General features: G+C 45.5%; 4 protein-coding genes and 2 long non-coding RNA genes across 7 annotated transcripts; all 6 read left to right on the forward strand.

The window, feature by feature from the left end:
* Positions 1-15,886: 15,886 nt before the first annotated feature.
* Positions 15,887-17,386, forward strand: LOC140578107 (uncharacterized). The gene is made up of 6 exons (XR_011982115.1): positions 15,887-15,972; positions 16,066-16,218; positions 16,315-16,417; positions 16,503-16,656; positions 16,748-16,884; positions 16,980-17,386. It is a non-coding gene; the product is annotated as an uncharacterized lncRNA (long non-coding RNA).
* Positions 17,387-20,088: 2,702 nt separating this feature from the next.
* LOC140578102 (uncharacterized) lies at positions 20,089-23,845 on the forward strand. Of its 2 annotated transcripts, none has more exons than XM_072698053.1 (6): positions 20,089-20,209; positions 20,976-21,126; positions 22,105-22,717; positions 22,975-23,114; positions 23,218-23,422; positions 23,529-23,845. In XM_072698053.1, exons 2-6 carry the CDS (start codon positions 21,109-21,111, stop codon positions 23,678-23,680), a joined length of 1,128 nt encoding a protein of 375 aa, XP_072554154.1. In that variant the 5' UTR covers positions 20,089-20,209; positions 20,976-21,108; the 3' UTR covers positions 23,681-23,845. The 2 variants fall into 2 exon arrangements, with proteins under 2 accessions (XP_072554154.1, XP_072554155.1); XM_072698054.1 differs by having other exon boundaries at positions 20,090-20,209; positions 20,994-21,126.
* LOC140578105 (uncharacterized) lies at positions 23,741-29,053 on the forward strand (the record flags this gene model as incomplete). Its single annotated transcript, XM_072698057.1, has 10 exons — positions 23,741-23,941; positions 24,031-24,172; positions 24,271-24,912; positions 25,183-25,263; positions 25,517-25,602; positions 26,614-26,672; positions 27,565-28,110; positions 28,326-28,480; positions 28,593-28,703; positions 28,885-29,053. Coding segments are annotated over 6 exons (1,203 nt in total), but the record flags the coding sequence as incomplete, so codon positions are not given.
* Positions 29,054-31,928: 2,875 nt separating this feature from the next.
* LOC140578106 (uncharacterized) lies at positions 31,929-35,688 on the forward strand. Its single transcript, XR_011982114.1, has 3 exons — positions 31,929-32,585; positions 34,391-34,541; positions 35,520-35,688. It is a non-coding gene; the product is annotated as an uncharacterized lncRNA (long non-coding RNA).
* Positions 35,689-35,698: 10 nt separating this feature from the next.
* LOC140578104 (uncharacterized) lies at positions 35,699-45,459 on the forward strand. Its single transcript, XM_072698056.1, has 14 exons — positions 35,699-35,705; positions 35,990-36,133; positions 36,389-36,528; positions 36,632-36,836; positions 37,205-37,245; positions 37,424-37,615; positions 37,705-37,969; positions 38,239-38,319; positions 38,578-38,663; positions 39,670-39,733; positions 44,450-44,516; positions 44,732-44,886; positions 44,999-45,109; positions 45,291-45,459. The coding sequence occupies exons 3-10, from the start codon at positions 36,427-36,429 to the stop codon at positions 39,679-39,681; spliced, it is 984 nt and encodes a 327-aa protein (XP_072554157.1). The 5' UTR covers positions 35,699-35,705; positions 35,990-36,133; positions 36,389-36,426; the 3' UTR covers positions 39,682-39,733; positions 44,450-44,516; positions 44,732-44,886; positions 44,999-45,109; positions 45,291-45,459.
* A 5,571-nt stretch (positions 45,460-51,030) lies between these two features.
* On the forward strand, positions 51,031-59,324 carry LOC140578103 (uncharacterized). The gene is made up of 23 exons (XM_072698055.1): positions 51,031-51,037; positions 51,322-51,465; positions 51,721-51,860; positions 51,964-52,168; positions 52,537-52,577; positions 52,756-52,947; positions 53,037-53,301; positions 53,571-53,651; positions 53,910-53,995; positions 54,314-54,434; positions 54,529-54,576; positions 54,694-54,756; positions 55,132-55,197; positions 55,295-55,346; positions 55,429-55,479; positions 55,653-55,697; positions 55,784-55,849; positions 55,932-55,994; positions 57,026-57,089; positions 58,394-58,460; positions 58,677-58,831; positions 58,944-59,054; positions 59,239-59,324. Exons 3-11 carry the CDS (start codon positions 51,759-51,761, stop codon positions 54,546-54,548), a joined length of 1,113 nt encoding a protein of 370 aa, XP_072554156.1. The 5' UTR covers positions 51,031-51,037; positions 51,322-51,465; positions 51,721-51,758; the 3' UTR covers positions 54,549-54,576; positions 54,694-54,756; positions 55,132-55,197; positions 55,295-55,346; positions 55,429-55,479; positions 55,653-55,697; positions 55,784-55,849; positions 55,932-55,994; positions 57,026-57,089; positions 58,394-58,460; positions 58,677-58,831; positions 58,944-59,054; positions 59,239-59,324.
* The last annotated feature ends 11,733 nt before the right edge of the window (positions 59,325-71,057 follow it).

The following is a 71,057-nucleotide window of genomic DNA, read 5'->3' on the forward strand; positions in this document are numbered from 1 at the left end:
GGGATGGACACGGTCAGCGGCAGCACTCAGGTAGGCTGCGGTCATAAAGGGATGGACACGGTCAGCAGCAGCACACAGGTAGACTGCGGTCATAAAGGGATGGACACGGTCAGCAGCAGCACTCAGGTAGACTGGTCATAAAGGGATGGACACGGTCAGCGGCAGCACGCAGGCAGGCTGTGGTCATAAAGCGATGAACACGGTCAGCGGCAGCACTCAGGTAGACTGCGGTCATAAAGGGATGGACACGGTCAGCAGCAGCACTCAGGTAGACTGGTCATAAAGGGATAGACACGGTCAGCGGCAGCACTAAGGTAGACTGGTCATAAAGGGATGGACACGGTCAGCGGCAGCACTCAGGTAGACTGCGGTCATAAAGGGATGGACACGGTCAGCGGCAGCACGCAGGCAGGCTGTGGTCATAAAGCGATGAACACGGTCAGCGGCAGCACTCAGGTAGACTGCGGTCATAAAGGGATGGACACGGTCAGCAGCAGCACTCAGGTAGACTGGTCATAAAGGGATAGACACGGTCAGCGGCAGCACTAAGGTAGACTGGTCATAAAGGGATGAACACGGTCAGCGGCAGCACTCAGGTAGACTGTGGTCATAAAGAGATGGACACGGTCAGCAGCAGCACTCAGGTAGGCTGCGGTCATAATGTGATGGACACGGTCAGCGGCAGCACTCAGGTAGACTGCGGTCATAAAGGGATGGACACGGTCAGCAGCAGCACTCAGGTAGACTGCGGTCATAAAGGGATGGACACGGTCAGCGGCAGCACTAAGGTAGACTGGTCATAAAGGGATGGACACGGTCAGCAGCAGCACTCAGGTAGGCTGCGATCATAAAGGGATGGACACGGTCAGCGGCAGCACTCAGGTAGGCTGCGGTCATAAAGGGATGGACACGGTCAGCAGCAGCACTCAGGTAGACTGCTTTCATAAAGGGATGGACACGGTCAGCGGCAGCACTAAGGTAGACTGGTCATAAAGGGAAGGACACGGTCAGCAGCAGCACTCAGGTAGGCTGCGGTCATAAAGGGATGGACACGGTCAGCGGCAGCACTCAGGTAGGCTGCGGTCATAAAGGGATGGACACGGTCAGCGGCAGCACTCAGGTACGCTGGGGTCATAAAGGGATGGACACGGTCAGCGGCAGCACTCAGGTAGGCTGTGGTCATAAAGGGATGGACACGGTCAGCGGCAGCACTCAGGTAGACTGGTCTTAAAGGGATGGACACGGTCAGCGGCAGCACTCAGGTAGACTGTGGTCATAAAGGGATGGACACGGTCAGCAGCAGCACTCAGGTAGGCTGTGGTCATAAAGGGATGGACACGGTCAGCGGCAGCACTCAGGTAGACTGTGGTCATAAAGGGATGGACACGGTCAGCGGCAGCACTCAGGTAGACTGTGGTCATAAAGAGATGGACACGGTCAGCTGCAGCACTCAGGTAGGCTGTGGTCATAAAGGGATGGACACGGTCATCGGCAGCACTCAGGTAGACTGGTCATAAAGGGATGGACACGGTCAGCAGCAGCACTCAGGTAGACTGCGGTCATAAAGGGATGGACACGGTCAGCAGCAGCACTCAGGTAGACTGTCCATAAAGGGATGGACACGGTCAGCGGCAGCACTCAGGTAGGCTGCGGTCATAAAGGGATGGACACGGTCAGCGGCAGCACTAAGGTAGACTGCGGTCATAAAGGGATGGACACGGTCAGCGGCAGCACTCAGGTAGACTGGTCATAAAGGGATGGACACGGTCAGCGGCAGCACTCAGGTAGGCTGCGGTCATAAAGGGATGGACACGGTCAGCGGCAGCACTCAGGTAGACTGTGGTCATAAAGAGATGGACACGGTCAGCAGCAGCACTCAGGTAGGCTGTGGTCATAAAGGGATGGACACGGTCATCGGCAGCACTCAGGTAGACTGGTCATAAAGGGATGGACACGGTCAGCGGCAGCACTCAGGTAGACTGCGGTCATAAAGGGATGGACACGGTCAGCGGCAGCACTCAGGTAGGCTGCGGTCATAAAGGGATGGACACGGTCAGCGGCAGCACTAAGGTAGACTGGTCATAAAGGGATGGACACGGTCAGCGGCAGCACTCAGGTAGGCTGCGGTCATAAAGGGATGGACACGGTCAGCGGCAGCACTCAGGTAGGCTGCGGTCATAAAGGGATGGACACGGTCAGCAGCAGCACTCAGGTAGACTGGTCATAAAGTAATGGACACGGTCAGCAGCAGCACTCAGGTAGACTGTTCATAAAGGGATGGACACGGTCAGCAGCAGCACTCAGGTAGACTGGTCATAAAGTAATGGACACGGTCAGCAGCAGCACTCAGGTAGACTGTTCATAAAGGGATGGACACGGTCAGCAGCAGCACTCAGGTAGACTGTTCATAAAGGGATGGACACGGTCAGCAGCAGCACTCAGGTAGGCTGCGGTCATAAAGGGATGGACACGGTCAGCGGCAGCACTCAGGTAGACTGGTCATAAAGGGATGGACACGGTCAGCGGCAGCACTCAGGTAGGCTGCGGTCATAAAGGGATGGACACGGTCAGCGGCAGCACTAAGGTAGACTGGTCATAAAGGGATGGACACGGTCAGCGGCAGCACTCAGGTAGGCTGCGATCATAAAGGGATGGACACGGTCAGCGGCAGCACTCAGGTAGGCTGCGGTCATAAAGGGATGGACACGGTCAGCGGCAGCACTCAGGTAGACTGGGGTCATAAAGGGATGGACACGGTCAGCGGCAGCACTCAGGTAGACTGCGGTCATAAAGGGATGGACACGGTCAGCGGCAGCACGCAGGCAGGCTGTCGTCATAAAGCGATGAACACGGTCAGCGGCAGCACTCAGGTAGACTGCGGTCATAAAGGGATGGACACGGTCAGCAGCAGCACTCAGGTAGACTGGTCATAAAGGGATGGACACGGTCAGCGGCAGCACGCAGGCAGGCTGTGGTCATAAAGCGATGAACACGGTCAGCGGCAGCACTCAGGTAGACTGCGGTCATAAAGGGATGGACACGGTCAGCAGCAGCACTCAGGTAGACTGGTCATAAAGGGATGGACACGGTCAGCGGCAGCACTAAGGTAGACTGGTCATAAAGGGATGAACACGGTCAGCGGCAGAACTCAGGTACACTGGGGTCATAAAGGGATGGATACGGTCAGCGGCAGCACTCAGGTAGACTGGTCATAAAGGGATGGACACGGTCAGCGGCAGCACTCAGGTAGACTGGTCATAAAGGGATGGATACGGTCAGCGGCAGAACTCAGGTAGGCTGCGGTCATAATGTGATGGACATGGTCAGCAGCAGCACTCAGGTAGGCTGCGGTCATAATGTGATGGACACGGTCAGCGGCAGCACTCAGGTAGACTGGTCGTAAAGGGATGGACACGGTCAGCGGCAGCACTCAGGTAGACTGTGGTCATAAAGGGATGGACACGGTCAGCGGCAGCACTCAGGTAGACTGTGGTCATAAAGGGATGGACACGGTCAGCAGCAGAACTCAGGTAGACTGCGGTCATAAAGGGATGGACACGGTCAGCGGCAGCACTCAGGTAGACTGTGGTCATAAAGGGATGGACACGGTCAGCTGCAGAACTCAGGTAGACTGTGGTCATAAAGGGATGGACACGGTCAGCGGCAGCACTCAGGTAGACTGTGGTCATAAAGGGATGGACACGGTCAGCAGCAGAACTCAGGTAGACTGTGGTCATAAAGGGATGGACACGGTCAGCTGCAGAACTCAGGTAGACTGTGGTCATAAAGGGATGGACACGGTCAGCGGCAGCACTCAGGTAGACTGTGGTCATAAAGGGATGGACACGGTCAGCAGCAGAACTCAGGTAGACTGCGGTCATAAAGGGATGGACACGGTCAGCGGCAGAACTCAGGTAGACTGTGGTCATAAAGGGATGGACATGGTCAGCAGCAGCACTCAGGTAGGCTGCGGTCATAAAGGGATGGACACGGTCAGCAGCAGAACACAGGTAGACTGGTCATAAAGGGATGGTCACGGTCAGCGGCAGCACTCAGGTAGACTGGTCATAAAGGGATGGACACGGTCAGCGGCAGCACTCAGGTAGACTGTGGTCATAAAGAGATGGACATGGTCAGCAGCAGAACTCAGGCAGACTGTGGTCATAATGGGATGGACACGGTCAGCAGCAGCACTCAGGTAGGCTGTGGTCATAAAGGGATGGACACGGTCAGCGGCAGCACTCAGGTAGACTGGTCATAAAGGGATGGACACGGTCAGCAGCAGCACGCAGGCAGGCTGTGGTCATAAAGCGATGGACACGGTCAGCGGCAGCACTCAGGTAGACTGGTCATAAAGGGATGGACACGGTCAGCGGCAGCACTCAGGTAGGCTGCGGTCATAAAGGGATGGACACGGTCAGCGGCAGCACTAAGGTAGACTGGTCATAAAGGGATGGACACGGTCAGCGGCAGCACTCAGGTAGGCTGCGGTCATAAAGGGATGGACACGGTCAGCGGCAGCACTCAGGTAGGCTGCGGTCATAAAGGGATGGACACGGTCAGCTGCAGCACTCAGGTAGACTGCGGTCATAAAGGGATGGACACGGTCAGCGGCAGCACTAAGGTAGACTGTTCATAAAGGGATGGACACGGTCAGCAGCAGCACTCAGGTAGGCTGCGGTCATAAAGGGATGGACACGGTCAGCGGCAGCACTCAGGTAGACTGGTCATAAAGGGATGGACACGGTCAGCGGCAGAACTCAGGTACACTGGGGTCATAAAGGGATGGATACGGTCAGCGGCAGCACTCAGGTAGACTGGTCATAAAGGGATGGACACGGTCAGCGGCAGCACTCAGGTAGACTGCGGTCATAAAGGGATGGACACGGTCAGCGGCAGCACGCAGGCAGGCTGTGGTCATAAAGCGATGAACACGGTCAGCGGCAGCACTCAGGTAGACTGCGGTCATAAAGGGATGGACACGGTCAGCAGCAGCACTCAGGTAGACTGGTCATAAAGGGATAGACACGGTCAGCGGCAGCACTAAGGTAGACTGGTCATAAAGGGATGAACACGGTCAGCGGCAGCACTCAGGTAGACTGTGGTCATAAAGAGATGGACACGGTCAGCAGCAGCACTCAGGTAGGCTGCGGTCATAATGTGATGGACACGGTCAGCGGCAGCACTCAGGTAGACTGCGGTCATAAAGGGATGGACACGGTCAGCAGCAGCACTCAGGTAGACTGCGGTCATAAAGGGATGGACACGGTCAGCGGCAGCACTACACGGTCAGCGGCAGCACTCAGGTAGGCTGCGGTCATAAAGGGATGGACACGGTCAGCGGCAGCACTCAGGTAGGCTGCGGTCATAAAGGGATGGACACGGTCAGCAGCAGCACACAGGTAGACTGCGGTCATAAAGGGATGGACACGGTCAGCAGCAGCACTCAGGTAGACTGGTCATAAAGGGATGGACACGGTCAGCGGCAGCACGCAGGCAGGCTGTGGTCATAAAGCGATGAACACGGTCAGCGGCAGCACTCAGGTAGACTGCGGTCATAAAGGGATGGACACGGTCAGCAGCAGCACTCAGGTAGACTGGTCATAAAGGGATAGACACGGTCAGCGGCAGCACTAAGGTAGACTGGTCATAAAGGGATGGACACGGTCAGCGGCAGCACTCAGGTAGACTGCGGTCATAAAGGGATGGACACGGTCAGCGGCAGCACGCAGGCAGGCTGTGGTCATAAAGCGATGAACACGGTCAGCGGCAGCACTCAGGTAGACTGCGGTCATAAAGGGATGGACACGGTCAGCAGCAGCACTCAGGTAGACTGGTCATAAAGGGATAGACACGGTCAGCGGCAGCACTAAGGTAGACTGGTCATAAAGGGATGAACACGGTCAGCGGCAGCACTCAGGTAGACTGTGGTCATAAAGAGATGGACACGGTCAGCAGCAGCACTCAGGTAGGCTGCGGTCATAATGTGATGGACACGGTCAGCGGCAGCACTCAGGTAGACTGCGGTCATAAAGGGATGGACACGGTCAGCAGCAGCACTCAGGTAGACTGCGGTCATAAAGGGATGGACACGGTCAGCGGCAGCACTAAGGTAGACTGGTCATAAAGGGATGGACACGGTCAGCAGCAGCACTCAGGTAGGCTGCGATCATAAAGGGATGGACACGGTCAGCGGCAGCACTCAGGTAGGCTGCGGTCATAATGGGATGGACACGGTCAGCAGCAGCACTCAGGTAGACTGCTTTCATAAAGGGATGGACACGGTCAGCGGCAGCACTAAGGTAGACTGGTCATAAAGGGAAGGACACGGTCAGCAGCAGCACTCAGGTAGGCTGCGGTCATAAAGGGATGGACACGGTCAGCGGCAGCACTCAGGTAGGCTGCGGTCATAAAGGGATGGACACGGTCAGCGGCAGCACTCAGGTACGCTGGGGTCATAAAGGGATGGACACGGTCAGCGGCAGCACTCAGGTAGGCTGTGGTCATAAAGGGATGGACACGGTCAGCGGCAGCACTCAGGTAGACTGGTCTTAAAGGGATGGACACGGTCAGCGGCAGCACTCAGGTAGACTGTGGTCATAAAGGGATGGACACGGTCAGCAGCAGCACTCAGGTAGGCTGTGGTCATAAAGGGATGGACACGGTCAGCGGCAGCACTCAGGTAGACTGTGGTCATAAAGGGATGGACACGGTCAGCGGCAGCACTCAGGTAGACTGTGGTCATAAAGAGATGGACACGGTCAGCTGCAGCACTCAGGTAGGCTGTGGTCATAAAGGGATGGACACGGTCATCGGCAGCACTCAGGTAGACTGGTCATAAAGGGATGGACACGGTCAGCAGCAGCACTCAGGTAGACTGCGGTCATAAAGGGATGGACACGGTCAGCAGCAGCACTCAGGTAGACTGTCCATAAAGGGATGGACACGGTCAGCGGCAGCACTCAGGTAGGCTGCGGTCATAAAGGGATGGACACGGTCAGCGGCAGCACTAAGGTAGACTGCGGTCATAAAGGGATGGACACGGTCAGCGGCAGCACTCAGGTAGACTGGTCATAAAGGGATGGACACGGTCAGCGGCAGCACTCAGGTAGGCTGCGGTCATAAAGGGATGGACACGGTCAGCGGCAGCACTCAGGTAGACTGTGGTCATAAAGAGATGGACACGGTCAGCAGCAGCACTCAGGTAGGCTGTGGTCATAAAGGGATGGACACGGTCATCGGCAGCACTCAGGTAGACTGGTCATAAAGGGATGGACACGGTCAGCGGCAGCACTCAGGTAGACTGCGGTCATAAAGGGATGGACACGGTCAGCGGCAGCACTCAGGTAGGCTGCGGTCATAAAGGGATGGACACGGTCAGCGGCAGCACTAAGGTAGACTGCGGTCATAAAGGGATGGACACGGTCAGCGGCAGCACTCAGGTAGACTGGTCATAAAGGGATGGACACGGTCAGCGGCAGCACTCAGGTAGGCTGCGGTCATAAAGGGATGGACACGGTCAGCGGCAGCACTCAGGTAGGCTGCGGTCATAAAGGGATGGACACGGTCAGCAGCAGCACTCAGGTAGACTGGTCATAAAGGGATAGACACGGTCAGCGGCAGCACTAAGGTAGACTGGTCATAAAGGGATGAACACGGTCAGCGGCAGCACTCAGGTAGACTGTGGTCATAAAGAGATGGACACGGTCAGCAGCAGCACTCAGGTAGGCTGCGGTCATAATGTGATGGACACGGTCAGCGGCAGCACTCAGGTAGACTGCGGTCATAAAGGGATGGACACGGTCAGCAGCAGCACTCAGGTAGACTGCGGTCATAAAGGGATGGACACGGTCAGCGGCAGCACTACACGGTCAGCGGCAGCACTCAGGTAGGCTGCGGTCATAAAGGGATGGACACGGTCAGCGGCAGCACTCAGGTAGGCTGCGGTCATAAAGGGATGGACACGGTCAGCAGCAGCACACAGGTAGACTGCGGTCATAAAGGGATGGACACGGTCAGCAGCAGCACTCAGGTAGACTGGTCATAAAGGGATGGACACGGTCAGCGGCAGCACGCAGGCAGGCTGTGGTCATAAAGCGATGAACACGGTCAGCGGCAGCACTCAGGTAGACTGCGGTCATAAAGGGATGGACACGGTCAGCAGCAGCACTCAGGTAGACTGGTCATAAAGGGATAGACACGGTCAGCGGCAGCACTAAGGTAGACTGGTCATAAAGGGATGGACACGGTCAGCGGCAGCACTCAGGTAGACTGCGGTCATAAAGGGATGGACACGGTCAGCGGCAGCACGCAGGCAGGCTGTGGTCATAAAGCGATGAACACGGTCAGCGGCAGCACTCAGGTAGACTGCGGTCATAAAGGGATGGACACGGTCAGCAGCAGCACTCAGGTAGACTGGTCATAAAGGGATAGACACGGTCAGCGGCAGCACTAAGGTAGACTGGTCATAAAGGGATGAACACGGTCAGCGGCAGCACTCAGGTAGACTGTGGTCATAAAGAGATGGACACGGTCAGCAGCAGCACTCAGGTAGGCTGCGGTCATAATGTGATGGACACGGTCAGCGGCAGCACTCAGGTAGACTGCGGTCATAAAGGGATGGACACGGTCAGCAGCAGCACTCAGGTAGACTGCGGTCATAAAGGGATGGACACGGTCAGCGGCAGCACTAAGGTAGACTGGTCATAAAGGGATGGACACGGTCAGCAGCAGCACTCAGGTAGGCTGCGATCATAAAGGGATGGACACGGTCAGCGGCAGCACTCAGGTAGGCTGCGGTCATAATGGGATGGACACGGTCAGCAGCAGCACTCAGGTAGACTGCTTTCATAAAGGGATGGACACGGTCAGCGGCAGCACTAAGGTAGACTGGTCATAAAGGGAAGGACACGGTCAGCAGCAGCACTCAGGTAGGCTGCGGTCATAAAGGGATGGACACGGTCAGCGGCAGCACTCAGGTAGGCTGCGGTCATAAAGGGATGGACACGGTCAGCGGCAGCACTCAGGTACGCTGGGGTCATAAAGGGATGGACACGGTCAGCGGCAGCACTCAGGTAGGCTGTGGTCATAAAGGGATGGACACGGTCAGCGGCAGCACTCAGGTAGACTGGTCTTAAAGGGATGGACACGGTCAGCGGCAGCACTCAGGTAGACTGTGGTCATAAAGGGATGGACACGGTCAGCAGCAGCACTCAGGTAGGCTGTGGTCATAAAGGGATGGACACGGTCAGCGGCAGCACTCAGGTAGACTGTGGTCATAAAGGGATGGACACGGTCAGCGGCAGCACTCAGGTAGACTGTGGTCATAAAGAGATGGACACGGTCAGCTGCAGCACTCAGGTAGGCTGTGGTCATAAAGGGATGGACACGGTCATCGGCAGCACTCAGGTAGACTGGTCATAAAGGGATGGACACGGTCAGCAGCAGCACTCAGGTAGACTGCGGTCATAAAGGGATGGACACGGTCAGCAGCAGCACTCAGGTAGACTGTCCATAAAGGGATGGACACGGTCAGCGGCAGCACTCAGGTAGGCTGCGGTCATAAAGGGATGGACACGGTCAGCGGCAGCACTAAGGTAGACTGCGGTCATAAAGGGATGGACACGGTCAGCGGCAGCACTCAGGTAGACTGGTCATAAAGGGATGGACACGGTCAGCGGCAGCACTCAGGTAGGCTGCGGTCATAAAGGGATGGACACGGTCAGCGGCAGCACTCAGGTAGACTGTGGTCATAAAGAGATGGACACGGTCAGCAGCAGCACTCAGGTAGGCTGTGGTCATAAAGGGATGGACACGGTCATCGGCAGCACTCAGGTAGACTGGTCATAAAGGGATGGACACGGTCAGCGGCAGCACTCAGGTAGACTGCGGTCATAAAGGGATGGACACGGTCAGCGGCAGCACTCAGGTAGGCTGCGGTCATAAAGGGATGGACACGGTCAGCGGCAGCACTAAGGTAGACTGCGGTCATAAAGGGATGGACACGGTCAGCGGCAGCACTCAGGTAGACTGGTCATAAAGGGATGGACACGGTCAGCGGCAGCACTCAGGTAGGCTGCGGTCATAAAGGGATGGACACGGTCAGCGGCAGCACTCAGGTAGGCTGCGGTCATAAAGGGATGGACACGGTCAGCAGCAGCACTCAGGTAGACTGGTCATAAAGTAATGGACACGGTCAGCAGCAGCACTCAGGTAGACTGTTCATAAAGGGATGGACACGGTCAGCAGCAGCACTCAGGTAGACTGGTCATAAAGTAATGGACACGGTCAGCAGCAGCACTCAGGTAGACTGTTCATAAAGGGATGGACACGGTCAGCAGCAGCACTCAGGTAGACTGTTCATAAAGGGATGGACACGGTCAGCAGCAGCACTCAGGTAGGCTGCGGTCATAAAGGGATGGACACGGTCAGCGGCAGCACTCAGGTAGACTGGTCATAAAGGGATGGACACGGTCAGCGGCAGAACTCAGGTACACTGGGGTCATAAAGGGATGGATACGGTCAGCGGCAGCACTCAGGTAGACTGGTCATAAAGGGATGGACACGGTCAGCGGCAGCACTCAGGAAGACTGCGGTCATAATGTGATGGACACGGTCAGCGGCAGCACTCAGGTAGGCTGTGGTCATAAAGGGATGGACACGGTCAGCGGCAGCACTCAGGTAGACTGTGGTCATAAAGAGATGGACACGGTCAGCAGCAGCACTCAGGTAGGCTGGTCATAAAGGGATGGACACGGTCAGCGGCAGCACTCAGGTAGACTGCGGTCATAATGGGATAGACACGGTCAGCAGCAGCACTCAGGTAGACTGGTCATAAAGGGATGGACACGGTCAGCAGCAGCACGCAGGCAGGCTGTGGTCATAAAGCGATGGACACGGTCAGCGGCAGCACTCAGGTAGACTGGTCATAAAGGGATGGACACGGTCAGCGGCAGCACTCAGGTAGGCTGCGGTCATAAAGGGATGGACACGGTCAGCGGCAGCACTAAGGTAGACTGGTCATAAAGGGATGGACACGGTCAGCGGCAGCACTCAGGTAGGCTGCGATCATAAAGGGATGGACACGGTCAGCGGCAGCACTCAGGTAGGCTGCGGTCATAAAGGGATGGACACGGTCAGCGGCAGCACTCAGGTAGACTGGGGTCATAAAGGGATGGACACGGTCAGCGGCAGCACTCAGGTAGACTGCGGTCATAAAGGGATGGACACGGTCAGCGGCAGCACGCAGGCAGGCTGTGGTCATAAAGCGATGAACACGGTCAGCGGCAGCACTCAGGTAGACTGCGGTCATAAAGGGATGGACACGGTCAGCAGCAGCACTCAGGTAGACTGGTCATAAAGGGATGGACACGGTCAGCGGCAGCACGCAGGCAGGCTGTGGTCATAAAGCGATGAACACGGTCAGCGGCAGCACTCAGGTAGACTGCGGTCATAAAGGGATGGACACGGTCAGCAGCAGCACTCAGGTAGACTGGTCATAAAGGGATGGACACGGTCAGCGGCAGCACTAAGGTAGACTGGTCATAAAGGGATGAACACGGTCAGCAGCAGCACTCAGGTAGACTGGTCATAAAGGGATGGACACGGTCAGCGGCAGAACTCAGGTACACTGGGGTCATAAAGGGATGGACACGGTCAGCGGCAGCACTAAGGTAGACTGGTCATAAAGGGATGGACACGGTCAGCAGCAGCACTCAGGTAGACTGGTCATAAAGGGATGGACACGGTCAGCGGCAGAACTCAGGTAGGCTGCGGTCATAATGTGATGGACATGGTCAGCAGCAGCACTCAGGTAGGCTGCGGTCATAATGTGATGGACACGGTCAGCGGCAGCACTCAGGTAGACTGGTCGTAAAGGGATGGACACGGTCAGCGGCAGCACTCAGGTAGACTGTGGTCATAAAGGGATGGACACGGTCAGCGGCAGCACTCAGGTAGACTGTGGTCATAAAGGGATGGACACGGTCAGCAGCAGAACTCAGGTAGACTGCGGTCATAAAGGGATGGACACGGTCAGCGGCAGCACTCAGGTAGACTGTGGTCATAAAGGGATGGACACGGTCAGCAGCAGAACTCAGGTAGACTGTGGTCATAAAGGGATGGACACGGTCAGCGGCAGCACTCAGGTAGACTGTGGTCATAAAGGGATGGACACGGTCAGCAGCAGAACTCAGGTAGACTGCGGTCATAAAGGGATGGACACGGTCAGCGGCAGAACTCAGGTAGACTGTGGTCATAAAGGGATGGACATGGTCAGCAGCAGCACTCAGGTAGACTGTGGTCATAAAGGGATGGACACGGTCAGCAGCAGAACTCAGGTAGACTGTGGTCATAAAGGGATGGACACGGTCAGCGGCAGCACTCAGGTAGACTGTGGTCATAAAGGGATGGACACGGTCAGCAGCAGAACTCAGGTAGACTGTGGTCATAAAGGGATGGACATGGTCAGCAGCAGCACTCAGGTAGACTGTGGTCATAAAGGGATGGACACGGTCAGCAGCAGAACTCAGGTAGACTGTGGTCATAAAGGGATGGACACGGTCAGCGGCAGCACTCAGGTAGACTGTGGTCATAAAGGGATGGACACGGTCAGCAGCAGAACTCAGGTAGACTGCGGTCATAAAGGGATGGACACGGTCAGCGGCAGAACTCAGGTAGACTGTGGTCATAAAGGGATGGACACGGTCAGCAGCAGAACTCAGGTAGACTGTGGTCATAATGTGATGGACACGGTCAGCGGCAGAACTCAGGTAGACTGTGGTCATAATGTGATGGACACGGTCAGCAGCAGAACTCAGGTAGACTGCGGTCATAAAGGGATGGACACGGTCAGCAGCAGAACTCAGGTAGACTGTGGTCATAAAGGGATGGACACGGTCAGCGGCAGAACTCAGGTAGGCTGCGGTCATAAAGTGATGGACACGGTCAGCAGCAGCACTCAGGTAGACTCGTGGGGTGACGTAGGGTAGGCCCTCCTGCTGGCTGCAGCCAGGTATACTTGGCAACACGTGGCATAAGCATCTTTGATACCAATTGGCCAAAAATCCCTCGACCAATCAGAACAACGGATACGCCCACAGTCTAATGCCAAGGTATTTTAGACAGATTTCACAATAAAAGTGAACTTTACATTTTGATGAACTTGCAAATTCTTCGTGGAAAAGGTAATGTGAAGATGGGATAAGATCAGACAACATTATGTTAAACATTTCTAATAAGTGAATCAGGGATTCACTGGTTAAAATATGTCGTAACAGACTGGACATCAATATACTGTATTTTCTCCTTTTGAAAGAGGTACACCAGGATACAGCGGCTTGTAAGCTATACTTTCACTGTCCTGGAGAGAGTGAGAGTGAGAGAGAGAGAGAGAGAGAGAGAGATGTTAACATCTAAGCAGCAGCAGAATAAAATAGAAATATAATTTCAGAATGTTTTTATGCAAATGTCATTTTCGAGAAATGTTTGGCTCACATTATCACCAAATTGATGGCAATATCACCATTTACTACAAAACTTTGAACTCAATAATTAACAAAATAATATATAAGAAATAAATTGAGAAACTAAATTTCCTATTATAGACAATTTATCTTAAAATAGTTTGATGTTCAGAATGCTCCTCACTCCACTTCACGCAACTTTAAAACACGTAAGGACCATGTTAGGCCAAAAGCTGAACAATGTTTGTGGGCAACAGTCTTGATTTCCCCAGGAGATCTCGACATAACATATACACTCACCTAAAGGATTATTAGGAACACCTGTTCAATTTCTCATTAATGCAATTATCTAATCACAGGGCTCTAGAGTGCGACCTAATTTCTCAATGGTGTGACTAAAAAAAATCAAAGGTTGCACCGGTGCGACCAGCCATTCGAGGGGGAAAAAAAACGAAACTCCGTGACTCTTAAAGTCTCCCTGTTGTTCAACAACAGACACACATTAGGCCCATATCGTGGTCTAAACCAATCAGAGATAGTGAAGGGCGGATCCCGCCCCCCCTCTGATTGGCCGTGGTCCAGATATTCCTGTACGTGTGTGTACGTTTGAAAATGCATGTGATGTAGTCAGACAGAGAGAGGTGAGTATCCCATCAGGTAAACAGTGGATGTAGCCGCGGATTATGAGAGAAGATGAAAAGAACGATTGACAGCTTTTTCGTTAAGAATGTTAAGTTAGGGCCTGATCCGTCCGAAAATCATAACCAATGCTCTGACACGGAGCCATCAACCTCCCAAGTTATAGCAAGCCCTGGTCCGGAGACGGCATTAGATAATGAGCCACATACGATCGAGTCCGAGCCCACTGAAATTAAAAGGGGTAAAGTGTATACATTTCGAAAAGAGTGGCTTGACCAGTTTCCCTGGCTAAGATACAGTAAAGCCGATAATATAATGCACTGTATTTACTGTAAAGAGTGTGGGAAGACCATGGCCGGCAGTAGTGCATTTGTGACTGGTTCTAATACATTTAGAATTGAAACGCTGAAAAAGCACAATTGCATCTATAAAACACATTACATGCCGCGATAAATGCACTGCTCAAGTGTCCCCTCTCCCCGCTGCCTTTCAGCGGCAGGCAGCAGCGAACAGATCATCAGACGAGGCCAAGATGATAATTAAGTTTAACGTTGCCTACAATATTGCAAAAGAAGAACTTCCCTTCACTAAATTCAAGTCCAAAATAATTCTTATGAAGAAAAATGGCTTGAACGTAAACCTGACGTACAGCAATGGTGTCGCGTGCGCCCAATTTATAGGAGTCATCGCAGATACATTGAAAAAAAAGACGTCTGTGCAAATTGCGAACAGTGCGTACATGGCATTCCTGATCGACGGAGACACAGATATCGCCACAAAGGAATGCGTCATTGTGTACGGTCGTATCTTGAGGAGAGGAAGACCGGTGAATATACTTACTTATTGGACACATTGAGGTCGAGCATGCTCATGCCCAAGGTAAGCCATGTCATGTCATGGAGCCTATGTCAATAATATGCCTACCGTCTCGTTACTGCATTAACCATAATATTCTTATACTTAAAAATGAAAAAATAAATAAATAGACTGCATTATAAACTCTTGATCTGGGTAGTAAATGGTATTATCGTTTTTATTTGTTTAATTAGGAATTTATGCTGCCTCAAAGAAAGCATTTGCTGCTCTTGGGGACCAGTGCAGTAACTGGCTGGAGAAAATCATTGCTCTGGGTGCTGATGGTGCTGCTGTTAATTTGGGCAGCAAAGGGGGTGTCATAGCACTTCTGCAGCAAGAGGCAGGTGACCATATTGTGCCTTTCCACTGTATGCCTCACAGGTAAGACTAGAAGATAAGGTATGACTGACACCCTAAAGTCACTGTGAGTTTTTTTCATTTAAATGTAGATGTATCTAAATTTAAAATTTGACTATCTTTTCAGATTGGAATTGGCAATGTTGTCAGTGCAGAGGGACAATCCAATGATGGGGCAATTGTACGACCTTCTACATTTAATTTGGAAGACCTACCATTTCAGCCCAAAATCAATGAGTGAGCTCAGGGTCGTTGGGGCTGACTTGGGGGTAAATGTGCTGATGCCCAGTGGGGTGAAGGGGACAAGGTGGCTCCCACATGTTTCAAGGGCCCTGGAGACCTTTCTTAAACCAGGACAGTTCACTGCTGTGTACTACCATGTGGACCATTTGGCAGGCTCCTCTGCCAATGCAGACATTGCAGGCTGAGCTACAAAGGCCAGTGCATTCTTTCAGAATATTCCTTTCATTTTATTTTTTTTTAGGAATTTAGTTCATCAGTGTTCTATGTGGCTATTTTTTACTGTTGTATGATACAGGTTAAGAAATCAATGGAAGATGCCACTTTTGTGGCCTTTTGCCATTTTATTGCAGACGTGTTCAGTGGCATTAGTAAGTTTAGCCTCCTACTTCAGAGGAATGAGATCATCCTACCTCAGGTAAGGGAGATGAATGTGGGATGTGTAAATTTGAATTGTGTTTGTGGTCATCTTCAGCTGTTTTAATAATACTGCACTGTTATATCTAAACAGGCAGTTTGCGGCCTTGAAAAACTGCTGGTGACCACAGAGGCAATGGTTGTGAGACCCAAGCCTAATGGACAACTGTCAGAGTTCCTGGCTGACATGAGGCTGCAGAGAAGGCAACAGCAGGATGAGGGTGAAATGGCAATCTACAAATTCCAGGTATATGTATGGTTTTGTCTCCTAGAACAGTCCATTTTTACAAATATTTCTAATATCTAACTCACAATCTCTATTTATGGTTTATGCAACACACAGACAATAACACTCAAAGGAGAGGCATCAAAGCTGGCAGGAGTAATGGATGCAACAATCAAATCCACTGTAAAACATCTGAAAGCAAGATTCAGTAGCCTCCTAGGCAAGTGTAGTCACCTGTCTTATAAACACATGTAGATAAGAAATATTGTTACTCATTTACTAAAATGTATTTGTTCTTACAACAGGGGAGAGTGCTTCTGAGTCTGACACAACTAAGGCTGTCAAATGCTTCAAAATTTTCAATCATGATAGCTGGCCAGAGAACCAAGAGGACTTAGTGGACCATGGTGCTGATGACCTTGCATTTCTATTGGATCACTTCTCCACAGTCCTGAGAAGGTAGCTGGTGGATTACTACAATATTATGTGTGCTGTTGGTAGATATTTTGTTCATGTGAACACTGATTAGCTGTGTAATCATCATTTTCAGAAATGGTGTAATCACTGAGCTTGCAAAAGAAGTTTGTAGGCTTGAAGCTGTTAATTGCCAGGATGTTCAAAGACAAGACCTACCTCAGCCTTTGGGAGCTTATGTTGACCAGAGAGCCCTACTGTTCAGAGTACAAGGTCAGTTTTTGTTAATGTTCTTGTAAGATTGTGTCAGTTTTGCTATCGTACACACATTGCTTAAATAAATTCTTGAATGTATTTTTTTTTCTCAGAACATCCTGCACCTTGTACATATTATGCTGGTCCTCCCTGTCTCAGCTGCAGTTTGTGAGAGAGGGTTCTCTGCACAGAAGAGGATCAAATCAGACACTAGAGCATCCCTTCATTCAGACACAGTGGAAGATCTGATAAGAATCAGTGTAGAGGGGCCAAGTCTGGAAGATTTTGATGCTAGAGAGAGTGTGGCCAGCTGGTTTAGTCAAGGCCAAAGATCAAGAAGGCCAAACTACAGGAGTTGGTCATCCGAGGGGCATGTGACTGCAATGGAGGATAGTCCATAAGACATTGAGCCATGAGATGTTCAGTTTGAAGCCCTTAAAACACTTAATTTAGATTTTCTTTTTAGGTAATTTATCTTGAGATTTTTTAAGTTTAAATTTCAGCTCAGTAAAGCACTTTAAGCACCAACACTTTTTCAGTAAGTTACCTTTCTTGTAGAATTGTGCTTGCCTACAAATAAAGAACTTTATATTGACCAGATTGTTAGTTAATCATTTACAAGTCAATATTGCCTATATGGACAGCGATTAAAAAACAAACAAACAAACAAATAAATAAATAAATAAAGTGAACTTGTAAAACTGCGGTGTTAAATGTGATGCGGTTGAAAATTTGGGTGCACCTAACTTTTGTGCTGGTGCACCTAAGAAAAAAAGTTAGGCGCACCAGTGCAACCAGTGCAAAAAGTTAGTCTAGAGCCCTGAATCAACCAATCACATGGCAGTTGCTTCAATGCATTTAGGGGTGTGGTCCTGGTCAAGACAATCTCCTGAACTCCAAACTGAATGTCAGAATGGGAAAGAAAGGTGATTTAAGCAATTTTGAGCGTGGCATGGTTGTTGGTGCCAGACGGGCCGGTCTGAGTATTTCACAATCTGCTCAGTTACTGGGATTTTCACGCACAACCATTTCTAGGGTTTACAAAGAATGGTGTGCAAAGGGAAAAACATCCAGTATGCGGCAGTCCTGTGGGCGAAAATGCCTTGTTGATGCTAGAGGTCAGAGGAGAATGGTCCGACTGATTCAAGCTGATAGAAGAGCAACTTTGGCTGAAATAACCACTCGTTACAACCGAGGTATCCAGCAAAGCACTTGTGAAGCCACAACACGCACAACCTTGAGGTGGATGGGCTACAACAGCAGAAGACCCCACCGGGTACCACTCATCTCCACTACAAATAGGAAAAAGAGGCTACAATTTGCACGAGCTCACCAAAATTGGACAGTTGAAGACTGGAAAAATGTTGCCTGGTCTGATGAGTCTCGATTTCTGTTGAGACATTCAAATGGTAGAGTCAGAATTTGGCGTAAACAGAATGAGAACATGGATCCATCATGCCTTGTTACCACTGTGCAGGCTGCTGCTGGTGGTGTAATGGTGTGGGGGATGTTTTCTTGGCACACTTTGGGCCCCTTAGTGCCAATTGGGCATCGTTTAAATGCCACGGCCTACCTGAGCATTGTTTCTGACCATGTCCATCCCTTTATGACCACCATGTACCCAACCTCTGATGGCTACTTCCAGGAGGATAATGCACCATGTCACAAAGCTCGAATCATTTCAAATTGATTTCTTGAACATGACAATGAGTTCACTGTACTACAATGGCCCCAACAGTCACCAGATCTCAACCTAATAGAGCATCTTCGGGATGTGGTGGAACGGGAGCTTCGTGCCCTGGATGTGCATCCCACAAATCTCCATCAACTGCAAGATGCTATCCTATCAATATGGGCCAACATTTCTAAAGAATGCTTTCAGCACCTTGTTGAATCAATGCCACGTAGAATTAAGGCAGTTCTGAAGGCGAAAGGGGGTCAAACACCATATTAGTATGGTGTTCCTAATAATCCTTTAGGTGAGTGTATGTGTGTATGTGCACAATGAATAAATGGAATAAGCTGCTACAGTTACATTGAACCATGTGCTTGTGCTCATGTGCACAAGCACACACAGACACGCCGATGGGCTTTAGAGTTTAACTTTAAGTCTGTGAAAGCAGACATAATTATTTCTGTCAGGACCTCGATGTGTATCCAAGCCCCAAAAACACACTAACTCAGGCGTTCACGCAACTTATCGCGAAAAACCAGACAGAAATAGACTTGAAAATTTTAAAGAAAAGACATTAGCGGTTTTTGTTAATGTTTAAAGGTATAAAAAAACCTTTGCTGCCTTTCTTAAATGGCTAGAAAACATTGGCTCAACACCATTAAACACGGAATCCGCTGTTTGTAAACGGTCCGCATTTTACCCTCACCCCTAAAATAGTTGTGCTTGTTTCACATTTTCTCTTGTTTCGCTTGGGTATGCCTCTACTTAAATATTGTGTCTCTAGTTAAAAGTTTGGCACCTGTGTGTCATTCACATAGGCTTTCACATATGCAAATTGCCACCCCTCTTCTGGGCTAATGCCGTACGGTCATTTTGACAACGAATTACCAGCGTTATTCGTTGATTTTTTTTGGTCTAAAATGTTTACTTTATTATTCACATTGGTAGAAAAGTGCTTCAATACTTTAAAAAAACGTCATGGTTTATTTGAAATAACTGGGCACTCCGTTTGTTGCTGCCATATTTTGAAATGGGTTGTCCAAGGAATCCTTATTCTTTGTTTGATGCCCCGGTTTCGGGTAAACATCCGCGACGGTTTGACTACACCATATGGCCAAAGTGGCCTGCGAACGGACGATCACCCTGATAACAAAATACAACTAAATACATCTTTCTGTCAGGATGTGGGGGGGTCTATGACATTCGGGCTAAGTGGAGGCAATAGCTTGGGAAGCCAGCCTATCTCAAAGCCTGTGGCCTGTTTGATTCTACCCCATGTTTCCTCCGTGCATGTCCGCTGTGATATGCTTAACAGACACGTTTGATGGCATTATTCTAACATAGCATGTTGCTAAATACCGCTCACTAGTTCCTACAGCTATTAAATGTATTTAAATGAAATCGGGGCATCTTGTTTAGAATAAAACTAAGAAAATACAGGTAGATAGATCTTTCGCGTTTGTTGCTGCCGCCGCCATTTTGAAATGCGCGTCTGCGTCAGTGCGCATGCACAAGCTTCGCATCCCATAAGGCAGTTATTTGGCCCGCATTGTTTAAACTGGTCGCACGCGCCTGGCCCTGCTCCTTGGATAATGGCAGCCTAGATCACGCTAGCTTTGTGCTACACTGACGGGACCCAGAGCCGCTATCGATGGATCTTCGCCTTTGGTGAAGTGTTTTTTTTCTCTTTGACTTTGAAATAAAACTGTTAAACTGATTACGGCTTTTTCTCATTTTTAAAAACTTGGGCTAAAGTAGTTGTGCCTGTTTCACATTTTCTCTTGTTTCGCTTGGGTATGCCTCTACTTAAATATTGTGTCTCTAGTTAAAAGTTTGGGACTTGAAATGCCCTTAGATTCAGATCATGAGAAGGGTAACACATTGAATAGACTAAAATGAAATTTGAATAAATAAATCATGTATATATGTTTTGTTTTAGGGCGTAACACTAGAAAACGCAGACCGTACGTTTTGCTGCTAGGTTGTTTCTCTTTTGTTTCGGGGACCGCAGGTCTGGGCCTTATGTCCTAAAAATTATATGACAATATTGCAAAATATTTATCAAATGCATATGTAGAAAACAGACTATGACAGGTGCTTTTGAGTTTTTCTGATTATGATGACCGAATTGCTTTAAGAGTTATGGAGTATGTGACCGATATATTATTAAATTACACCAACAACCTGAATGGTATTTATGTAAAAATAGTATATTATGATTGTTAATTATGCAGATGTTTAGGCTATATTATGATGCTCAGGATACTCAAGTTAATGCTGATGATATGAATGCTATATAAGATATTTTATCGATATCACAGCTGATAACCTTACAAGCTGCATTACTTCTGCATGCATGTTATGTTGTTAGAATGAGCGTGCACCTCAGAGTAACAGTAAGTTTACACAATGTTTTATTGTTTATGTTTTAAAGCATCCAATGCATTTACAGGCCAGTCCTGATGCAACAAGGTTTTGCCTAGATGGTGTGTTCAGATGCCCATGCTGCACTTATGCAACTGACCAACAATTCAAATTTACAACACACATTCAGAGCCACGTGAGACATGCGGTACAGCATAGAGGTAATTCCTAATGATGTTTATTGGTCTATTGATTTTGGTGGTTTTAAAACATACACATGCTTAAATGTAGAATGCACTTCTTACAATCAAGATAGACAAAATGATGTGGAGTTCCTTAGTGGGAGTCCCTGAAGTCATGTGAATATTGGTAAGCTAATTTACCTATGTTTGTGTTTTGTTTGACACTGTAACTTTCTGATCAGCTACTCCTGACCTCACTCCCCCAGTCCCGTTCTGTGTATACCTTTCTTTTCTGTTGATAGCTTTGGTCTTCATGTTGCCGTCTTGCAGGTTTCTTCATCAGCAAATGCAACAATTATTGCAGACCCACAGGACACTTTCATTGTCTTTATTGTAGCCAAACAATAATACGCAAAGACCAGTTTAAACATCATGTATCCCAATGCATCAGTGAAACCAAGCCAACCACAACGGAAGCGCATCAGTCACCTCCCGCCTCTCCTGCTCCCTCCTTTACTGCTTCTGAAGCTGCATGTCCCCCTCCCCCAGTCCCCATCCTCCACCCCTCACTTTCTTCATGTTCCTCTGATCCTGGCTCCTCAGCAGCACCAGCACTACCACCCCCTCACCCAAAGAAAGCAGAAAACAGTGAAGTGTACTAGCTGTGGCCTAATCCTTAATAGACGGAACCTACGGATACATCTTCGAAGACGTCACACTCCCATCAAAATGGACATTACGGCACAGAACCACCTCAGTGCTCAGTGTGTTGATTACACAAATGGAGTGTTTGCAGTAGCAAAGTCTTTTATAGCACCCAGCACACCAGTACGTGTCATTAAAAGGACATGGGGTCCTGAACAAAAAACAATGTGTGAGCTGGATATCTGCAGAATTAATGCAGAGTTTGCAGAGAGGTCAAACCTTCGTCCATTTGAGTGCCACCACATTCAGTCCCTCGTGTACTGCCCTCCAGCCAGAATGGACACTCCATCACTTACAGAGGATGTTTTGCAGGTGATGGTACATGACAAGTGGTTTGGGGAAGACAAAAAGGAAAGGTGTTTGGTACATCAGAGAGAAGCAAATGATGCAGGAGTCCCGTTGTCCTGTCTGGTGACTGTGTGTGGACCCCCCTACAAAAAGCACATTTCTGTATACGAGTCAACTATCTCCTATTACAGCCGGCTTGGCAGAGTGGTGGTAAGGTACAATTCTAAAATCATTTCATGGCATTGTCCTTGCGCGAACCCAAGGCAGTCATGCATACCTAAATATGTTGCCAAGTGGCATTTATTTGAAACAGACCAGGCACTCTTCAGAAAAACCAGAAGTGTGGAGGAGAACATCACAGAACATTTTCCAATTGACATGGAAAGTTTTGACCTAGAAGAAGGAGCTCCATACTCACCTGAAGGCAAAAATCTGTCGCGGATGGTTCAATACATTTTTCATAAGAAGAAACTGCCTGCGATTTTCCCCTCAGACGTGGTCAAGACCATTCATTTCCCTGTGCACTTCATACCATCAGAAACCTTTTGCTCAGAATGTTTAGAGCCCACTCCTCTAAGCGAACCTGTGCTGATTACATCTAAGGCTAAAATCCTAAAAATCACTGATGTCATAGAAGGTATGTTCTCTCTTTATTTAAATATTTATTATCGATATTTTAACATTTCATTACTCACTACATGTACTGTAAATGTCAGTGTAGCCATGACTTCCACTATCAGCAGCTTAGCCTCCTTCCCAGCAATTCACACTTGTATGCTTACTGAGATAATTTCATACACTGGCTTTTAGTACTGTGCAAAGTATAGAGACATGTCACAGTGTAAAATGGTGAAAGATAAATGTGTAACATTTACTGGTGCTTGTGTCCATTAGGAATTTCAGTGTACAGAAAATGGTGCTACAGGTGTGGTATGGCATATCGATACCAGGAGTGGACTGATGGTGTCCACAATTTCGATGACCACACACTTCTGTCCATATACATGTGCCATTTTCTACGCAATACACTTCAGGTAGGAACCATGTTCTGTTGTTTTAATCATTTAAAACAATTACGAATACTTTATCAAAATAATATATTGTAAAGCCTTTAAATGTCATACATCAATTTCACAGACTCATCAGGCAGTAGGGAGTGCCATGGATGTGTTGGAGAAGACCTCTGGTAAAACCTATCCATCCAGGGAAAGGGTCCTGCAGGCTTATTTAAGCTTTGAAGCACTGTCAGACCTCGGTTACACATATGCTTGTGTATCGTGTGGTTATCATCCAGTATCTGTTGTGATGGACCTTCATGAGAAGGGCGTTTTTAGCATGCCTGGTAAGTGAACACATTTATTCATTTTCTTAGTCTTACATTGTTTCAAGCACCACATATCCAGCTATGACTGTTTGGAACATGCTTACTTAAGTCTTGCTTTCCTTAGTGAGCAGCATTGAGGAACCATCTCAGACTTTTGATGGAAAGGTAAGTGTTGAAAATTTCTGGGAGATGGTTTCCCTTGAAATGATCAGCCGTGGGTTGGTCCCAAGTAAGTACAGTCCGCACAATGTTCTAGGTGGGATGACAGTATTCTAGCATTTACTTTGTTTATCGTGGAATAATGTACTGTTATGTTAATAATATTTTCTAACATCATTTAAAGGCAACAAGTCAAACCCATTTGTCGTCCATCCCAGTTACCATAGTTGGGCTCCGTGGATTGGTCCTCACACAAGAGATAGGGATGTTGTACTCAACACTGAATACAAAGAAGTGTATTCTGCTTGTAGTGCAAAGGAGGAATCTGAGTTTAACCTCACAGAGGACCGACTGACTGATGAACTTCTTAAGCTCAAGGTACTGAACTTAAGTCAATTTTTGTCAGTTTTGTCAAAGATGTGTGTTTTTGAACCACGCCAGACCAACTATACTAATGTTCATTATAGATGGAAGCTGTGCGTGCTCTGTGCCGACAGTGTGGCATAGACCCCAAAGGCTCACGGATGGACCTGGTAACGAGACTTCAACAAGAAATGAAGAACAGAGCGAGTTATGATAAGGTGTTTTCACAGATCTGGGGAGCTTCTGGTAAGTTGTGTTCTATTACTGAGAGACCGTTTTTACAGACAGTTCTTAGTTTCATTACTTGGAATGGTTGCACTCTGATTTACAGTTTCCTTAAACAGGTGGATGGGCTGTGGTCACCTGTCCTTGTGCTGTGGTGTATGGTGTTAAGTTCAACATAAGGGCTGAGAGCCCCCGGGACTTTGCTGACCTTTTATTGTCGATGAAACATTTTCCAAACATTGTATTATATGATTTTGCGAGAGGGTTGGCAACACATACCAACCTAAGAGATCCAGAATCATTACCCTTCAAACCTCATGGGGGTAGGTTACTTGAGCCTACTGAAGATAACATCAGATGTGCCACTACTGGACAGATAAAAGTGAGCTTGCCATGGCTAGTCACCAAGAAGCCAGTTCCTGATGAAAATGGCCACCCTATAACTGGATCGTCTGAGCATTATGCTCTTTATGATAGATTTCATGAGGCAAACTCAAAAGATGCCAGGGATGTCTTGCGAAAGGTGGAACTGGTCCCAGAGTTACGTGGTTGGATCAACAGCCCGTGTGCTCTTCCAGCTGGAATGAGGAAAAACAATCATTTTCTCAACATGATGACTCCCTCATCGCATGTCTTTTTGATGCGAAATATTTTGTGTCACTACAACAATGCTAGAAATTCAAGAACCATAGAAAGCATGAAGAAGAGATTGGGCAAAGGAGTGGACATACAGTTAAATTCCAATGGTCAGACAGTTTTGGGTATGTATTCCACCCTCATTCTAAATTATTAGTGGTAATGTCATGTTTATGTCATGTTTATGTAATTTTGCTGTCCGGTGCCGTGAAGTTATATTTGTCTTTTAATTGTAGGTGATTCCTCATGTTTATTTTGCAATTTGAAAGATCATAAAGCTATAACTTACAAATCTGTCAGAAATGCTAGACAGCATAGCGTTGATGAGAAATGCATGCAGTACAACCGATTTAACTCATTCTAAATCATTTGGTTTAAAATGTGCTTTTTTGCAGCACCAGCTGAAGCACCAGCCGAACAAGCACAAACAACAACAGCAGCACCAGCTCATGGTATGACAACTGCAGCATCCCCTGGTATGAAGACAATATATATTTTTTGAGGGCCTGGTTGTACAACTTAATAAAAACCTTAACACATCCATGTTTTTTAGAATATGTATACTTATGTATGTTTGCAGTGGGTACTTGATCTGCAGCTAAATGTATACCAACCTTCAGCCACCCTAAGAAAGTGTTATATGCTTCATAAGATGGCTCAGTATCACAGAAATGTGGTGAAACACTTATTTGGTTAATATTTTCATGCATGGTCTGATATGTATGACAGGAGATCTACCAGTGTGCAGTGATGACTGCTGGGGACTACCACATCTGGAGCACACAAGTGCCCGATCGGAAATCAGAGACTCAGAGGTGCATGTTTTATGTTTTGTTCCTCCGTATTTGTTTGTTTGTTTATATATTGATTGACTCATTTGATTGATTGCCGCATGGGCTCTCTTAGTCGCAAATTTGGAAACCATTTAACAATTGGCAACCATTTCATGTAATACAGTTGTCATTGTTTATGGGTGTTATAACTTTTAACATCTAATGTATCGGTTATTATATTATTTATAACTTGGAAACAAACTATTCATTAATCAGTAATACAATTCCTTTTGTGTCATACTTTTTAAATATTTTCTGTGATGCCTCGTAGTGCATGGCATATAAGTGAAGTGATTAGTTGTCATTGACACACCACAGCACACAGTGCACAACAACAAAATGTGTACTCTGCATTTAACCTATATGACACCATGACATTGCAGAGGAGAGCAGTGCTTGGGGGTGGTACCTTGCTCAGGGTACTTCAGTGGCACCTTTCGATTACAAGTGCACTTCCCTATCCATTAGGCCACCACTGACCCTATTACAAACAGCAGCATAATTTAATGGAGTCAGATTAATTGGTCTTAGTGATCTGATCTGAAGGTGGGGATTAGGGTTGTAACGGTATGAGATTTTCACGGTATGATAATCGTCTCAGAAAATATCACGGTTTCGTGGTATACGGTATTAAACTATCATTATTATTAGTATAATCATCAGCTACAATGACCCTTAAATGAATAAAAAGAGATATGGTTTTTGGATGAACATGGTTTATTGTAACAAACTTTTTTTTAATGAAAATAAAAAAAACTTATGGAAGTATGAGTCTAACTTTTGGGGGAAAAATAAATAAAATAAAGCTGCGCATCTCCCATTTGAACAAAATAAGGAATAAGTTATTTCTCTTTATATTAGACAAGAATAAATCAAACTGTCCTTCCTCTTTAACAGCATATATGGGAGAGCAATATGTGCAGGGTCATGTTTGTTAATATTTTCCTGAGATTATCATAGCAGCATGCATTTCTTTGCTTTTTTTCAGGTCAGATTATGATGAAGAAATGTAAGCATGTTGAGATTTTCAGGGCTCAATCTTGACCGCTGAGGTGAGAGAATGTGTCCACTTGTACTAAACACCTATGAGTTTTCAGTTAGTGTATTTGATGATTATTCTTTTAAATAAAATTATAAAGTGATCATTAAGTGTTCTCTTGAGAGTAGCTCTGGATATGTTCATGTGTTCACGTCTTCACATAGTGAATGAGACAGCAGACGCTTTAAAAACCATGACCATCATGCAGTGGCGGTTTTAGGCATGGGCGAACGGGGCAGCCGCCCGGGGCGGCACTTTTTCATGTCACGTGGGGGGCGGCACACGAACTTGGAGGAAAACAAAAATAATCTAAATAAAGCGTTTTTCTAGAGGATGGGCGAGCGGAGACGATAAGGGATGAAGTTGGGAGGGCGCCGGGAGGGATTCTATGGGGGGCGGCACACGAACCTGGAGGACAAAATAATCATCTGTGCCGCTGTGTGTGTGTGTGTGTGTGTGTGTGTGTGTGGTGTGGGGGGGGGGGGGGGGGGGGGGTAGTTGGTTAATGAGCAAGCGGCAGCCTTTTTGCGCTGTATATTCACAGACGCACATCGCGATTTAATTTGCTGCACAGCTATATTTTGATTTATTCATCCATCTATCTATCAAATCGGACATTTTACGTGGCATCTGAATTATACTGTAATTGACTCCAATTACATGACTGGATTCCGGGATTCCCTCTGCATCACAGAAATAATACGGCTTTAAGTTATAAATGGAACTTACCTTTATCTTCACGGAGGGATGGTGTTCGCGAATATGGGAGAACATGTTCGACGTATTTCCTCCTTTTGCGGCCACTGTTCGTCCACATTTCTTGCAAACTGGATATCCACCCCACGATCATTTTTCGGATACCCAAAATATTCCCATACTGCAGATTTTAATTTTTTTTTCGGCAGGAAATAGAGATTAGAATTTGCAGCCACTATCGGACATTTTCGCCGCTGTGCATTTATGGGTGGAGTCTAAGCAGTAAAGCGGAAAGAAGTTGCATATACACAGCAGCGCAGGTGAGATCTGGTTTCTTTTTTTTTTTTCCAAACCGCGGATAGGCAAATGTGCATGATATGATAATCGTACATGTCAATATCACAATAAACCGCCATACCGGTATACCGTTACAACCCTAGTGGGGATTGATACACCTTACAAAGTTGATGCTGTAATATTTATCACTCTGATGCATTGTTCTGACCCATATGCATATAAGCCTTTCAGTCTGACAAGCTGGTAGTATCATGACTGCCTTTTTCCAGGTCTGGTGCCCAACGTGATCAAATTGTTTTACACCTGTGCCCTCAGGTGGAGTCAACTCTATGTGATACCATTACAATATGTCATAGTTTTACAATAGTTGTGACAATATAATTTCTTTTAGGAAAATTCAATGTGTTGAAAGCACAGATGGTAGAGGAGGAGGAATGGGTTCCATCTCCATTGAACAGGTATTTATGTAGCTGATCTTACAGCTGAACCTGCTGTTTTTCTCTTTTTTTCTCTGTGCTTACTGTGCTGTACCCTACAAAAATGTGAAAACAATGAGCTTCATTTTAAGCAGTTGGAGTTGGAATGTAGAAGTCATGCTATTTTTGTCTGTTTTTGTTATATTACAGAACTATTGTAAAATAATATTTGCGTGCTTGTATGATTTCTTTCACAGATCCCCCTCGACGTCCTGGAGGATATCCTTTTAGAAGTAGTCCTGTTCGAGGGTGACAAAGCTTTTTTAAAGCTGTCACTTGTTTGTCACCTTTTTTTGGGACTTAGTCGGAAGGGAAACATTCCGTGCCCGAGCGCATTTTCAGTGGCTTGACAGTAGGTATAAAACATATTATGATATTTGAATACCCTTTGAGTTAGGATGTTTGTATTCCCATTAACAAGGGATTTTACTCTAATGAATCATTCTTAAATTTGAAACCTACAGGTGTAGTCCCATGGAAACTGTACAGTGCGGCCTATCAAGCACAATTCCGACGATTGTATCGCCTGGAATGCTGCCAGCACTGTCTAGAGACTTATAAGAACAGCTTACCAGGTATGCATACTGTGTAAGAATGTTGACAATTGTTGCTGAAGTCAGTGGTTGCAAAAAGAAAGTCACCAGAACAATTTATTGTGTGTCAGGTCCTGAATATTTTCTTGAAAGTATGCAATGAAAAACATTGTTGCTCTGTTTTGATACTAAGTATGCTTGCTTATTATTTATTGTCCCATAGGCTACATTGGGCGTGGAAGACGAGGGGAACTTCACACAGCCTGGGTTCTGCAGCGAGTTCTGCAAACACCTTACGGAAGACTTGGGTGTGTGAATGGGTGGGTGGGGGGTGAATGAGTGGGTCAGTGAGTGAGTGAGTGAATGGGTGGGTATGTAAGGAAAATAGCAAATTGGATGACTTTGGAATAAAAAAATAACAGCTACTATGCCTCTGTTTCCTTGTCTACACACAGACTACACACATGACCGAACCACATTTTAAGTTTTATCAGCTTTTCATTAAAAAGCACAGTGGCACCCAATTGTGATGAGTTACTGTATGTGGAAATGAGTGGCACCTCTGTATCATTTGTGAATAATTTGTCATCTCATATCGACATTAAATCATAAGTTTATTTAATTTTAATGTTGGCACAGAAATAAGTTACAGTGCCTTTGGAAATGCAATAAAATGCTCATTTGGAAAACGTTTAACTATCCTTTGTAATTGAGTAAAATTATGATAACCGAATACTTTTATAAGGCACTGTATACTTGATTGCAATGGGTTTTATTACTTTCCGGCTATATTAATACACCAATCAATATGTTAACCAATCATCACAGACAAGCATTACATCGATATCGGATTGAAACTATATTATGGCCATCCTACAGCTACATAAACAAGGGTAAATAGTCCTACTTTCACTGTCCTGGAGAGAGAGAGCGAGAGAGACAGAGATGTAAACATGTAAGCAGCAGCAGAATAAAATAGAAATATGATTTCAGAATGTTTTACTTACTGTATGCAAATGTCATTTTCGAGAAATGTTTGGCTCGCATTATCACCAAATTGATGACAATATCACCATTTACTACAAAACTTTGAACTCAATAATTAACAAAATAATATATAAGAAATAAATTGAGAAACTAAATTTCCTGTTACAGACAATTTATCTTAAAATAGTTTGATGTTCAGAATGCTCCTCACTCCACTTCACGCAACTTTAAAACACGCAAGGACCATGTTAGGCCAAAAGCTGAACAATGTTTGTGGGCAACACTCTTGATTTCCCCAGGAGATCTAGACATAGCATATATGCTCACCTAAAGGATTATTAGGAACACCTGTTCAATTTCTCATTAATGCAATTATCTAATCAACCAATCACATGGCAGTTGCTTCAATGCATTTAGGGGTGTGGTCCTGGTCAAGACAATCTCCTGAACTCCAAACTGAATGTCAGAATGGGAAAGAAAGGTGATTTAAGCAATTTTGAGCGTGGCATAGTTGTTGGTGCCAGACGGGCCGGTCTGAGTATTTCACAATCTGCTCAGTTACTGGGATTTTCACGCACAACCATTTCTAGGGTTTACAAAGAATGGTGTGCAAAGGGAAAAACATCCAGTATGCGGCAGTCCCGTTGGGCGAAAATGCCTTGTTGATGCTAGAGGTCAGAGGAGAATGGTCCGACTGATTCAAGCTGATAGAAGAGCAACTGAAAGTCCAAAAACCAACTGAGTGGTTGGCTGAAATAACCACTCGTTACAACCGAGGTATGCAGCAAAGCATTTGTGAAGCCACAACACGCACAACCTTGAGGCGGATGGGCTACAACAGCAGAAGACCCCACCGGGTACCACTCATCTCCACTACAAATAGGAAAAAGAGGCTACAATTTGCACGAGCTCACCAAAATTGGACAGTTGAAGACTGGAAAAATGTTGCCTGGTCTGATGAGTCTCGATTTCTGTTGAGACATTCAAATGGTAGAGTCAGAATTTGGCGTAAACAGAATGAGAACATGGATCCATCATGCCTTGTTACCACTGTGCAGGCTGCTGGTGGTGGTGTAATGGTGTGGGGGATGTTTTCTTGGCACACTTTAGGCCCCTTAGTGCCAATTGGGCATCGTTTAAATGCCACGGCCTACCTGAGCATTGTTTCTGACCATGTCCATCCCTTTATGACCACCATGTACCCATCCTCTGATGGCTACTTCCAGCAGGATAATGCACCATGTCACAAAGCTCGTATCATTTCAAATTGATTTCTTGAACATGACAGTGAGTTCACTGTACTACAATGGCCCCAACAGTCACCAGATCTCAACCCAATAGAGCATCTTCGGGATGTGTTGGAACGGGAGCTTCGTGCCCTGGATGTGCATCCCACAAATCTCCATCAACTGCAAGATGCTATCCTATCAATATGGGCCAACATTTCTAAAGAATGCTTTCAGCACCTTGTTGAATCAATGCCACGTAGAATTAAGGCAGTTCTGAAGGCGAAAGGGGGTCAAACACCATATTAGTATGGTGTTCCTAATAATCCTTTAGGTGAGTGTATGTGTGTATGTGCACAATGAATGAATGGAATAAGCTGCTACAGTTACATTGAACCATGTGCTTGTGCTCATGTGCACAAGCACACACACACACACACACACACACGCCGATGGGCTTTAAAGTTTAACTTTAGGTTTGTGAAAGCAGACATAATTATTTCTGTCAGGACCTCGATGTGTATCCAAGCCCCAAAAACACACTAACTCAGGCGTTCACGCAACTTATCGCGAAAAACCAGACAGAAATAGACTTGAAAATTTTAAAGAAAAGACATTAGCGGTTTTTGTTAATGTTTAAAGGTATAAAAAAAAACCTTTGCTGCCTTTCTTAAATGGCTAGAAAACATTGCCTCAACACTATTAAACACGGAATCCGCTGTTTGTAAACGGTCCGCATTTTACCCTCACCGCTAAAATAGTTGTGCTTGTTTCACACTTTCTCTTGTTTCGCTTGGGTATGCCTCTACTTAAATATTGTGTCTCTAGTTAAAAGTTTGGGACCTGTGTCTCATTCACATAGGCTTTCACATATGCAAATTGCCACCCCTCTTCTGGGCTAATGCCGTACGCTCATTTTGACAACGAATTGCCAGCGTTATTCGTTGATTTTTTTTGTCTAAAATGTTTATTATTCACATTGGTAGAAAAGTGCTTCAATACTTTAAAAAAAGGTCATGGTTTATTTGAAATAACTGGGCACTCCGTTTGTTGCTGCCATATTTTGAAATGGGTTGTCTAAGGAATCCTTATTCTTTGTTTGATGCCCCGGTTTCGGGTAAACATCCGCGACGGTTTATGACTACACCACATGGCCAAAGTGGCCTGCGAACGGACGATCACCCTGATAACAAAATACAACTAAATACATCTTTGTCAGGATGTGGGGCGGGGCAGGTCTATGACATTCGGGCTAAATGGGGGCAATAGCTTGGGGAGCCAGCCTATCTCAAAGCCTGTGGCCTGTTTGATTCTACCCCATGTTTCCTCCGTGTATGTCCGCTGTGATATGCTTAACAGACACGTTTGATGGCATTATTCTAACATAGCATGTTGCTAAATACCGCTCACTAGTTCCTACAGCTATTAAATGTATTTAAATGAAATCGGGGCATCTTGTTTAGAATAAAACTAAGAAAATACAGGAGATCGATCTTTCGCGTGTGTTGCTGCCGCCGCCATTTTGAAAGGCGCGTCTGCGTCACTGCGCATGCGCAAGCTTCGCATCCCATAAGGCAGTTATTTCGCCCGCATTGTTCAAACGGGTGGCACGCGCCTGGCCCTGCTCCTTGGATAATGGCAGCCTAGATCACGCTAGCTTTGTGCTACACTGACGGGACCCAGAGCCGCTATGGATGGATCTTCGCCTTTGGTGAAGTGTTTTTTTTTCTCTTTGACATTGAAATAAAACTGTTAAACTGATTACGGCTTTTTCTCATTTTTAAAAACTTGGGCTAAAGTAGTTGTGCTTGTTTCACACTTTCTCTTGTTTCGCTTGGGTATGCCTCTACTTAAATATTGTGTCTCTAGTTAAAAGTTTGGGACCTGTGTCTCATTCACATAGGCTTTCACATATGCAAATTGCCACCCCTCTTCTGGGCTAATGCCGTACGCTCATTTTGACAACGAATTACCAGCGTTATTCGTTGATTTTTTTTGTCTAAAATGTTTATTATTCACATTGGTAGAAAAGTGCCTCAATACTTTAAAAAAACGTCATGGTTTATTTGAAATAACTGGGCACTCCGTTTGTTGCTGCCATATTTTGAAATGGGTTGTCCAAGGAATCCTTATTCTTCGTTTGATGCCCCGGTTTCGGGTAAACATCCGCGACGGTTTGACTACACCATATGGCCAAAGTGGCCTGCGAACGGACGATCACCCTGATAACAAAATACAACTAAATACATCTTTCTGTCAGGATGTGGGGGGGTCTATGACATTCGGGCTAAATGGGGGCAATAGCTTGGGAAGCCAGCCTATCTCAAAGCCTGTGGCCTGTTTGATTCTACCCCATGTTTCCTCCGTGCATGTCCGCTGTGATATGCTTAACAGACACGTTTGATGGCATTATTCTAACATAGCATGTTGCTAAATACCGCTCACTAGTTCCTACAGCTATTAAATGTATTTAAATGAAATCGGGGCATCTTGTTTAGAATAAAACTAAGAAAATACAGGTAGATAGATCTTTCGCGTTTGTTGCTGCCGCCGCCATTTTGAAATGCGCGTCTGCGTCAGTGCGCATGCGCAAGCTTCGCATCCCATAAGGCAGTTATTTGGCCCGCATTGTTCAAACTGGTCGCACGCGCCTGGCCCTGCTCCTTGGATAATGGCAGCCTAGATCACGCTAGCTTTGTGCTACACTGACGGGACCCAGAGCCGCTATCGATGGATCTTCGCCTTTGGTGAAGTGTTTTTTTTCTCTTTGACATTGAAATAAAACTGTTAAACTGATTACGGCTTTTTCTCATTTTTAAAAACTTGGGCTAAAGTAGTTGTGCTTGTTTCACATTTTCTCTTGTTTCGCTTGGGTATGCCTCTACTTAAATATTGTTGTGTCTCTAGTTAAAAGTTTGGGACTTGAAATGCCCTTAGATTCAGATCATGAGAAGGGTAACACATTGAATAGACTAAAATGAAATTTGAATAAATAAATAATGTATATATGTTTTGTTTTAGGGCGTAACACTAGAAAACGCAGACCGTACGTTTTGCTGCTAGGTTGTTTCTCTTTTGTTTCGGGGACCGCAGGTCTGGGCCTTATGTCCTAAGAATTATATGACAATATTGCAAAATATTTATCAAATGCATATGTAGAAAACAGACTATGACAGGTGCTTTTGAGTTTTTCTGATTATGATGACCGAATTGCTTTAAGAGTTATGGAGTATGTGACCGATATATTATTAAATTACACCAACAACCTGAATGGTATTTATGTAAAAATAGTATATTATGATTGTTAATTATGCAGATGTTTAGGCTATATTATGATGCTCAGGATACTCAAGTTAATGCTGATGATATGAATGCTATATAAGATATTTTATCGATATCACAGCTGATAACCTTACAAGCTGCATTACTTCTGCATGCATGTTATGTTGTTAGAATGAGCGTGCACCTCAGAGTAACAGTAAGTTTACACAATGTTTTATTGTTTATGTTTTAAAGCATCCAACGCATTTACAGGCCAGTCCTGATGCAACAAGGTTTTGCCTAGATGGTGTGTTCAGATGCCCATGCTGCACTTATGCAACTGACCAACAATTCAAATTTACAACACACATTCAGAGCCACGTGAGACATGCGGTACAGCATAGAGGTAATTCCTAATGATGTTTATTGGTCTATTGATTTTGGTGGTTTTAAAACATACACATGCTTAAATGTAGAATGCACTTCTTACAATCAAGATAGACAAAATGATGTGGAGTTCCTTAGTGGGAGTCCCTGAAGTCATGTGAATATTGGTAAGCTAATTTACCTATGTTTGTGTTTTGTTTGACACTGTAACTTTCTGATCAGCTACTCCTGACCTCACTCCCCCAGTCCCGTTCTGTGTATACCTTTCTTTTCTGTTGATAGCTTTGGTCTTCATGTTGCCGTCTTGCAGGTTTCTTCATCAGCAAATGCAACAATTATTGCAGACCCACAGGACACTTTCATTGTCTTTATTGCAGCCAAACAATAATACGCAAAGACCAGTTTAAACATCATGTATCCCAATGCATCAGTGAAACCAAGCCAACCACAACGGAAGCGCATCAGTCACCTCCCGCCTCTCCTGCTCCCTCCTTTACTGCTTCTGAAGCTGCATGTCCCCCTCCCCCAGTCCCCATCCTCCACCCCTCACTTTCTTCATGTTCCTCTGATCCTGGCTCCTCAGCAGCACCAGCACTACCACCCCCTCACCCAAAGAAAGCAGAAAACAGTGAAGTGTACTAGCTGTGGCCTAATCCTTAATAGACGGAACCTACGGATACATCTTCGAAGACGTCACACTCCCATCAAAATGGACATTACGGCACAGAACCACCTCAGTGCTCAGTGTGTTGATTACACAAATGGAGTGTTTGCAGTAGCAAAGTCTTTTATAGCACCCAGCACACCAGTACGTGTCATTAAAAGGACATGGGGTCCTGACCAAAAAACAATGTGTGAGCTGGATATCTGCAGAATTAATGCAGAGTTTGCAGAGAAGTCAAACCTTCGTCCATTTGAGTGCCACCACATTCAGTCCCTCGTGTACTGCCCTCCAGCCAAAATGGACACTCCATCACTTACAGAGGATGTTTTGCAGGTGATGGTACATGACAAGTGGTTTGGGGAAGACAAAAAGGAAAGGTGTTTGGTACGTCAGAGAGAAGCAAATGATGCAGGAGTCCCGTTGTCCTGTCTGGTGACTGTGCGTGGACCCCCCTCCAAAAAGCACATTTCTGTATACGAGTCAACTATCTCCTATTACAGCCGGCTTGGCAGAGTGGTGGTAAGGTACAATTCTAAAATCATTTCATAGCATTGTCCTTGCGCGAACCCAAGGCAGTCATGCATACCTAAATATGTTGCCAAGTGGCATTTATTTGAAACAGACCAGGCACTCTTCAGAAAAACCAGAAGTGTGGAGGAGAACATCACAGAACATTTTCCAATTGACATGGAAAGTTTTGACCTAGAAGAAGGAGCTCCATACCCACCTGAAGGCAAAAAATCTGTCGCGGATGGTTCAATACATTTTTCATAAGAAGAAACTGCCTGCGATTTTCCCCTCAGACGTGGTCAAGACCATTCATTTCCCTGTGCACTTCATACCATCAGAAACCTTTTGCTCAGAATGTTTAGAGCCCACTCCTCTAAGCGAACCTGTGCTGATTACATCTAAGGCTAAAATCCTAACAATCACTGATGTCATAGAAGGTATGTTCTCTCTTTATTTAAATATTTATTATCGATATTTTAACATTTCATTACTCACTACATGTACTGTAAATGTCAGTGTAGCCATGACTTCCACTATCAGCAGCTTAGCCTCCTTCCCAGCAATTCACACTTGTATGCTTACTGAGAATTTCATACACTGGCTTTTAGTACTGTGCAAAGTATAGAGACATGTCACAGTGTAAAATGGTGAAAGATAAATGTGTAACATTTACTGGTGCTTGTGTCCATTAGGAATTTCAGTGTACAGAAAATGGTGCTACAGGTGTGGTATGGCATATCGATACCAGGAGTGGACTGATGGTGTCCACAATTTCGATGACCACACACTTCTGTCCATATACATGTGCCATTTTCTACGCAATACACTTCAGGTAGGAACCATGTTCTGTTGTTTTAATCATTTAAAACAATTACGAATACTTTATCAAAATAATATATTCTAAAGCCCTTAAATGTCATACATCAATTTCACAGACTCATCAGGCAGTAGGGAGTGCCATGGATGTGTTGGAGAAGACCTCTGGTAAAACCTATCCATCCAGGGAAAGGGTCCTGCAGGCTTATTTAAGCTTTGAAGCACTGTCAGACCTCGGTTACACATATGCTTGTGTATCGTGTGGTTATCATCCAGTATCTGTTGTGATGGACCTTCATGAGAAGGGCGTTTTTCGCATGCCTGGTAAGTGAACACAGTTATTCATTTTCTTAGTCTTACATTGTTTCAAGCACCACATATCCAGCTATGACTGTTTGGAACATGCTTACTTAAGTCTTGCTTACTTTAAGTGGAAATTAGCGGGAGAACATTTTAAAACAAATTTGAGGAAGCACTTCTTTACACAGCGTGTAGTCAGAGTATGGAATAGTCTTCCTGCTATTGTAGTGGAAGCTAAAACCATGGGTTCCTTTAAATCAGAGCTAGATAAGATTTTAACAACTCTGAGATATTAGCTAAGTTCTCCCCAAACGAGCTTGATGGGCCGAATGGCCTCCTCTCGTTTGTAAATTTCTTATGTTCTTATGTTCTTATGTTCTTGCTTTCCTTAGTGAGCAGCATTGAGGAACCATCTCAGACTTTTGATGGAAAGGTAAGTGTTGAAAATTTCTGGGAGATGGTTTCCCTTGAAATGATCAGCCGTGGGTTGGTCCCAAGTAAGTACAGTCTGCACAATGTTCTAGGTGGGATGACAGTATTCTAGCATTTACTTTGTTTATCGTGGAATAATGTACTGTTATGTTAATAATATTTTCTAACATCATTTAAAGGCAACAAGTCAAACCCATTTGTCGTCCATCCCAGTTACCATAGCTGGGCTCCGTGGATTGGTCCTCACACAAGAGATAGGGATGTTGTACTCAACACTGAATACAAAAAAGTGTATTCTGCTTGTAGTGCAAAGGAGGAATCTGAGTTTAACCACAGAGGACCGACTGACTGATGAACTTCTTAAGGTCAACGTACTGAACTTAAGTCAATTTTTGTCAGTTTTGTCAAAGATGTGTGTTTTTGAACCACGCTAGACCAACTATACTAATGTTCATTATAGATGGAAGCTGTGCGTGCTCTGTGCCGACAGTGTGGCATAGACCCCAAAGGCTCACGGATGGACCTGGTAACGAGACTTCAACAAGAAATGAAGCAAAACAATCATTTTCTCGACATGATGACTCCCTCATCGCATGTCTTTTTGATGCAAAATATTTTGTATCACTACAACAATGCTAGAAATTCAAGAACTATAGAAAGCATGAAGAAGAGATTGGGCAAAGGAGTGGACATACAGTTAAATTCCAATGGTCAGACAGTTTTGGGTATGTATTCCACCCTCATTCTAAATTATTAGTGGTAATGTCATGTTTATGTCATGTTTATGTAATTTTGCTGTCCGGTGCCGTGAAGTTATATTTGTCTTTTAATTGTAGGTGATTCCTCATGTTTATTTTGCAATTTGAAAGATCATAAAGCTATAACTTACAAATCTGTCAGAAATGCTAGACAGCATAGCGTTGATGAGAAATGCATGCAGTACAACCGATTAACTCATTCTAAATCATTTGGTTTAAAATGTGCTTTTTTGCAGCACCAGCTGAAGCACCAGCCGAACAAGCACAAACAACAACAGCAGCACCAGCTCATGGTATGACAACTGCAGCATCCCCTGGTATGAGGACAATATATATTTTTTGAGGGCCTGGTTGTACAACTTAATAAAAACCTTAACACATCCATGTTTTTTAGAATATGTATACTTATGTATGTTTGCAGTGGGTACTTGATCTGCAGCTAAATGTATACAGTACCAACCTTCAGCCACCCTAAGAAAGTGTTATATGCTTCATAAGATGGCTCAGTATCACAGAAATGTGGTGAAACACTTATTTGGTTAATATTTTCATGCATGGTTTGGTATGTATGACAGGAGATCTACCAGTGTGCAGTGATGACTGCTGGGGACTACCACATCTGGAGCACACAAGTGCCCGATCGGAAATCAGAGACTCAGAGGTGCATGTTTTATGTTTTGTTCCTCCGTATTTGTTTGTTTGTTTATATATTGATTGACTCATTTGATTGATTGCCGCATGGGCTCTCTTAGTCGCAAATTTGGAAACCATTTAACAATTGGCAACCATTTCATGTAATACAGTTGTCATTGTTTATGGGTGTTATAACTTTTAACATCTAATGTATCGGTTATTATATTATTTATAACTTGGAAACAAACTATTCATTAATCAGTAATACAATTCCTTTTGTGTCATACTTTTTAAATATTTTCTGTGATGCCTCGTAGTGCATGGCATATAAGTGAAGTGATTAGTTGTCATTGACACACCACAGCACACAGTGCACAACAACAAAATGTGTACTCTGCATTTAACCTATATGACACCATGACATTGCAGAGGAGAGCAGTGCTTGGGGGTGGTACCTTGCTCAGGGTACTTCAGTGGCACCTTTCGATTACAAGTGCACTTCCCTAACCATTAGGCCACCACTGACCCTATTACAAACAGCAGCATAATTTAATGGAGTCAGATTAATTGGTCTTAGTGATCTGATCTGAAGGTGGGGATTAGGGTTGTAACGGTATGAGATTTTCACGGTATGATAATCGTCTCAGAAAATATCACGGTTTCGTGGTATACGGTATTAAACTATCATTATTATTAGTATAATCATCAGCTACAATGACCCTTAAATGAATAAAAAGAGATATGGTTTTTGGATGAACATGGTTTATTGTAACAAACTTTTTTTTAATGAAAATAAAAAAAACTTATGGAAGTATGAGTCTAACTTTTGGGGGAAAAATAAATAAAATAAAGCTGCGCATCTCCCATTTGAACAAAATAAGGAATAAGTTATTTCTCTTTATATTAGACAAGAATAAATCAAACTGTCCTTCCTCTTTAACAGCATATATGGGAGAGCAATATGTGCAGGGTCATGTTTGTTAATATTTTCCTGAGATTATCATAGCAGCATGCATTTCTTTGCTTTTTTTCAGGTCAGGTTATGATGAAGAAATGTAAGCATGTTGAGATTTTCAGGGCTCAATCTTGACCGCTGAGGTGAGAGAATGTGTCCACTTGTACTAAACACCTATGAGTTTTCAGTTAGTGTATTTGATGATTATTCTTTTAAATAAAATTATAAAATGATCATTAAGTGTTCTCTTGAGAGTAGCTCTGGATATGTTCATGTGTTCACGTCTTCACATAGTAAATGAGACAGCAGACGCTTTAAAAACCATGACCATCATGCAGTGGCGGTTTTAGGCATGGGCGAACGGGGCAGCCGCCCGGGGCGGCACTTTTTCATGTCACGTGGGGGGCGGCACACGAACTTGGAGGAAAACAAAAATAATCTAAATAAAGCGTTTTTCTAGAGGATGGGCGAGCGGAGACGATAAGGGATGAAGTTGGGAGGGCGCCGGGAGGGATTCTATGGGGGGCGGCACACGAACCTGGAGGACAAAATAATCATCTGTGCCGCTGTGTGTGTGTGTGTGTGGGGGGGGTAGTTGGTTAATGAGCAAGCGGCAGCCTTTTTGCGCTGTATATTCACAGACGCACATCGCGATTTAATTTGCTGCACAGCTATATTTTGATTTATTCATCCATCTATCTATCAAATCGGACATTTTACGTGGCATCTGAATTATACTGTAATTGACTCCAATTACATGACTGGATTCCGGGATTCCCTCTGCATCACAGAAATAATACGGCTTTAAGTTATAAATGGAACTTACCTTTATCTTCACGGAGGGATGGTGTTCGCGAATATGGGAGAACATGTTCGACGTATTTCCTCCTTTTGCGGCCACTGTTCGTCCACATTTCTTGCAAACTGGATATCCACCCCACGATCATTTTTCGGATACCCAAAATATTCCCATACTGCAGATTTTAATTTTTTTTTCGGCGGGAAATAGAGATTAGAATTTGCAGCCACTATCGGACATTTTCGCCGCTGTGCATTTATGGGTGGAGTCTAAGCAGTAAAGCGGAAAGAAGTTGCATATACACAGCAGCGCAGGTGAGATCTGGTTTCTTTTTTTTTTTTCCAAACCATCCATCCATCCATCCATCATCTGCCGCTTTTCCGGAGTTCGGGTCGCGGGGGTAGCAGCTTCAGTAGAGGCACCCAGACCTCCCTCTCCCCAGCTAACCCCACCAGCTCCTCGGGGGGGACACCGAGGCGTTCCCAGGCCAGCCGAGAGATATAATCCCTCCAGCGAGTCCTGGGCCTGCCCCGGGGCCTCCTCCCTGTAGGACATGCACGGAAAACCTCTCCGGGTATCCGCCCAGGAGGCATCCGCACCAGATGTCCAAACCACCTCAACTGGCTCCTTTCGACGTGAAGGAGCAGCGGTTCTACTCTGAGGCCCTCCCGGATGTCCGAACTTCTCACCCTATCCCTAAGGGAGAGCCCAGACACCCTGCGGAGAAACCTCATTTCGGCCGCTTGTATTCGCGATCTCGTTCTTTCGGTCATTACCCATAGCTCATGACCATAGGTGAGGGTAGGGACAAAGATGGACCAATAGATCGAGAGCTTGGCTTTTTGGCTTAGTTCTTTCTTAGCCACGACGGACCGGTTAAGCGCCTGCAGAACTGCAGACGCCGCTCCGATCCGTCTATCCAGCTCCCGATCTCGCCTACCCTCACTCGAGAACAAGACCCCGAGATACTTAAACTCCCCCACTTGAGGCAGTACGTCTTCCCCAACCCGAAGAGGGCAAACCACCCGTTTCCGGCTGAGAACCATGGTCTCGGACTTCGAGGTGCTAATCCTCATCCCTGCCGCTTCGCACTCGGCTGCGAACCGCCCCAGTGCCTGCTGGAGATCCCCAGCTGATGGAGCCAGCAGGACGACATCGTCTGCAAAAAGCAGCGAGGCAATCCTGAGGCCACCAAACTGGACACCTTCAACGCCTTGGCTGCGCCTAGAAATCCTGTCCATAAATATAATAAACAGGACCGATGACAAAGGGCAGCCCTGGCGGAGCCCAACACGCACCTGGAACACGTCCGACTTATTGCCGGAAATGCGGACCAAGCTTCTGCTCCGTTCGTACAGGGACCGGATCGCCCACAACAGTGGACCCCGGACCCCATATTCCCGAAGCACCCCCCACAGAGCACCTCGGGGAACCCGGTCGTAGGCCTTTTCCAAATCCACAAAACACATGTAGACTGGATAGTCAAACTCCCAGGCCCCCTCCAGTACCCTTGCAAGGGTATAAAGCTGGTCCAGCGTTCCACGGCCAGGACGAAAACCGCATTGTTCCTCTTGAATCCGAGATTCGACTATCGATCTCACCCTCCTCTCTAGTACCCCGGAATAGACTTTCCCAGGGAGGCTGAGAAGTGTGATCCCCCTGTAGTTGGAACACACCCTCCGGTCCCCTTTCTTAAATAAGGGGACCACCACCCCGGTCTGCCAATCCAGCGGCACTGTCCCTGACCTCCACGCGCTGTTGAGAAGGCGTGTCAGCCACGACAGCCCCACAACATCTAGAGCCCTCAGGTACTCCGGGCGGACCTCGTCCACCCCCGGGGCCCGGCCACCACGGAGTTGCTTAACCACCCCGGCCACCTCAGCCTCAGTGATGGGCAAGCCCCCCCAAGCACCCTCGGGCTCTGTGCCCTCAGATGTCTCAAAGGCAGTATGCGTAGATGTATCTGAGGCAGGGTTGAGGAGGTCCTCAAAGTATTCCTTCCACCTCCGGATGATGTCCCCAGGTGAGGTCAACAGCCCCCCCCCCCCACTATAAATAGTAGGAACCAGGAGCTGCTTCCCCCTCCTGATACTCCGTATGGTTTGCCAGAACCTTTTTGAGGCCGACCGAAAGTCGCTTTCCATGGCCTCACCGAACTCCTCCCACGCCCGGGTTTTTGCTTCTGCGACCGCCCGAGCCGCGTTCCGCCTGGCCCGCCGGTACCCGTCAGCTGCCTCCGGAGACCCCCGGGCTAATAATTCCCGGTAAGCCTCCTTCTTCAGCTTCACGGCCCCCCTCACCTCTGGTGTCCACCATCGGGTACGGGGGTTACCGCCACGACAGGCACCGACCACCCTGCAGCCACAGCTCCGTACGGCCGCTTCCACAATGGAGGTCCGGAACAGTGTCCATTCGGACTCAATGTCCCCTACCTCCCCCGGCATGCAGTCGGAATTCTGCCGGAGGCACGAGTTAAAGCTCCAGCGAACAGGAGCCTCTGCCAGACGTTCCCAGCAGACCCTCACTATGCGCTTGGGCCTACCGGGTCTGACCGGCTTCCTCCCCCGCCACCTGAGCCAACTCATCACCAGGTGGTGATCAGTTGACAGCTCTGCCCCTCTCTTTACCCGAGTGTCCAAGACGGAGGGCCGCAGATCAGTTGATACGATTATAAAATCGATCATTGACCTGTAGCCCCGGGCCTGTTCGTACCATGTCCACTTATGGACACCCTTATGCTCGAACATGGTGTTCGTTATGGACAAACCATGCATTGCACAGAAGTCCAATAACAGAACACCACTCGGATTCAGATCAGGGAGGCCGTTCCTCCCAATCACCCCCTTCCAGGTCACACTGTCATTGCCCACGTGAGCGTTGAAGTCCCCCAGCAAAACGATGGAATCCCCCCGCGGCACACCAAATAGCATACCGCTAAGGGAATCCAAGAAGGCCGGGTACTCCGAACTGACATTCGGCGCATAAGCGCAGATGACAGTCAGAGACCTATCCCCGACCCGAAGGCGCAGGGAAACAGCCCTCTCGTTCACCGGGGTAAACTCCGGTGTTAATGCACCGAGCTGTGGGGCCACCAATAGCCCCACCCCAGCCCGGCGTCGCTCACCTGCCGCAACTCCAGAGTAAAAGAGCGTCCAGCCCCTCTCCAGGAGATTGGTTCCAGAACCCAAGCTATGCGTTGAGGTGAGCCCGACTATATCTAGCCGATACCTCTCAACCTCCCGCACAAGCTCAGGCTCCTTCCCCACCAGAGAGGTGACATTCCATGTCCCGAAAGCCAGTTTTGTCAGCCGGGGATCGGACCGCCAGGGCCTCCCTTGGCCGCCACCCGATCCACACTGCACCGAACCCCTGACATTCCCCTTGTGGGTGGTGGGCCCACCTGGGGACAGTCCCGCGTGCCTCTTTCGGGCTGTGCCCGGCCGGGCCCCACGGGCCAAGGCCCGGCCACCAGGCGCTCGCCAACGGGCCCCTCCCCCAGGCCTGGCTCCAGGGTGGGGCCCCGGTGACCCTAGTCCGGGCGAGGGAAACGGGACTTTGGTATTATACTTTTTCATAGGGTTCTTTTGGATTGCTCTTTGTCTGGCCCCTCCCCTGGGACCTTTTTGCCTTGGGAGACCCTACCAGGGGCTATTGCCCCCGACAACCTAGCCCCCAGGTTCACGGAGGCACGCAAACCCCTCCACCACGATAAGGTGGCAATCCAAGGAGGATAGGCAAATGTGCATGATATGATAATCGTACATGTCAATATCACAATAAACCGCCATACCGGTATACCGTTACAACCCTAGTGGGGATTGATACACCTTACAAAGTTGATGCTGTAATATTTATCACTCTGATGCATTGTTCTGACCCATATGCATATAAGCCTTTCAGTCTGACAAGCTGGTAGTATCATGACTGCCTTTTTCCAGGTCTGGTGCCCAACGTGATCAAATTGTTTTACACCTGTGCCCTCAGGTGGAGTCAACTCTATGTGATACCATTACAATATGTCATAGTTTTACAATAGTTGTGACAATATAATTTCTTTTAGGAAAATTCAATGTGTTGAAAGCACAGATGGTAGAGGAGGAGGAATGGGTTGCATCTCCATTGAACAGGTATTTATGTAGCTGATCTTACAGCTGAACCTGCTGTTTTTCTCTTTTTTTCTCTGTGCTTACTGTGCTGTACCCTACAAAAATGTGAAAACAATGAGCTTCATTTTAAGCAGTTGGAGTTGGAATGTAGAAGTCATGCTATTTTTGTCTGTTTTTGTTATATTACAGAACTATTGTAAAATAATATTTGCGTGCTTGTATGATTTCTTTCACAGATCCCCCTCGACGTCCTGGAGGATATCCTTTTAGAAGTAGTCCTGTTCGAGGGTGACAAAGCTTTTTTAAAGCTGTCACTTGTTTGTCACCTTTTTTTGGGACTTAGTCGGAAGGGAAACATTCCGTGCCCGAGCGCATTTTCAGTGGCTTGACAGTAGGTATAAAACATATTATGATATTTGAATACCCTTTGAGTTAGGATGTTTGTATTCCCATTAACAAGGGATTTTACTCTAATGAATCATTCTTAAATTTGAAACCTACAGGTGTAGTCCCATGGAAACTGTACAGTGCGGCCTATCAAGCACAATTCCGACGATTGTATCGCCTGGAATGCTGCCAGCACTGTCTAGAGACTTATAAGAACAGCTTACCAGGTATGCATACTGTGTAAGAATGTTGACAATTGTTGCTGAAGTCAGTGGTTGCAAAAAGAAAGTCACCAGAACAATTTATTGTGTGTCAGGTCCTGAATATTTTCTTGAAAGTATGCAATGAAAAACATTGTTGCTCTGTTTTGATACTAAGTATGCTTGCTTATTATTTATTGTCCCATAGGCTACATTGGGCGTGGAAGACGAGGGGAACTTCACACAGCCTGGGTTCTGCAGCGAGTTCTGCAAACACCTTACGGAAGACTTGGGTGTGTGAATGGGTGGGTGGGGGGTGAATGAGTGGGTCAGTGAGTGAGTGAGTGAATGGGTGGGTATGTAAGGAAAATAGCAAATTGGATGACTTTGGAATAAAAAAATAACAGCTACTATGCCTCTGTTTCCTTGTCTACACACAGACTACACACATGACCGAACCACATTTTAAGTTTTATCAGCTTTTCATTAAAAAGCACAGTGGCACCCAATTGTGATGAGTTACTGTATGTGGAAATGAGTGGCACCTCTGTATCATTTGTGAATAATTTGTCATCTCATATCGACATTAAATCATAAGTTTATTTAATTTTAATGTTGGCACAGAAATAAGTTACAGTGCCTTTGGAAATGCAATAAAATGCTCATTTGGAAAACGTTTAACTATCCTTTGTAATTGAGTAAAATTATGATAACTGAATACTTTTATAAGGCACTGTATACTTGATTGCAATGGGTTTTATTACTTTCCGGCTATATTAATACACCAATCAATATGTTAACCAATCATCACAGACAAGCATTACATCGATATCGGATTGAAACTATATTATGGCCATCCTACAGCTACATAAACAAGGGTAAATAGTCCTACTTTCACTGTCCTGGAGAGAGAGAGCGAGAGAGACAGAGATGTAAACATGTAAGCAGCAGCAGAATAAAATAGAAATATGATTTCAGAATGTTTTACTTACTGTATGCAAATGTCATTTTCGAGAAATGTTTGGCTCGCATTATCACCAAATTGATGACAATATCACCATTTACTACAAAACTTTGAACTCAATAATTAACAAAATAATATATAAGAAATAAATTGAGAAACTAAATTTCCTGTTACAGACAATTTATCTTAAAATAGTTTGATGTTCAGAATGCTCCTCACTCCACTTCACGCAACTTTAAAACACGCAAGGACCATGTTAGGCCAAAAGCTGAACAATGTTTGTGGGCAACACTCTTGATTTCCCCAGGAGATCTAGACATAGCATATATGCTCACCTAAAGGATTATTAGGAACACCTGTTCAATTTCTCATTAATGCAATTATCTAATCAACCAATCACATGGCAGTTGCTTCAATGCATTTAGGGGTGTGGTCCTGGTCAAGACAATCTCCTGAACTCAAAACTGAATGTCAGAATGGGAAAGAAAGGTGATTTAAGCAATTTTGAGCGTGGCATGGTTGTTGATGCCAGACGGGCCGGTCTGAGTATTTCACAATCTGGTCAGTTACTGGGATTTTCACGCACAACCATTTCTAGGGTTTACAAAGAATGGTGTGCAAAGGGAAAAACATCCAGTATGCGGCAGTCCTGTGGGCGAAAATGCCTTGTTGATGCTAGAGGTCAGAGGAGAATGGGCAGACTGATTCAAGCTGATAGAAGAGCAACTTTGACTGAAATAACCACTCGTTACAACCGAGGTATGCAGCAAAGCATTTGTGAAGCCACAACACGCACAACCTTGAGGCGGATGGGCTACAACAGCAGAAGACCCCACCGGGTACCACTCATCTCCACTACAAATAGGAAAAAGAGGCTACAATTTGCACGAGCTCACCAAAATTGGACAGTTGAAGACTGGAAAAATGTTGCCTGGTCTGATGAGTCTCGATTTCTGTTGAGACATTCAAATGGTAGAGTCAGAATTTGGCATAAACAGAATGAGAACATGGATCCATCATGCCTTGTTACCACTGTGCAGGCTGCTGGTGGTGGTGTAATGGTGTGGGGGATGTTTTCTTGGCACACTTTAGGCCCCTTAGTGCCAATTGGGCATCGTTTAAATGCCACGGCCTACCTGAGCATTGTTTCTGACCATGTCCATCCCTTTATGACCACCATGTACCCATCCTCTGATGGCTACTTCCAGCAGGATAATGCACCATGTCACAAAGCTCGAATCATTTCAAATTGATTTCTTGAACATGACAATGAGTTCACTGTACTACAATGGCCCCAACAGTCACCAGATCTCAACCCAATAGAGCATCTTCGGGATGTGGTGGAACGGGAGCTTCGTGCCCTGGATGTGCATCCCACAAATCTCCATCAACTGCAAGATGCTATCCTATCAATATGGGCCAACATTTCTAAAGAATGCTTTCAGCACCTTGTTGAATCAATGCCACGTAGAATTAAGGCAGTTCTGAAGGCGAAAGGGGGTCAAACACCATATTAGTATGGTGTTCCTAATAATCCTTTAGGTGAGTGTATGTGTGTATGTGCACAATGAATGAATGGAATAAGCTGCTACAGTTACATTGAACCATGTGCTTGTGCTCATGTGCACAAGCACACACACACACACACACGCCGATGGGCTTTAAAGTTTAACTTTAGGTCTGTGAAAGCAGACATAATTATTTCTGTCAGGACCTCGATGTGTATCCAAGCCCCAAAAACACACTAACTCAGGCGTTCACGCAACTTATCGCGAAAAACCAGACAGAAATAGACTTGAAAATTTTAAAGAAAAGACATTAGCGGTTTTTGTTAATGTTTAAAGGTATAAAAAAAACCTTTGCTGCCTTTCTTAAATGGCTAGAAAACATTGCCTCAACACTATTAAACACGGAATCCGCTGTTTGTAAACGGTCCGCATTTTACCCTCACCGCTAAAATAGTTGTGCTTGTTTCACACTTTCTCTTGTTTCGCTTGGGTATGCCTCTACTTAAATATTGTGTCTCTAGTTAAAAGTTTGGGACCTGTGTCTCATTCACATAGGCTTTCACATATGCAAATTGCCACCCCTCTTCTGGGCTAATGCCGTACGCTCATTTTGACAACGAATTACCAGCGTTATTCGTTGATTTTTTTTGTCTAAAATGTTTATTATTCACATTGGTAGAAAAGTGCCTCAATACTTTAAAAAAACGTCATGGTTTATTTGAAATAACTGGGCACTCCGTTTGTTGCTGCCATATTTTGAAATGGGTTGTCCAAGGAATCCTTATTCTTCGTTTGATGCCCCGGTTTCGGGTAAACATCCGCGACGGTTTGACTACACCATATGGCCAAAGTGGCCTGCGAACGGACGATCACCCTGATAACAAAATACAACTAAATACATCTTTCTGTCAGGATGTGGGGGGGTCTATGACATTCGGGCTAAATGGGGGCAATAGCTTGGGAAGCCAGCCTATCTCAAAGCCTGTGGCCTGTTTGATTCTACCCCATGTTTCCTCCGTGCATGTCCGCTGTGATATGCTTAACAGACACGTTTGATGGCATTATTCTAACATAGCATGTTGCTAAATACCGCTCACTAGTTCCTACAGCTATTAAATGTATTTAAATGAAATCGGGGCATCTTGTTTAGAATAAAACTAAGAAAATACAGGTAGATAGATCTTTCGCGTTTGTTGCTGCCGCCGCCATTTTGAAATGCGCGTCTGCGTCAGTGCGCATGCGCAAGCTTCGCATCCCATAAGGCAGTTATTTGGCCCGCATTGTTCAAACTGGTCGCACGCGCCTGGCCCTGCTCCTTGGATAATGGCAGCCTAGATCACGCTAGCTTTGTGCTACACTGACGGGACCCAGAGCCGCTATCGATGGATCTTCGCCTTTGGTGAAGTGTTTTTTTTCTCTTTGACATTGAAATAAAACTGTTAAACTGATTACGGCTTTTTCTCATTTTTAAAAACTTGGGCTAAAGTAGTTGTGCTTGTTTCACATTTTCTCTTGTTTCGCTTGGGTATGCCTCTACTTAAATATTGTTGTGTCTCTAGTTAAAAGTTTGGGACTTGAAATGCCCTTAGATTCAGATCATGAGAAGGGTAACACATTGAATAGACTAAAATGAAATTTGAATAAATAAATAATGTATATATGTTTTGTTTTAGGGCGTAACACTAGAAAACGCAGACCGTACGTTTTGCTGCTAGGTTGTTTCTCTTTTGTTTCGGGGACCGCAGGTCTGGGCCTTATGTCCTAAGAATTATATGACAATATTGCAAAATATTTATCAAATGCATATGTAGAAAACAGACTATGACAGGTGCTTTTGAGTTTTTCTGATTATGATGACCGAATTGCTTTAAGAGTTATGGAGTATGTGACCGATATATTATTAAATTACACCAACAACCTGAATGGTATTTATGTAAAAATAGTATATTATGATTGTTAATTATGCAGATGTTTAGGCTATATTATGATGCTCAGGATACTCAAGTTAATGCTGATGATATGAATGCTATATAAGATATTTTATCGATATCACAGCTGATAACCTTACAAGCTGCATTACTTCTGCATGCATGTTATGTTGTTAGAATGAGCGTGCACCTCAGAGTAACAGTAAGTTTACACAATGTTTTATTGTTTATGTTTTAAAGCATCCAACGCATTTACAGGCCAGTCCTGATGCAACAAGGTTTTGCCTAGATGGTGTGTTCAGATGCCCATGCTGCACTTATGCAACTGACCAACAATTCAAATTTACAACACACATTCAGAGCCACGTGAGACATGCGGTACAGCATAGAGGTAATTCCTAATGATGTTTATTGGTCTATTGATTTTGGTGGTTTTAAAACATACACATGCTTAAATGTAGAATGCACTTCTTACAATCAAGATAGACAAAATGATGTGGAGTTCCTTAGTGGGAGTCCCTGAAGTCATGTGAATATTGGTAAGCTAATTTACCTATGTTTGTGTTTTGTTTGACACTGTAACTTTCTGATCAGCTACTCCTGACCTCACTCCCCCAGTCCCGTTCTGTGTATACCTTTCTTTTCTGTTGATAGCTTTGGTCTTCATGTTGCCGTCTTGCAGGTTTCTTCATCAGCAAATGCAACAATTATTGCAGACCCACAGGACACTTTCATTGTCTTTATTGCAGCCAAACAATAATACGCAAAGACCAGTTTAAACATCATGTATCCCAATGCATCAGTGAAACCAAGCCAACCACAACGGAAGCGCATCAGTCACCTCCCGCCTCTCCTGCTCCCTCCTTTACTGCTTCTGAAGCTGCATGTCCCCCTCCCCCAGTCCCCATCCTCCACCCCTCACTTTCTTCATGTTCCTCTGATCCTGGCTCCTCAGCAGCACCAGCACTACCACCCCCTCACCCAAAGAAAGCAGAAAACAGTGAAGTGTACTAGCTGTGGCCTAATCCTTAATAGACGGAACCTACGGATACATCTTCGAAGACGTCACACTCCCATCAAAATGGACATTACGGCACAGAACCACCTCAGTGCTCAGTGTGTTGATTACACAAATGGAGTGTTTGCAGTAGCAAAGTCTTTTATAGCACCCAGCACACCAGTACGTGTCATTAAAAGGACATGGGGTCCTGACCAAAAAACAATGTGTGAGCTGGATATCTGCAGAATTAATGCAGAGTTTGCAGAGAAGTCAAACCTTCGTCCATTTGAGTGCCACCACATTCAGTCCCTCGTGTACTGCCCTCCAGCCAAAATGGACACTCCATCACTTACAGAGGATGTTTTGCAGGTGATGGTACATGACAAGTGGTTTGGGGAAGACAAAAAGGAAAGGTGTTTGGTACGTCAGAGAGAAGCAAATGATGCAGGAGTCCCGTTGTCCTGTCTGGTGACTGTGCGTGGACCCCCCTCCAAAAAGCACATTTCTGTATACGAGTCAACTATCTCCTATTACAGCCGGCTTGGCAGAGTGGTGGTAAGGTACAATTCTAAAATCATTTCATGGCATTGTCCTTGCGCGAACCCAAGGCAGTCATGCATACCTAAATATGTTGCCAAGTGGCATTTATTTGAAACAGACCAGGCACTCTTCAGAAAAACCAGAAGTGTGGAGGAGAACATCACAGAACATTTTCCAATTGACATGGAAAGTTTTGACCTAGAAGAAGGAGCTCCATACCCACCTGAAGGCAAAAAATCTGTCGCGGATGGTTCAATACATTTTTCATAAGAAGAAACTGCCTGCGATTTTCCCCTCAGACGTGGTCAAGACCATTCATTTCCCTGTGCACTTCATACCATCAGAAACCTTTTGCTCAGAATGTTTAGAGCCCACTCCTCTAAGCGAACCTGTGCTGATTACATCTAAGGCTAAAATCCTAACAATCACTGATGTCATAGAAGGTATGTTCTCTCTTTATTTAAATATTTATTATCGATATTTTAACATTTCATTACTCACTACATGTACTGTAAATGTCAGTGTAGCCATGACTTCCACTATCAGCAGCTTAGCCTCCTTCCCAGCAATTCACACTTGTATGCTTACTGAGAATTTCATACACTGGCTTTTAGTACTGTGCAAAGTATAGAGACATGTCACAGTGTAAAATGGTGAAAGATAAATGTGTAACATTTACTGGTGCTTGTGTCCATTAGGAATTTCAGTGTACAGAAAATGGTGCTACAGGTGTGGTATGGCATATCGATACCAGGAGTGGACTGATGGTGTCCACAATTTCGATGACCACACACTTCTGTCCATATACATGTGCCATTTTCTACGCAATACACTTCAGGTAGGAACCATGTTCTGTTGTTTTAATCATTTAAAACAATTACGAATACTTTATCAAAATAATATATTCTAAAGCCCTTAAATGTCATACATCAATTTCACAGACTCATCAGGCAGTAGGGAGTGCCATGGATGTGTTGGAGAAGACCTCTGGTAAAACCTATCCATCCAGGGAAAGGGTCCTGCAGGCTTATTTAAGCTTTGAAGCACTGTCAGACCTCGGTTACACATATGCTTGTGTATCGTGTGGTTATCATCCAGTATCTGTTGTGATGGACCTTCATGAGAAGGGCGTTTTTCGCATGCCTGGTAAGTGAACACAGTTATTCATTTTCTTAGTCTTACATTGTTTCAAGCACCACATATCCAGCTATGACTGTTTGGAACATGCTTACTTAAGTCTTGCTTACTTTAAGTGGAAATTAGCGGGAGAACATTTTAAAACAAATTTGAGGAAGCACTTCTTTACACAGCGTGTAGTCAGAGTATGGAATAGTCTTCCTGCTATTGTAGTGGAAGCTAAAACCATGGGTTCCTTTAAATCAGAGCTAGATAAGATTTTAACAACTCTGAGATATTAGCTAAGTTCTCCCCAAACGAGCTTGATGGGCCGAATGGCCTCCTCTCGTTTGTAAATTTCTTATGTTCTTATGTTCTTATGTTCTTGCTTTCCTTAGTGAGCAGCATTGAGGAACCATCTCAGACTTTTGATGGAAAGGTAAGTGTTGAAAATTTCTGGGAGATGGTTTCCCTTGAAATGATCAGCCGTGGGTTGGTCCCAAGTAAGTACAGTCTGCACAATGTTCTAGGTGGGATGACAGTATTCTAGCATTTACTTTGTTTATCGTGGAATAATGTACTGTTATGTTAATAATATTTTCTAACATCATTTAAAGGCAACAAGTCAAACCCATTTGTCGTCCATCCCAGTTACCATAGCTGGGCTCCGTGGATTGGTCCTCACACAAGAGATAGGGATGTTGTACTCAACACTGAATACAAAAAAGTGTATTCTGCTTGTAGTGCAAAGGAGGAATCTGAGTTTAACCACAGAGGACCGACTGACTGATGAACTTCTTAAGGTCAACGTACTGAACTTAAGTCAATTTTTGTCAGTTTTGTCAAAGATGTGTGTTTTTGAACCACGCTAGACCAACTATACTAATGTTCATTATAGATGGAAGCTGTGCGTGCTCTGTGCCGACAGTGTGGCATAGACCCCAAAGGCTCACGGATGGACCTGGTAACGAGACTTCAACAAGAAATGAAGCAAAACAATCATTTTCTCGACATGATGACTCCCTCATCGCATGTCTTTTTGATGCAAAATATTTTGTATCACTACAACAATGCTAGAAATTCAAGAACTATAGAAAGCATGAAGAAGAGATTGGGCAAAGGAGTGGACATACAGTTAAATTCCAATGGTCAGACAGTTTTGGGTATGTATTCCACCCTCATTCTAAATTATTAGTGGTAATGTCATGTTTATGTCATGTTTATGTAATTTTGCTGTCCGGTGCCGTGAAGTTATATTTGTCTTTTAATTGTAGGTGATTCCTCATGTTTATTTTGCAATTTGAAAGATCATAAAGCTATAACTTACAAATCTGTCAGAAATGCTAGACAGCATAGCGTTGATGAGAAATGCATGCAGTACAACCGATTAACTCATTCTAAATCATTTGGTTTAAAATGTGCTTTTTTGCAGCACCAGCTGAAGCACCAGCCGAACAAGCACAAACAACAACAGCAGCACCAGCTCATGGTATGACAACTGCAGCATCCCCTGGTATGAGGACAATATATATTTTTTGAGGGCCTGGTTGTACAACTTAATAAAAACCTTAACACATCCATGTTTTTTAGAATATGTATACTTATGTATGTTTGCAGTGGGTACTTGATCTGCAGCTAAATGTATACAGTACCAACCTTCAGCCACCCTAAGAAAGTGTTATATGCTTCATAAGATGGCTCAGTATCACAGAAATGTGGTGAAACACTTATTTGGTTAATATTTTCATGCATGGTTTGGTATGTATGACAGGAGATCTACCAGTGTGCAGTGATGACTGCTGGGGACTACCACATCTGGAGCACACAAGTGCCCGATCGGAAATCAGAGACTCAGAGGTGCATGTTTTATGTTTTGTTCCTCCGTATTTGTTTGTTTGTTTATATATTGATTGACTCATTTGATTGATTGCCGCATGGGCTCTCTTAGTCGCAAATTTCCAAGGTGGTAAATGTGTTGGTCCTAACTTGTTGGCACCTACATGTTTTCATGATCATCCATCATTAGATGTTCTCCAAGTGCTACACATTCATTAGCCACTTGTTCATACAGAAGATGTCATGGGATCCTTATAATTTCGTTTAAATGTCAGTTGAGGTATCTCATGAACTTCTGATTGGAAGTGTCCAAATCTCCTCTTCTTTTTTTTTTTTTAGCTTGATAATGTGCTGGATCGCACAAAACCAGCTACTGAGTTGATGGGGAAAAGTAGGCATCACTGTTTTATCAAGATGGGACTTCCTAACCTTGGGATTAAAGGAACAGTTGGAAGCAAGTGTTAGTACAGAAATTATAATTCTATGTGTTTCTAAATGGATTTTACACTGAGTCAATTGAGTGTTTACAACTTGTTTTTTCTCTGGTATTACAGATTGCAAATTGTTGCTTTGAGCTAATCTGCAAAATTGCCAGGGAGAAGGTCTGTGAGAAGCTATGTAGTAGCATTAAACTAAATAAGAATGATCTATCCTTAAGTTTGCATCAGTTAATTTTAAGCTTTTTGTTTTGAAATGACTTAATAAATTTGTGTTATCAGGGAAAGGATGTCCATGCCACTTGGCGTCCACCTCATCAGCAAGACCCGTTTCTAGCTCTGCCAGTAATGTTTTTTTTTCCCTACATCTGTGCCCTTCACCCTGTTATGCATGTTCATGAGTAAAAATATTAATGTTATTAAACTTAAAATGGCCTTTTTCCCCTTTATTAATTTTTGGATCGGTACCTATGGTTGAATTTCTCTGTTTTACTTTAGTATAGAAATAAGCAGTTGATTTGATGTCCTGCCTATATTCATAACAAGGACATGACTGACAAATGGAGCGTTGTCATATTGCGGCACCTTACACTGGGATATGCCGAATCTGGGTGCAGTCACAGCATCTTTAATAATTGTGTAACAGAAGCGTATAACACCAAAAATATGGCCCTGGGAAAAGTAAAAAGTACATTTATATTTATTTTCTATCACATATAGGATGATGCAGCGTCCAAAGACTGCCTCCTATTTCCTGTGTGGAAACCTGGGCACTGGGTCCTCTGCGTAAGTCTTTCAGTATATTTGTCAAATCATTTTCTTTATCGCTGTTGGAACATCAAATAATTTTTAAATGATCAATTTCATGTTGCATCTTTTAAAGCTCAATTGCAACACGGCTAATCCCAGGGCACTGGAAGATCATCAAAAATAAGGTACATACACCCATGTTTTTCTTTCTTTATTCCTTGTTAAGTGGTGGTATGTTAACCATTCTTAAAATGATTTATTGGATAGGACATTCCAGCCCAGATGGAGGTTGATGACTGTGGTGTTTTCATGATAATGGCAAGTTATAATTTAAAAGATTATGGGGTGTTCTGTTGGCACAAGCTTTGTGTGTAAATGAAGCATTTTGCGATGTAGATAGTCCAGTTATGTATACTTCAGTCAAAAATTCTGAATGGTCAATATCAGTCACACACACTAGTATTTTTGATATTCTTAATTGTATATTTCAGTACGCATTATACATGGCACTGGGCTGGCCATTTGACTTCAAACAGGTAATAACCCAAATTCTGACTTTCGTAGGGGTATTTGTCTAGTAAGAATTTAAACTGCATTCTCAACTTTGTCTTCCGTCTGTTAGCATGACATCCCGGAGCTTCGGAGATGGTGGTGTCTTTTGTTTTTTGGAAAACATGTCACCTGCAAGGTATATACACCTAGCTACTGAAATGAAGCTGTTTAATATACGTTCAGACTGCTCCTGACACGTAGCCAATACTGCCTCTTAGGACAACGAGCTGTTATGTGCCAGGAGAGGCCAGCGAGTGTAATGAGATTGAGGAACCTGCGAGGTATGACGGTATAGCTGAATCTGCCTTAGGGTACCTCTGTCTGCATCTGGTCCCATTTAAAATAATTATCTATAGTACCTGATAAGCTTAATTTTTGATAACATGTTACATTTGTTCGGTTTAATTGGAAGCCATTTAACAATTGGCAACCATTTCATGTAATACAGTTGTCATTGTTTATGGGTGTTATAACTTTTAACATCTAATGTATCGGTTATTATATTATTTATAACTTGGAAACAAACTATTCATTAATCAGTAATACAATTCCTTTTGTGTCATACTTTTTAAATATTTTCTGTGATGCCTCGTAGTGCATGGCATATAAGTGAAGTGATTAGTTGTCATTGACACACCACAGCACACAGTGCACAACAACAAAATGTGTACTCTGCATTTAACCTATATGACACCATGACATTGCAGAGGAGAGCAGTGCTTGGGGGTGGTACCTTGCTCAGGGTACTTCAGTGGCACCTTTCGATTACAAGTGCACTTCCCTAACCATTAGGCCACCACTGACCCTATTACAAACAGCAGCATAATTTAATGGAGTCAGATTAATTGGTCTTAGTGATCTGATCTGAAGGTGGGGATTAGGGTTGTAACGGTATGAGATTTGCACGGTATGATAATCGTCTCAGAAAATATCACGGTTTCGTGGTATACGGTATTAAACTATCATTATTATTAGTATAATCATCAGCTACAATGACCCTTAAATGAATAAAAAGAGATATGTTTTTTGGTTGAACATGGTTTATTGTAACAAACTTTTTTTTAATGAAAATAAAAAAAACTTATGGAAGTATTAGTCTAACTTTTGGGGGAGAAATAAATAAAATAAAGCTGCGCATCTCCCATTTGAACAAAATAAGGAATAAGTTATTTCTCTTTATATTAGACAAGAGTAAATCAAACTGTCCTTCCTCTTTAACAGCATATATGGGAGAGCAATATGTGCAGGGTCATGTTTGTTAATATTTTCCTGAGATTATCATAGCAGCATGCATTTCTTTGCTTTTTTTCAGGTCAGGTTATGATGAAGAAATGTAAGCATGTTGAGATTTTCAGGGCTCAATCTTGACCGCTGAGGTGAGAGAATGTGTCCACTAGTACTAAACACCTATGAGTTTTCAGTTAGTGTATTTGATGATTATTCTTTTAAATAAAATTATAAAATGATCATTAAGTGTTCTCTTGAGAGTAGCTCTGGATATGTTCATGTGTTCACGTCTTCACATAGTGAGTGAGACAGCAGACGCTTTAAAAACCATGACCATCATGCAGTGGCGGTTTTAGGCATGGGCGAACGGGGCAGCCACCTGGGGCGGCACACGAACTTGGAGTAAAACAAAAATAATCTTAATAAAGCGGTTTTCTAGAGGATGGGCGAGCGGAGACGATAAGGGATGAAGTTGGGAGGGCGCCGGGAGGGATTCTATGGGGGCCGGCACACGAACCTGGAGGACAAAATAATCATCTGTGCCGCTGTGTGTGGGGGGGGGGGAGTAGTTGGTTAATGAGCAAGCGGCAGCCTTTTTGCGCTGTATATTCACAGACGCACATCGCGATTTAATTTGCTGCACAGCTATATTTTGATTTATTCATCCATCTATCTATCAAATCGGACATTTTACGTGGCATCTGAATTATACTGTAATTGACTCCAATTACATGACTGGATTCCGGGATTCCCTCTGCATCACAGAAATAATACGGCTTTAAGTTATAAATGGAACTTACCTTTATCTTCACGGAGGGATGGTATTCGCGAATATGGGAGAACATGTTCGACGTATTTCCTCCTTTTGCGGCCACTCTTTGTCCACATTTCTTGCAAACTGGATATCCACCCCACGATCATTTTTCGGATACCCAAAATATTCCCATACTGCAGATTTTAAATTTTTTTTCGGCGGGAAATAGAGATTAGAATTTGCAGCCACTATCGGACATTTTTGCCGCTGTGCATTTATGGGTGGAGTCTAAGCAGTAAAGCGGAAAGAAGTTGCATATACACAGCAGCGCAGGTGAGATCTGGTTTCTTTTTTTTTTCCAAACCGCGGATAGGCAAATGTGCATGATATGATAATCGTACATGTCAATATCACAATAAACCACCATTCCGGTATACCGTTACAACCCTAGTGGGGATTGATACACCTTACAAAGTTGATGCTGTAATATTTATCACTCTGATGCATTGTTCTGACCCATATGCATATAAGCCTTTCAGTCTGACAAGCTGGTATTATCATGACTGCCTTTTTCCAGGTCTGGTGCCCAACGTGATCAAATTGTTTTACACCTGTGCCCTCAGGTGGACTCAACTCTATGTGATACCATTACAATATGTCATAGTTTTACAATAGTTGTGACAATATAATTTCTTTTAGGAAAATTCAACGTGTTGAAAGCACAGATGGTAGAGGAGGAGGAATGGGTTCCATCTCCATTGAACAGGTATTTATGTAGCTGATCTTACAGCTGAACCTGCTGTTTTTCTCTTTTTTTTCTCTGTGCTTACTGTGCTGTACCCTACAAAAATGTGAAAACAATGAGCTTCATTTTAAGCAGTTGGAGTTGGAATGTAGAAGTCATGCTATTTTTGTCTGTTTTTGTTATATTACAGAACTATTGTAAAATAATATTTGCGTGCTTGTATGATTTCTTTCACAGATCCCCCTCGACGTCCTGGAGGATATCCTTTTAGAAGTAGTCCTGTTCGAGGGTGACAAAGCTTTTTTAAAGCTGTCACTTGTTTGTCACCTTTTTTTGGGACTTAGTCGGAAGGGAAACATTCCGTGCCCGAGCGCATTTTCAGTGGCTTGACAGTAAGTATAAAACATATTATGATATTTGAATACCCTTTGAGTTGGGATGTTTGTATTCCCATTAACAAGGGATTTTACTCTAATGAATCATTCTTAAATTTGAAACCTACAGGTGTAGTCCCATGGAAACTGTACAGTGCGGCCTATCAAGCACAATTCCGACGATTGTATCGCCTGGAATGCTGCCAGCACTGTCTAGAGACTTATAAGAACAGCTTACCAGGTATGCATACTGTGTAAGAATGTTGACGATTGTTGCTGAAGTCAGTGGTTGCAAAAAAAAGTCACCAGAACAATTAATTGTGTGTCAGGTCCTGAATATTTTCTTGAAAGTATGCAATGAAAAACATTGTTGCTCTGTTTTGATACTAACTAAGTATGCTTGCTTATTATTTATTGTCCCATAGGCTACATTGGGCGTGGAAGACGAGGGGAACTTCACACAGCCTGGGTTCTGCAGCCAGTTCTGCAAACACCTTGCGGAAGACTTGGGTGTGTGAATGGGTGGGTGGGGGGGTGAGTGAGTGAATGAGTGGGTCAGTGAGTGAGTGAGTGAATGGGTGGGTATGTAAGGAAAATAGCAAATTGGATGACTTTGGAATAAAAAAAATAACAGCTACTATGCTTTTGTTTCCTTGTCTACACACAGACTACACACATGACCGAACCACATTTTAAGTTTTATCAGCTTTTCATTAAAAAGCACAGTGGCACCCAATTGTGATGAGTTACTGTATGTGGAAATGAGTGGCACCTCTGTATCATTTGTGAATAATTTGTCATCTCATATCAACATTAAATCATAAGTTTATTTAATTTTAATGTTGGCACAGAAATAACTTACAGTGCCTTTGGAAATGCAATAAAATGCTCATTTGGAAAACGTTTAACTATCCTTTGTAATTGAGTAAAATTATGATAACTGAATACTTTTATAAGGCACTGTATACTTGATTGCAATGGGTTTTATTACTCTCCGGCTATATTAATACACCAATCAATATGTTAACCAATCATCACAGACAAGCATTACATCGATATCGGATTGAAACCATATTATGGCCATCCTACAGCTACATAAACAAGGGTAAATAGTCCTACTTTCACTGTCCTGGAGAGAGAGACAGAGATGTAAACAGGTAAGCAGCAGCAGAATAAAATAGAAATATAATTTCAGAATGTTTTACTTATGCAAATGTCATTTTCGAGAAATGTTCGGCTCGCATTATCACCAAATTGATGACAATATCACCATTTACTACAAAACTTTGAACTCAATAATTAAAATAATATATAAGAAATAAATTGAGAAACTAAATTTCCTGTTACAGACAATTTATCTTAAAATAGTTTGATGTTCAGAATGCTCCTCACTCCACTTCACGCAACTTTAAAACACGTAAGGACCATGTTAGGCCAAAAGCTGAACAATGTTTGTGGGCAACACTCTTGATTTCCCCAGGAGATCTAGACATAGCATATATGTGTGTATGTGCACAATGAATAAATGGAATAAGCTGCTACAGTTACATTGAACCATGTGCTTGTGCTCATGTGCACAAGCACACACACACACACACACACACACACACACACACACGCCGATGGGCTTTAGAGTTTAACTTTAGGTCTGTGAAAGCAGACATAATTATTTCTGTCAGGACCTCGATGTGTATCCAAGCCCCCAAAACACACTAACTCAGGCGTTCACGCAACTTATCGCGAAAAGCCAGTCAGAAATAGACTTGAAAATTTTAAAGAGAAGACATTAGCGGTTTTTGTTAATGTTTAAAGGTATAAAAAACTTTTCCTGCGCGGGGGTGGCCTGTGCTCCCTCCGGGGCGCTGCCAGGGGGGGTGGGTCAGGTCCATGTCTGGGGGGGCCAGCCTGCGCTGTTTGGGGGGTGGCATGTCTCGAGCCCGGGCTGGTCTGCCACTTTTTTGTCGTCGAATGAGTGGGTGACTGAGTGTGGGCTGCCCTTCGGGGGGGGGGGGGGGGTGATGGGGAGGAGAGCTGTTTGCAAGCAGCGCTCCTCCTCGCTTCCCCCGTCAATTTTAAATCCATCTTAAGTTTCTCAACAGTCATACTCATCCCGTACACCACATACACTCACAATCACCAACACATGCATCCAACACTTCACCTCTCACACAGGGGAGGAGAGTGGCCGGGTCTTCCTACACCCCTGCTCCCTGCCCGCAATGGTGGGGGGGCACTCGAGTAGTCGTCCGGCTGGCGGCGCCCTGGGGTTGCGGCTGGCGCTGGGGGGTGGCATCCGTTCCCCCGCATGGCGGAGGGCGGTCCGGAGTGGATGGGCTTATGTCTTTTTTTCTCTGTGTATGTGTCTGTTGTGTGAGTGGGTGTATGGTCTATGTGTATGGCTGAGAGGTGTGTCTGCGAGGTGTCTGTGTGGGCGGTGTGGGCCTGGGTCCGGGGCTAGCTGCTCCTTCCTGGCCGCGGCTGCCTCCTTGGCATGTTTGCTGTCCCTCCTCCCTGGGTGGTGGCCTGGGGGGGGCTCGGGCCTCTCCGGCGCGGGTGGGGCTCTCTGCCGGGGGCCGGTCACCTCCCGGCCGCCTGGGGTCCTGGGGCCCTGGCCCGTGCGGGAGCGGCCGTCACCCTCACGGGGTCGGCTGCCTGTTGCCTATGGTTCTCTGGGGCTCGTGCCCTTTTGGCTGCGGGGGCTGTGCCTGGGTCCTCCCTCCTCCTCCTGCTGGGGTGGGGACCCGGATGTCGTGGGGACCTGGGGCCTTGGCTCTTCCGTGCTCATGGGGGGCTGCGGACGCCTTGGGTCTCCTGGGCCTGTGTCCGCCGGCCTCTGGTTCTTGTGGGGTGTGGTTGCGGCCCCCCACCCTCGCTATCAAGTGCATTCCATGGAGAAATTCACACGCACCCAACACACGAATACATGTTCAAACACCTCCCCCAAACAGATGAACACACATGCTCCCTTCCAAGCACATGCTACAATTTTGTATGTCTGTATATCTGTTTTATTTTCTTTATTTCTGGTTGTGTCTTTGTATTTATGCTTTTTTGGTTGTATTTCAAATGCGTTTTTTTTTCTTTCTTTTTTTTCTTGCCTTATGTGCTTTTTACGTTACTCCTGTCTTTCTTAGCCTCTCTGTCCCACTGTTGTCTCCGCCTTTGTTCGTGTTTGTTCGTCCTTATGTTTTTTTTTTTGTTTGTTTTTTCTCTCTTTCTCTCTCTCTCTTTCCTTCTTTCTCTTTCATTTCTCTCCCTACCCCTTTTCTTCACTCATTTTCCTAATCTATCACTCCCTTCCGGGCAGCACGGCAACTGGAATATTTTACATGTATTAAATAAGATACAATGAAATATACGAATAAAAAGAAATTGACCAACATGAAGGGCCTATACAGAGTTTATAGAGCCCCTCATGGTAAAGCAAATATGTCTGACACAGCAGTGCATTCAGACCATTATTCTGCTTGCGAAAGCTGCCGGACAGGACACATTAAAAAAAAAAAAACATTTAATTATTGTAATATATTTGCTTTACATGGTAAAGTCTTTTTTTAATTACCATGTAAAACAGCCATTATACTGTGAGAAAATATGTTTCTATTTTCTTGCTGTCATCTCGTGGTCAAGCTAAAGTTTTTCAATGAGGGAAAAAATAATTAAAATGTTTTTATTTTCTCAAAGATATTTTTATTGATTTTAAACAAGAGAAAGACACCAGCAACAAAACAAAAGCACACACGTTATTTCAAAAGACCTCACTAAATATGACCTCACTAAATAAGTCAATTCTGAAAGGGTTGCATGAAGAAATCAGATAACATTGCAGTAGAGTATTATAGAAAAAAATGATAATTTAGACATATTCAAAAAACAGTAATGATAACAAGGTGTGCAACTCTAAACCCAAAAACCTCACCACATAATAACCCCGTCCTCTTGCCAGATTGATTAATTAAAAAGAACACGACGACAATATTGTTTCTGGAACCTTACTGGGTATTACTAATAGACGGAGTCTGAGACCGAAGACTTGAAAAATACTCCAGGAAGGGCCCCCATACCTTCTGACATTCTTTGGTGGTATCACTAATCGAGTAGCGTATCTTTTCGAGGCTTAAACAGGACATAAGGTCCCTCATCCATTGAGCATGGGTGGGTGGAGCAGCACCTTTCCATCTGAGTAAGACTGCACGTCTGGCTAGAAGGGAAGCAAAGGATAGTGTCCGGCATTTCACCGGGGTCAGACATGTATCAGCATCACTGAGGCCAAAGAGCGCGATGCATCAGATGGATGTACATTACCCCAGTATTATGCGGTAGGAGTGGAACGAGGCTTCACGAGACTTTCGGCAGTATCCAACATGGCGGCACGCTTCTAAAACAAACTAACAACAAGTAATTAAATATCTTCGCCAATTTAGAATAACCTAAAATTAAGTGAGTAAATAAGTAAAAAGTATATAATTAATCGCGGTTCATTTAAAATCTTCACTCTGGAGGAGTCTGCGGACGGATTGGATAACCTATTTACTTTCATCGACGAGTGTTTTGACCGGATTATAATGGGGAAACCAAAGCCTCTCACCGAGACTCCGACCACCAGCAAAACCGCTTCATCCACCAAGAGGAGCAGACCCGAGGATTCACCCGAGGCGGCCTCCCCACCTAGGGAAGACCTGGCAAACATTCTGGACTCCATTGATAAGAGGCTATCGAGCTTCGACGCACATATGTCCCTATTAGAAATTCTCCATAGGGAATTCCAGGCGATGCGTGAGTCTCTGGAGTTCAGCCAGAAACAGGTGGAGACGCTCGCTAAAGAGAACGCAGCTCTCAGAGAGTCCGTGAAATCCCTCACAGAGGGCCTGGGCCAGCTCTCGTTAGAAAACAAGAAAATCAAAGAAGCGGTTTTGGACCTCCAGGCGAGAAGCATGAGGGACAACCTCGTTTTTGCAGGCATCCCAGAAGCAGCGGACGAAAATCCCGAAACCACGGTGAAGAACTTCATCCATAAACAGCTCAAACTTCCAGCGGAGACCACAAGTAACATCACCTTCCATCGTGTGCACCGCCTTGGAGGTAAAAGACCCGACGGCCACAGACCACGACCCATCGTGGCAAAATTCGAGCACTACAAGCAAAAGGAGCTGGTTAAAAGCCGAGGCAGGGAACTGAAGGGGACGAACTTTAGTGTCAACGACCAGTTCCCTAAGGAGCTCCTGGAGCGACGCCGGGTCCTGTTTCCCGTGAGGAAGCGTCTCATAGACGGAGGTTCCCGAGCGGTCATCACCGTGGACAGGTTGTATGTCAACGGACAACTTTACCGCGACCGGGATACTACCCCCTGGCTATACTAGAGTAAAATAATCCGGGGGGGAAAAAAAAAAAAAAAAAAAACCCCGCTAACTTTTCCAAGGTATGTCTCCGTTAATATAATAACTGCTGGTCTCAAAGCATAGCCTGAGGTAAGATGTGCCCACGTCTTAATAGTGACTGCACCCCGCTTTTTCTCTCTCTCTTCTTTAATTCAGCTGTTATTTTCTCTCCTCTTTTCTTCTTCTCTCTTCTCCTATATATAACGTATAACACCATGATTATGCATAAATGCATCGCACATAACGTACGCACACAAGCAGCACATAAACAGACCATACATATAGACACATCACACACATATGTACTTCACACGCACACAGAGGTACATAGGCACTTATGCGCACATATAAGTACAGGTGAGCATAGGCACGCACATGCACACGCACAGACACACACACCTAGCAAGCTCCGCACACCCGGCGAGTTAGTTTAAACATGAGCACAATAAGGTTTGTCACATGGAATGTACGTGGTGTCGGCTCCAGAGTAAAGAGGCTAAAAGTTTTTAATCACCTGAAAGATTTACAAGCAGACATTGTCCTCCTACAAGAGACACATCTGTCCAAAACAGCTGCAGATGCACTCACCTCACCACAGTTCCCTCATGTATATTCAGCTGGATACAACTCAAAACAGAGAGGAGTGGCCATACTGATTAATAAAAAAATACACTTTACTACCATTAACACTATTACAGACCCAGAAGGTAGATTCATTATAGTCAACTTATCTATCCAAAACATGAACATATGTATCGCTAGTATATATGGCCCAAATGTTGACGACCCCTCCTTTTTTCACACTCTTTTCACCTCACTTTCTGATCATTCTGACACCACACTTCTTATAGGAGGGGACTTCAACCTGATTTTTAACCCTGAAATTGATAGGTTTAGTAATGCAGGTAGCTATAGGAACTGGCAATCCCCAGAAATCCTGAAACAATATATGAGGGACCTTGGTCTATGTGATGTTTGGCGTTCTCATCATCCCACTCTTAGAGAATATACTTTTTTCTCGTCTGTACACCGATCATACTCCCGCCTAGACCACTTTCTAATCAGTAGCTCCAAAATGAGGGACGCTTCAGCGGTTCAGATCCACCCTATCACTATCAGCGACCACGCCCCAGTCTCCCTCACTCTGACTAACACAAAGGTCACTCCGCCAATCAAACATTGGAGATTTAATACATCATTGCTTAAAGATCAAAATTTTATAAATTATTTCAACCAGGAGTGGGCACTATACTTGGAGGACAATGACACACCAGGAATCTCAGCTTGTGTTCTTTGGGAGGCAGGGAAAGCAGTCATGCGAGGTAAGATAATCTCTTATTCCTCACATAAGAAAAGAGCAGAGAATTCACTAATATTAGAACTGGAGCAAAAGATTAAAACTTTAGAAAGTGAATATGCAGCCACGTCCCAGGAATTCATTCTGGATGAATTAAGGAAAACAAAACTTAAATTAAACGAGATTAATGATAAAAAAACACAGTTCTTGGTGCAAAGGCTTAGACTGGAAAATTTCGAACAAATCAACAGATCAGGTAGATTTTTAGCCAACCAATTAAAGCTTAACAAGGAAAAAATAACAATCTCTTCCGTAAAAGACCGATTAGGTAACATTACACATGACCCAGATGAAATAAACAATACCTTTAGAAATTTCTATGAAAATTTATATAAGTCACAGATTGATCCACCACAGGCTGATATTGATGAATTCCTTAACAATATAAATCTTCCAAAATTACAGGAAGATCAGGTAATGGCACTGGAGGCACCCATTTCAGTGGCAGAACTCCATGATGCCCTTCAGCATATGGCCAACAATAAGGCTCCGGGACCAGATGGTTTTCCAGCAGAATTCTATAAAGAATTTTGGACTACGTTAGAGCCCACTTTCCATAGAATGGTATGTCATATTAAGGAAAGCGGCGAATTACCTTTAACTATGAACTCGGCCAATATTAGTTTACTCCTAAAACCAGGTAAGGACCCCACGCTCCCATCTAGTTATCGTCCCATATCACTAATAAACACAGATCTTAAATTAATATGTAAAGCTTTAGCAAAAAAACTGGAGAAAGTCACCCTTTTCATAATACACCCTGATCAAACAGGCTTCATCAAAGGTAGACAGTCGGCAGCCAACACACGCAGGTTAATTAACTTAATGGATTACTCTACCATCAACAAACTAGAAACTACAATTATTTCTTTAGATGCAGAAAAGGCTTTTGACAGGGTAAATTGGAAATTTCTTATTGCAGCACTAATTAAATTTGGGTTTGGATCATCTTTTATTAACTGGATTAAAATTCTATATAGCTCTCCTAATGCATCAGTCAGGACAAACGACCAAACTTCACCAAGCTTTCTTCTCCAGAGGGGTACTAGACAAGGCTGCCCACTCTCCCCCTCTCTCTTCGCTATTTTTATTGAACCTCTAGCAGCCATGATAAGACAAAATAGAGATATTACAGGTATTCAAATTAAAAATGAGCTTCATAAGATAAGTCTTTATGCAGATGATGTATTAATTTTCCTTCCAAACTCTCAATCCTCCCTATCTCACACAATTTCAGTCATAGAAAGATTTTCATCAATCTCTGAGTATTCCATCAACTGGTCAAAATCCACAGTCCTGCCTATAAACTGCGATTTTCAAAATGCACCAAATACTACATTACAATCAGGAAATATCAAATATTTAGGTATAAATATTTCCCCCAGGCTGTCAGACCTGCAAAAATTAAACTTTACTCCACTACTTAAAACAATAGAAGACGATCTTATACGGTGGAAAACCCAGCCCATATCACTCATGGGGAGGGTGGCCTCTATTAAAATGATGGTACTACCCAAAATTAACTATTTGTTCTCAATGATCCCCTATAAACCCTCTTCTGCCTGGTTCAATTCATTAAATTCACACATTTCCAAATTTCTATGGCGGGATAAACCACCAAGAATTAGTATAAAAACCTTACAAAAGACTAAACAATGCGGAGGTTTAGATTTGCCACATTTTTACTACTACTTTCTTGCCAATAGATTACAATATGTTTTGAAATGGATTAATCCAAGCCCGCTAGACAGACTATGGCTAAATATAGAACAGGAGTTCTGTGATAATTTAGATATCTCCGATTTGCCTTTTATCAGCTCTAGTATTAAACACCATAAATGTTTCCTAAGCATTAATATTAGAACATCTCTGACAGCCTGGTGGGACTTTCTTAAATTAAACAAATCCTCGCTAACCCCATGCCAACGAACGCCCATCTGGAACAATCCAGACATCCTACTGAACAAGAAAGTGTTAAATTTCACTGTATGGAGGGATAAAGGCATACGGTATCTAGAGCATATTATCCAAAATGGACAATTTATTCCATTTGAAGAACTTGTTTCACAGTACAATATTCAGAGAAGCAAGTTTCTAGAGTACCACCAACTTAAATATATACTGCGGGTTAAATACGGACATGATGAATTAAATCTACAATTACCTACAAAGGTAACCCAACTACTGAGAATCCATGCGCCTAAAACAATGTCAAAAATATACAGATCATTGTCAGATTTAAACGACTCAATATCTCTCCCAACCTCAAAATGGGAAATTGATTTATCGATTAGTATAGACCAGAGCATCTGGACACAAATATGTTTAAATACTTTTAGAATGACCAAAAAACCCAATCTGCAACTCATACAATATAAGACTCTCCATAGAACACACTACACAGGACAAAGGATGTTCAAGATGGGCCTCATAGAATCCGACACCTGCCCTTACTGCACAAATAATGCACCAGACAATTATATGCACGCCATGTGGGAATGCACAGCTGTTCACCTATTTTGGCAGAGGGTATGCGAAGACTTATCTACGTATTTAGGGTATAATATTCCGGCCTCCCCGAGATTATGCTTGCTAGGCGATGTAAGTAATATGGATCTGGAGGGTAGTGCAACACAAATGGTTCTCACCGCCCTGTGCATCGCCAAGAAAACTATTCTTGTGAATTGGAAATCAAAAAACAATTTGAGTATTAATCAATACAAAGGTCTCTTGTTGGACCACATTAGTATGGAGCGAATGTCTGCTTCCTCCAAGAATCAATTAGCCAATTTCAACTCTCTCTGGTCCCCAATAATTGACTCCATCACTTAGTGGGTGTGTGAGGTCATGGCTTTGCTGTTCCTTGTGTCCCTTGGATGGTGGGGGGGCTCTGGGGGGTGTGGGTGCCGGTGGCTCCATGGGGCTGGGGGCCTGCGGTTCCTGGGCTGGGGGTTGTGGGTCGCCCCTGGGCTGGCGGGGTGGGGGGGGCTGGGGGCGTCTACCCGGTGGGCGCGGGGGGGGCCTGGCGGCCTGGGCGGGGGGCGCCGGCCCTGGCCGGGTGGCTAGGGCCTCGTGGGTGCGGGGTGGGGCTCGGGGCTCCGGGGGGCCCGCTAGTGGGGTGGGGGCCTCGTCCGTGCCGGGGGGGCCGGTCTCCCCCTGGGCGCCCCTTCCCATGTGGGACTGACTGGGGTGTCGCTCTGGGAGCCTCTGGGCATGCTGGCCTCTGGGGGGAGGGCACCGGGGCAGGGTATGGAGGGTATAGGTCCCAGGTCAGTCTGTCTGGTGAGTGTAGGTGTTTGTGTGAGAGCGGCTCGTCAGCGAGGCCTTCGCAGATGAGGCTCCAGATACCCCCCTCGGGTTGGGGCGGGGGTGCTGCGGCGGGGGGGGTAGCACCCCCGTGGGCGTTGGCGCCGCGCATCCGGGCGCGTCGTGCTGGATGCCCGCTGCCCTGCTGCATTACCACCTATTCCCCCACAGCCCCCTACAGCCCACACCCACCTACACCACACTCCATATAGGTACTGGGGGGTGATCAGCTAGTCACCCCCCCATCTCTTTTAATTCCACTTTAGACACCACACCCACAACACCACACTGCATCACACAGAGGGAAGGGGGGGGTGACTAGCCACTCACCCCCCTCTGTATTATTTTAATTGCACTTTAGACATACATTCATGTCACACCACACTTTCACATAGGGCATTGGAGGGCGGGGGGAGCTGTGCAGGTCCTGGGTCGGCTGCCAAAGCAGCCCACAGCTGGACAGCGCGGCTCCCTTCCCCTCTATTTTAACTCCACTTTAGACATTGAGGGCCTGTGGGGGCTGGGGGGGGAGGACCGCAGCTCTGGCTGGGGTATCCATCCCCCACTTGTGTCCCCTCCACATTTTAACTGCACCCTAGCTCCACACACACACCCATTCCCACTGACCAAGGGGGGTGGTGGGCGGACCGGGGGAGTTGGGGGATGGCGGGGGCGGCGGGTGTTGGCTGGCGGGCCCGGGTGCGGGGCGGCAGCGTCCGCGGGGGGCTGCCGGCCTTCGGCGGGGGGCCGCTAGCCTGCGACCTGGGGGGTGGGGGAACAGCCTCTGGAGCCGTCCACTGGACAATTCCAGGGCATCTGCTGTTGGGCCTCGAGATGAGTGTGTGCGTGTGGGTGTGCGTGTCTATGTGTGTATCTGGTGTGTGGGCGTGCGTGTCTGTGTGTGTATCTGGTGAGGGTGTGCGTGTTGGGCGTGCGTGTTTGTATGTGTGTATCCGGTGAGTATGCATGCTCTGTTTGTCTGCATGTATGGCCTGGGACGGGGGAGCACGTCGGTGTTGGGGTGGTGCGGGTGTGGTGGGGTGCGAGTGTTTGGTGAATGTGGGTATCTGGGTATGAATGGCTCGTCGGCGATGCCGGCGCAGATGAGGCCCCAGACACCTCCTTGGGTTGGGGAGGGGGGGCGCTGCGGCGGGGGGCGGGGGTGTCCCCCTGGGTGTTGGCGCCGCGCGTCCGGGCGTGCCTTGCCTGGCGCCCGCTGCCCTGCGGCACTGTGGGCTGTCGCCGCGCGCCCCCCCTGCCGGCCCGCATCCACCTACACCACACATAGGTAATGGGGGGTGATCAGCTATTCACCCCCCATCTTACACATTAGACGCCACATCTAGACATCACACCGCACCACACAGAGGGAAGGGGGGGCGATTAGCCACTCATCCCCCCCTCATTATCTTAACTGCATTTTAGACATACATCCACGTCACACCACTCATCCACATAGGGCCTTGGAGGGCGGGGGGAGCTGGGCAGGTCCTGGGTCGGCTGCTTCTGCAGCCCGCAGCTGGACTGCACAGCTCCCTTCCCCTCTATTTTAACTCCACTATAGACACTTAGGGCTTGGGGGGGGCGATGGGTGTCTTTTCCCCATATGCTCCCCCATATCTCAACGACACCTTAGTTCACACACATGTACACCATCAATGATCAAGGTGGGTGGGGGGCGGTTGGGGGGGGGGGCGGGGTGAGGGGTCCTGGGTGTGGCGGGGGTGGCGGGCGCCGGCGGGTGGGCTCGGGGGTGGGGCGGCCGCATCTGTGGGGCGCTGCCGGTCTCCGGCGGGGTGCCCGCTCGCCTGCGATCTGGGGGGGGTGGGGAACATCCTCTGGGCCGTCCACTGGGCAAGTCCAGGGCATCTGCTGCCGGACTTCAAAGACGAGCAGGTGTGACTGGGAGTGTGTGTCTGAGTGTGTGTATGAGTGCATGCATGGATCGGTGTGTCTGCATGTTTGTCCTGGTACGGGGAGCACGTGGATGATGGGGCGGTGTGGGGGCGGTAGTGAGGGGACTTGGGGGAGGGAGGGTGCGGGGGCTGGGGAGGGAGGGTTGGGATCTGGGTGGGGGAGGGGGGGTCGGGGTAGCCAGGGGCGGGTGTGCTTGGTGGCTCTCGGGGCGTCCCCCTGGTCCCCCGGGTGGGGGTTCTTGGGGGGGGGCGGGTCTCCCCGGGGCTGGCGAGGCCCCCACGGGGTG

This window comes from Paramormyrops kingsleyae, chromosome 13 (genome assembly GCF_048594095.1).
Source record: "Paramormyrops kingsleyae isolate MSU_618 chromosome 13, PKINGS_0.4, whole genome shotgun sequence".
In the NCBI taxonomy this organism is placed as follows: Eukaryota; Metazoa; Chordata; class Actinopteri; order Osteoglossiformes; family Mormyridae; genus Paramormyrops; species Paramormyrops kingsleyae.

Bases quoted from the DNA above. Each gene is read 5' to 3' on its own strand.
- LOC140578102 (XM_072698053.1), top strand. The intron at 22,718-22,974 runs GTATGTTCTCTC...TGTGTCCATTAG, and splicing joins AATCACTGATGTCATAGAAG to GAATTTCAGTGTACAGAAAA. The intron at 23,423-23,528 runs GTAAGTGAACAC...TGCTTTCCTTAG, and splicing joins GGGCGTTTTTAGCATGCCTG to TGAGCAGCATTGAGGAACCA.
- LOC140578104 (XM_072698056.1), top strand. From the start codon at position 36,427: ATGGCATATCGATACCAGGAGTGGACTGATGGTGTCCACAATTTCGAT. The intron at 37,616-37,704 runs GTACTGAACTTA...TGTTCATTATAG, and splicing joins ATGAACTTCTTAAGGTCAAC to ATGGAAGCTGTGCGTGCTCT. The intron at 37,970-38,238 runs GTATGTATTCCA...GCTTTTTTGCAG, and splicing joins CAATGGTCAGACAGTTTTGG to CACCAGCTGAAGCACCAGCC.
- LOC140578103 (XM_072698055.1), top strand. From the start codon at position 51,759: ATGGCATATCGATACCAGGAGTGGACTGATGGTGTCCACAATTTCGAT. The intron at 52,578-52,755 runs GTAAGTGTTGAA...CATCATTTAAAG, and splicing joins CTCAGACTTTTGATGGAAAG to GCAACAAGTCAAACCCATTT. The intron at 53,652-53,909 runs GTATGAGGACAA...TATGTATGACAG, and splicing joins GACAACTGCAGCATCCCCTG to GAGATCTACCAGTGTGCAGT.